Below are 71,922 nucleotides of genomic sequence, written 5' to 3' on the forward strand. Positions count from 1 at the left end.
GATTTGAAGCGTATCCACCCACCACAACACCCTCTCCTGACCCCATGGCCTTTTGACGTCTGCTAAGGACCGCTCGAGGGCTGAGCTCCCCCGGACCCCCAGAGGGATGCAGGGGTATATTGGCGGGCGGACTTCAGGTGAGCGTCATGTGAACTGCTTGTCTCTGCACTCCTCTCCTGTGGATTCGCTGCCAGGAGGGAGCTTGAAGCAGGGCTACGTCTCACAAAGAGGTCAGCTCTGCTTTTGATTCCGCTGTTGAAAGGTTACCGGCGGCTCACACACACTTGGGGCTCGGTGCTGAGCTGTTCCCATGGAAACTGTGTCCTGGTTAGGGTGGGGTGGCACTTTATACTTTTCTGGTGGTGGTGGTTGTTGTCGTGGTTGGTTGATTGGTGATTCTTGTTTTAATATTTTCTTTCTTGCAGAAAGAGTTGGCGAATCAAGATTTCACACGTACTTCTAAAGTTTAAGTTTGTGTGAACGTTCTCGAGCCAAGAAGATATAAGATATATACAACAACAGCCTCACTCAATAATAACTACATTTTAAATTATAATTTACGTAATAAGTGATTGTTTTCTTGTTAACTATATAAAACCACCTTTATATTGCCCCTATAATAACTAGATGACAGCAGTCTATCTTTCTTAATTCAATAAAAATAAATAAATAATAATAATGCTGCTATCCTGTTAATATTGAGTGCCTAATTTGGAAAATCCCATTATCATTGATCAGAGAAAAAAATCCTACCACACCACTCCCTGATACTATCAATCTATGGCAATTACCGGGTGAAAATAATTTAGACTCAGACATGTTTTATTAATGTGATCGATCAGCTGCACTGAGCCTCTTTGCAGTCTAATTTAGCTGATAGATTTGAGCAGCGAGTAAAACTAACAAGATTTGTTTCCCCAGGACTCCTTCAGCCACCTAACTGACATGTACATTATGTTTACAATACCAATGAGTTGAAGTGATGGAATGATGACAATAATTAAACTCATTTCAACTGGATGTCAGATGAGGTCACTGTAGATGTTGTCTCTTCGATGAGGTAGCCCTTGGGAAAGGCAATTAGAGCATGGAATTAACCACTTAAATACATATTCAGAAGGATTGATTCCCCTTTACAGGTAGACTGGAGCTTACCTTGCTGATGGCCTGGGAATATGTGTGGAGGCGGGGGTTGGCAAGGAGGGAAGAAGGACAGAAGAAAGGAATGGGACAGGAAGGAAGGGAGGGATATACGACGGAAGAATATACAAGCCTTTATCTCTCTCCACCTCCTATGGTGAAGGCATTATCAGAATGTATTTTTTTCTCATCAAGACACACTGAACCCTTTTTCTACACTTCAAAGCACAAAGCTAGCTTCATCAGGTTCCTCTGATGGATGACATCATTGGCAGAACCCAGCCCTGTTAGCTCTTACACTACCGACCCATCGCCATTCATCTCCTCCTCCACCCCTTCCTCCGCCCCCTCTGCCACCTCCTTCACCACCCCCTTGCACCTGCATGTTCTCCACCCCCTTCCTCCATCTTTTCCCATTCCCTCCCACTGTATGCAGATCAAAGATATCCAATGATAATTGATATGGATATGCGTCTCAGTGTATTGTGTTCATTCATAATAAAAACACATTAATTGCATTAATATAGCCCTTTTTTTGCAAGGTGCTCAAAGTACCTTTTCTTAGTGTGTGTGTGTGTGTGTGTGTGTGTGTGTGTGTGTGTGTGTGTGTGTGTGTGTGTGTGTGTGTGTGTGTGTGTGTGTGTGTGTGTGTGTGTGTGTGTGTGTGTGTGTGTGTGTGTGTGTGTGTGTGTGTGAGAGGGAAATGCTGTTCATCACCAAGGGTGATGTATGTCAGCCACTCACCAGTCACCACACACTGCTATCACAGTGTGATCACACCAATGATTCCAACACTTTAGAGCGCGGGGGGACGTGTCAATGCAAAAGTTAGGTTGGGATCTTCAGTGACCACATGGAGTCAGGACCTTGGTCTAACGTCTCATCTGAAAGAGGGTGCACCTCGACAGCACAGAGTCCCCCCCCACCCACCTGTCCTCGGGCATTGAGGATATACATAGGCCTGAAGTTTGTGCACCCCCCATTGGCCCCTTCAACACCTCTAGCACAAACTGGCCTCCCATCATAGGATGTACCAAACCAGACATATACTCAGCTTCCAAAGCAGCCAGCAGTGCTTGGCAGAGCGTCACGGCGCACGGCGGTGGGTGTGAGAGGCCAGGGCGGCGGGGTTGGATCTTGATGGGTTTCTCCTCAGTACATTTCTCCATGAGGATCCAGGGAAACCTTCCCTCCCTCTGCGGCCCCCCCCCCAGCAGTCGGAGAGGAGCCTTTCCTGGCTGTGGCCAGTCCATCACTGTCTGTACGCCATACGGCCCTCCCTCACACCGCTGCCTTCAGGAGGAGATTAATCCCATTCTCTCTGGTTGTTGTTGTGCTGCAAGAGCAGCCGGTCTACTGTCCCCCCCCCCCCCCCCCCCCACAACACCCCCCCTGGATCCGCTTTTGGGGGCATGTGTTTTATTTATGGAGGCTGGGCTGAAGGCAGTTAGGGGCCTCTGGTGTCACATTCGGTCTGTCCATGGGTCCTGAGAAGATGGATAGCGGACCATCTGCTGCCTGTGCTCAGGAAATTATGCCTTCCAAGGATCCTTTGCTTCCTACTCGGTTCCTCTGTCTCTGTATGAGAGATTCTTTCCAAAAGCAAGCGTGATTACGTTTGCATAATATATTCATGTTTCATTTGTATATTTAATGTTTTACACAAATAAGACAAAATGTTTTTTTTTATGCTGAATTAAGCAGGCAGGGCAGCTGTCTTTGTGCAGAATATATTAACTATAGCGATGCTTTAACTTTATTAACTTCCTATGAAAGCTGAATTAATTTCTAACAGTCTGTCACAGCCAATCACGTGTAAGACATTCATTTTGGTGATGACCTCATACAGATAGGCCCCTAAATGACTACTAAGTTTAACTGGGTTACTGGGATACTGGAATTATGTGCTAGTAGGTGACTCGGTACGTGATCAGCTTGTTAAATCAAGTGCACACACACACACACACACACACACACACGCACGCACGCACGCACGCACGCACGCACGCACGCACGCACGCACGCACGCACGCACGCACGCACGCACGCACGCACGCACGCACGCACGCACGCACGCACGCACGCACGCACGCACGCACGCACGCACGCACGCACGCACGCACGCACGCACGCACGCACGCACGCACCCACACGCACACACACACACACAAAAAAACCCAGAAAAAAGGACTCAATTTAAATTACAAAATACGAAAGGCCTAAATGTTGTCAGATGTGACTGTCTGATCAAGCATAAACAAGTTACTAACATACACACACATACACACCAACAACCACTCCCACACACAAACACACAAACACACACACACACACACACACACACACACACACACACACACACACACACACACACACACACACACACACACACACACACACACACGCACACACACACCATCTAGATCTGTCCACACACAAGTGTGCATGTAAAAGGCCCTGAGAGACTTCCTTCTCACTCTCTTTATAAAAAGGAACTCAAAGGTCGTAGGTCTCCGCAGGTCTCTGATGGCAAACACCAGCAAACCTTCAGATTCATGCAACCGCAGCCCTGGGCAGCAATACCAACAGGAATCACAACATGCTGTTCACCCACGCCGGTCCTGAACACAAAACAACAGGTATGTTCTTTATTGGTCTAATCGTTCGCCGACCGTCAAGGCCAACGAGAGGCATAAAGCATGGCGCGCCGACCAATTTACTGCAGATTACAGGAGCGGTCCTGCAACGCCACAGAGAAACTCATTACATCTGAGTAATGAGCCCGGCGTTATTACAGAGGAAAGGCAGAGGAAGATAAAGTACATAAAGAAGAGACTCACACTCTCTATCACTGAACCCTAGTGTTGTCGTTTGGAGTTTTTCAATTTAATGAAGCAGTCACTAATCTGGTGGTGATGCTCATCCCAGGCTTTACTACTTGTAATGACATCACCACCACATCAGCCCCCAACATAAAGGCTAGCCTGGATGTGGGGGATGTGTAAGAACCTTGCTAATTAGCATGAAGGAGCAGTTATTTCTGAGAAACTGCTGCACATATGATAACCAAGGGACGATTCGCCTCTGCTTATCTCTCAATCGATCCTTTTCCTCTGTGATGACTGCGTTTTCTATCCATCTTGAATGAAGACGATTTGCTGTGGGTGTTGGCTTTATTACAGATCACATTTGATAATGTATACCCCAGACGTTTAGTAGACTGCAATGCTTCTTTGTATAATTAGAATGCTACAACAAACAGGTTAGGTCAGGTGCCATCCTTCAGACCTTAACTACGATTCCAGTTTAAAAGTACTTTGTGGTCCTATATTGGGTGGCAACCAAACAACTTACCTTTAAGTCCTCAAATGTCCCATGTTGGGACCTCACTCAGTGTCCTCTGATATGCATAGCCTATGGGTTTGCAGGAGATTGCGCTTACATAAGGTATAGATATTTGATCCTCCATTGACCCTTTTTTTTTATGATTGAATAAACGTCCTGTTTATATAAACTAACTGCCTAATGATTTAAATCTACAAGCAAACTAGTGTTTATGAGATCGATGTGATTTTGTTAATTGGGACAGTGATACTACCAGAATATGTTGATTGGGTAAACACAGTGTGTGGAAGCAGATGCACTAAAGTAAAGGTTGGGGTCGCAAACATTTTAATTGCTAGGAGGTCATAGGCCAAAAAGGTTTTGAACCACTAGGCCAGAATGCAGGGCCGGCCCTGTACACCTGGGGGCCCTAAGCAGGATCATTTTGGGGCCCTGCTTTGCGGTTGACAGAGTAGTTTTGCCACAGAGAACATGCAACTGTATGCCTTCATAACCCTTACTGTTTTTATCCGTACCTCTTTGAACATGATTTGCCGCAATTATTTTGCTACTTATTAAGTATACTCACTGATACAGTCAAAGTAAAGCTGACACACTTACCAAATTTCTAATTTTACTTTACTGTCTGAATGTTGTAAATGTAGAAAATGTTCTGAAGCTTTTCTGTTGTTTGTTGTCCATGCATCACACATTGTTTAATTGCAATGTAGCTAGTAGAGCTATAAGTGGGTGAAAAAACTGGTAAAGGTAAATCAGTTAATATGTGTCTTCAGTGATGTTTAGTATACTAATGTCAATTAACAGGACAACGCTCCGCTCGCTATGGGATCGAGGGGCGCAAAACTCAATCTCACCTAGGGCTACCAAAGGGCTAGAACCGGCCCTGGGGGAGAGAGCGGGAGAGAGGCGATGTCGGACAAAGGTAGCGAGCTTCGTTTAGCTTCATCATGGACCGTATCGTCATCATTGTGGTTGCCAGTTTGGGGTAAGTCAAACCAGCGCCTGCGCTGAATCAAACATCATGCTCCTTGCTTGTTGCCCTCTCAGCAACACCGAGCATTTCATTCACAACATGTGTAGGGTTGCCAGGTCAGTCAGAATCGCTTCATTTTAGGTTATCATGATCAGACCTCTATACAGTCAATGGGACAGACAGACACAGTAGAAATTCTTAACTCCACCATTGTTACCTAAACTAATATGAGCTGTATGTTTATAATGTTTCCTTTCTTGTTAAAGGAGAAATCCGGTGTAAGATGGAGCGGGATATGTTTAGTATGATAACAAATTGGAATGTTCGTTTGGGAGCAAAAAAGCGCATATAGACGCATTCTTAAGTTGGCTGTTTTTAGCCGATTCTATCAAAACGCTATAAACTCGGAACGATAGGGGAGTGTCTCATGGTAAAAACTAAATCGCTATTTTAAATCACTTACAAGGCTAGAAGTAGCCCGAAACTTCTTTGCTAGTATAATAAGGGCCTTAACATATAAAATGAGGCATTGATAACTTTGTAAGTGTACAGATTGTTTATTAAAAAGGACATTTTATGCACACAATACCATCAGTAGTCCACACGTCTACGCCATCTTGTCTTTAAGACTCGATAAGTAGATTGACGAACACAGAGCTTGCGTGTTGTTGACGGATGAACGGGTGAACTACTGATGGTATTGTGTGTATAAAATGTCCTTTTTAATAAACAATCTGTACACACAAGTTATCAATGCCTTGTTCATATTTTAAGTTTCGGGCTACTTCTAGCCTTGTAAGTGATTTAAAATAGCGATTTAGTTTTTACCATGAAACATGCCCCTATCGTTCACAGTTGATAGCGTTTTGATAAAATCGGCTAAAAACAGCCAACTTAAAGGCACCCAGTGCAACTTTATGTAAACATTCAATGAAAAATAAACATTCAATTTCTAGTCTTTTTTACACGTAGTAAGTTTCAATAACTCCATACTATTACATATCGACATTCAAGGAGCAAAGATGAGACGTCGTTGCGTGGTGAGAACTGATAGAAAATCGTAAACAACAACAATCGCCGGTGGGAAGAAGCCATTTTTCCATTGACTGGAAGCCTGCTTTATTTATTGTAGGTTACAAAAAATAAAGAAAATGGCGGCATTGTTGTTGTTATCGATTTTGTATCAATTCTCACCACACAACGACGTCTCATCTTTGCTGCTTAAATGTCGGTATGTAATGGTATGGAGTTATTGAAACTTACTACGTGTAAAAAAGACTAGAAATTGAATGTTTATTTTTAAGCCTCGAAAGTTGCACTGGGTGCCTTTAAGAATGCGTCTATATGTCCCTTTTTACTCCCAAACGAACATTCCAACTAGTTTATCATACCAAACATATCCCATATCCATTGCAGAGGATTTCTCCTTTAAGTAAATTGCTTTGTGTATAACCCCCCCCCCCAAAAAAACGGCGTTCTTTGGGGGGGGGGGGGGGGGGGGGGGGGGCCTTGCGGCCGGGGGCCCTAAGCGGCCGCTTATTTCAAGTATAGGGAAGACCGCGGCTCTGCCAGAATGCTTCAAACATCTTGAGCTGGACCGGTAGAACTATTTAAACTGGTGACCAGTGGGTAAACTGGTGGCCAGTAGGATGCAGGAAACCGGATTACTTATTGTGTTATTAATAGTGTAAAGCACAACAAGCTCAACAATACATCAGCAGTAGTACAAAGTGTCTTTCACTCTTACAGTGTTTGTTACTTTTACTCAAATTGACACTTTTCATCTTATATCTACAGGCATTAGTATTACTTATACAGTTGGTTTATTTCAACGAATACAAAACGTTTAATTAATTATTTATAGATGCGAAAATCTATAAAGTAAGATGCTTATTCATAATCAAATGAATGTTTCTTCACTGCAGTATACAATATAGTAGTTGGTTCCGCCTCTTTTTGATGACAATAAAGTTAGTCTAGCGAGCATCGAGCAGGAAACAATTATGGAGCAGATTGTGAGATTTCCTGAATCGATTTCGGAAGGTAGGCTACTGTCTTGTTATGTGTTATTTTTTCAAGCAAGTCTAACACTGAGACCATTTAACAGGGAGATGTGTCATTATCTAAGGTCCACAAAGTCATAACGCATAAATATTATTTATATTTCGACACAATGAAGTGAATGCTAACACATCATCCACATCCGAAAAATCCATCATGCCAAATATTTATAGTTGTAAAAAAAATACCGCGCGTGTCTGCTTTGTTTTGATTGCGTCAGTGAAGTTGCCAGCAAAACATTGTCATGCGCATGCGCATTACTGCAGCCTGTCAATTCGAACCTAAACGAGGGAAACGAGGGTCTCTTCTGTTGAACTACATGAAGTTCCTTGCGGTGTGAATAATATATTATTCGACTTTAATTTCTGCATTGACGAAACGGAAACGTGCTTACAGCTAGATGTGACATGCGGTTATCGTAGCAAGGACCTTGGTGAGTGGATTAGTTGACTAACATACTGGGGCTAACGTTAGTTTGCTAATAATCCCGATTCTCTATCATTTATTCCACGGTGGTATCTATCTAGTCTATAAGAAATAGTCTATAAATCTATAACATAGTCTATGTTATCAAACACGTTAATAGTCCGTAAAATCCACTGGGAGCTCGACCATCTTGTAATTGTAGTTGTGAATTCTGATACGTCTCCACATAAGTTTGCTAGCTTACGACAGCACCTTGTTACAATTGGCTAGCTTATTGTTCTTGCAGTTATTCAATAAAGCGACATATTAGCTGTGATTTATATGACCCAGTAGGTGTAAGTGTGATGTGCAACAGTGTAGTTTATGTATCAACGTTCACAGACCAAAGCTGAATGAAAACCACCACCTGATAGAGCTGATTATTCTAACTGGTGTGGAATTACGCAGGTGTCTGTTTTGGGTAGTATATCAAAAGTTTGCTGCACAATAACTACATCTAAATTACCTTATGATTCATTAAGTTACGTCCAACAAGTCACGTTTTCTACCTGAAAACTGGGGACATAAGCTACTTTTAACATAAGCTACTGTTTTTCACCCTGTTCCCCCTGCATATATTTTGATTACAAAAATGATTTCCACCTGAAAACAAGAGAGAAAGGTACGAATTGCCTTATTGGGTACATTTCATCCTTTCAAACGGCTAATTTGCAGATTAAAGCTCATGTTTACTTGAATCCATCAGTTCCTAAGAACAATCGCTGCGGTGGAAGCGGTCATTGCCACCATAAACAAGACAGAGGTCCTGTCCGGCAAAGCGCGGCAATGCGCATAGCGTCGCTCTGACAGTAATAGAAGAGCCCTGGGCAGCGTTATGATAGAATAAATTAACTTCATGTGATCACTCACAGTGGGAGGCTTATGGAATTAATAAGCCACTTATCATCTCCCTTCTCTCTTTATGCACATGATTCCCTGCTTGTCTAATCTCCACGCATTGCAGGGCTGTCTCTCTGAAGGCTGTTCTTGTCTCCTCGCTCTGATGTGCTCCAGACTTTTATCTCCCACCAAGATAGTGGAAGATACTTATGTCAAAATGCTTATGTAGGTATACAGTGAGAAACTGTCACTTTCATAGTCAAAAGCGGCCGTCATCTTGGTTACATGCACCTATCCAAAACGGTAACCACCACACTTCAGGCTGATGGACTGCTTTGTCTTTTCTTCTAGGTTTTCTGGTCCATTCTTGATCTTCGTTGAGGTTTTGACAACTTTTGCTGGACTATGCTCAGAATAACTGATGCCGACCCATAAATGTAACCAATAAATGGTATGAAGGGTAGAGAGCCATGATGTAGGCTAGCTACAGTGCTTTTTCGACGCTGTAGTACTGTATAATTTGGTCTTTAGCTGCTGGAGCAGAGGATACTACTACTTATTTTCCTGCCTGTGAAAATTGACAGGTCATGGTCCTGTTTGAAGCCCCAGCCCTGGTTTAGCCCCCAGTGATTTATGTAAGCTTAGCATTAGGGTTGGCCCGAATACATCATTTCAAGCTTGAAATATTCGTTAGGTTTCGAGCCGAATATCTGAATATTCAATGGCGAGAAGATGCAAGAAAAAAATATCAACTGCCTGTAACGTAGCAGGAGGAGACCAATGCTGCAGAATTTAATCACAGATCGTTTTTTCCTTTTAATTTCTAAAGTGGATGAATTGGTAAAACAAATGTGTTATTTTATTAACGCTAAATAGGATAACAACTATCAGGTGATCTTTTTAAGCTGGGCTGTCGGATCCCGGATCCCTCATCTGTCAGAGTTCTGCTGGGTTATGGCAGAGCTTCAATGCAGCCTAAAAGTTTCAGAATGCACCCGATTTCCAAAGTATGAGAGTAGGCCTATCTTTTTGGTGTCTTTTGGACTCGTTGAACGTTGAAATAGCTGCTAATTACATTCATCATTAAAATCCTTCTATAACCGGGGGGTTATTAGCTTGCGTATCCTCAAACTGGACGGCAGCTGTCTAAGTGCTACCGGAATATTCAAATAATGTTCAACTACAAAACTAAGGAATGATAATTCGATCATCCAACTATTTTCTAATGGCTTGATCTTAACTACCCTTTAATTTGTTTTTGTTTTGTTTTCTGCTCCAATTACTGAATGTAGTGTCCACCCATTCTATAAAATACTTATTTTACCCATGACTATGCATGGAAGGAGGCAATGCTCCTTCAGCAGACTGCTTAACTTGAATGATTTTAGGAGTATTCCTTACCCTTGAGAGGGTATAGGATTAGAGGGGGTGTCGTACAATGTGGGACTATGTGTACGAAATGTACGAGAACCGGCTTGGTTCAGGCTCTGGTCCTGTGATACGTGTGGCACCAGAACAGTACATGTCGTTGTGCAGTTGCCCCCCCCCCACCGTGTCTGCCAGGCATCCGTGACTTTTCACCAAAAGGCTCTGAAGGCCTCGGTTATGTCATCTTGGCCGTGGCCTGCTGTTTGACTGAAGATGTCAGCTCGCTTTTCCAGTGCTTGCCACTGATCCGACAGCCCCCTGCTGCCACTGCGCATTCTCATGGGCTGCTGTGACATGGCTGCCTTGCATGGTTGCTGACATCAGGCAGATGTGACAGGAGCATGAATGATGAGACCATCAGCAGATACAGTCAACTCAGTGGAACAATGGAAGAGCCATCAGCATGTGCAGTCAGTCAGTCAGTCAGTCAGTCAGTGCAGTGGCACAATGGAACATCATCCGCTCCTCTACGGAGGAGAGGAGCGGATGATTCCAGATCCTCTTCTGAGGGTTACTTAGTTCCTTTAGTGTATGTGAGAAGCAGTTATTCCCATTTATATAATTGTACTTCTGAAACCTCTCACAACAGTTTCAATGATTATTAAAACACCCGCCTCGGGTAATCGCACAAACCAACGCTTAAATAATTGTCTTTGGCATTTTGCACATTTTCTTAATTGTCATTCATATTGACGTATTTCAAAAATGCTAACTAAATTCAAATGCTCTCTCTCTCTCTCTCTCTCTCTCTCTCTCTCTCTCTCTCTCTCTCTCTCTCTCTCTCTCTCTCTCTCTCTCTAGCATATTTTCAGGCTTGTTGCTCTCTTTGCCAGTGGATGTGAGGCGGTGGTACCACAGTTCACCTATATATGTCAGCAGATCCCCAAGTTCCTCTTCAGGTCAGACCCTAGTGTCTGACGCTCTTCAGGTCAGACTATAGCACACACACCCTGGTTAAAAAGTGATCTGGTAGATAGATAGTCATGCGTTAATGTCGTTATTGTAATTTGTAAAACATGTCGAAACTATTTCAGAACAATATGTTTGTAATTTTTAAGGATTGATGAGGGCTTGTTTATTGGAGTCCACGTTTGTACTCCTTGCCCCCGTTAGTACCCCTTATACATAGACACAGCAGTGCACAAGATGTAGTCATGCAACACTGTCACAAGACACTTGCATACAGACCTGTTTAAAAAGGGTTGGCAGAAGGATGACGATTTGGCTAAAACTGTCCCTTTTTTAGCTGAGGTTTCTGAGTCTGCTCCCTGAGGGGAGGAGGGTTAGGTGTTGGTGGATTGGCTGCTGTGGGTCATGATATTATGTTTGCCTTAGGGGTCAGTACGGAGGTGCTGTGATCTGATGGTTGGAGGTGGGCAGTCCAATTATTTTACCAGCTCAGTGAGTGATTTTAAAAAGCATATTTCTACTCACTGCGGCGACCATGTGGTAAAAAGGGATGACTCCATAAAGGAGACCTGCCTCAACTATGCTGTGATGGATAAGATGTGGTTGGACAGTTGTTTCTTTGTCAGAATGACGGTGAGTCTCATACAGCTGATAGTTAGGGGTAACGAAAACAGATGTTTAAAATATGTGTGGTCCTCAGAAAGGGTGAAATTCACACAGGAAGACAGTGTTGTAGCTTTTGAAGCTCAGAGATAAACGCCTACAACAGCATCAAAATCAATGGTTGTGTTGAAGTTCAAAGCGCAACCTGGTAATCTAGGTATCTAGAGATATCTGCAGAGCATATTAAACATGAGCTTGCGAGATTCATCTGGTCAGGTTAGGACCCATCAGTCCTGTGGGGGGATGGCCCAAAGCCTGGGCTGATTACCAACAACTCCAATGTTTCCTGTTTTGTTATAGAGATATTCTATCTATTTTCATCAACAATTGATTCCACTTTGAAGATGGTCGCAAACAAACCAACGGTATACTTTCACTAAAAGAAGAATCGATTGTCCTTCAAAGCTTTTGTTGCAAAGAAAGAAGTATTTTTTGTTGTAAGTGCTGCGTCGCCCGTTTCATTGCTATGATGTTTTTAGGCCTGTCCAATTGTGTCCAGAGGCATTTTGGTCTGCTCCCGTTGGTGATGCCCCTTGGTAATCAAAAATAAACGGAGGGCTTCCAGACTAATTACAGTTTACAATTTCGTCTGGGGATGCCAGGCTAGCTGGGTCTCTGATTAAAGGAGAACCAAACCCCAACACCAGTGGATTGGTTTCATGATTCCACCTCTAGGTTTGACACATCCTTGTCTTCTTTCTTCTTTCAGAATATGGTTAGACACTATTTGTTCGGTACAAAGCGAAAAAGACCCGATAGCATTTGTTGGGGTCAACCTTTCATGAATGGCAAAGCACCACACTCATTGGCATAACGTACATTAGTTATGCCAATATCTAAAAATAGTTGACTCGCTCAGTTTAAAAATGGTTTAGTTTCTCAAAGTCATCTGTGCCTATGTATTACCCTTGCACGAAGTTTACCGACCTGATGAAAAATAGGTTTGCGAGTTGTTTGGCAGAATAATTCCTTTTGCTGCCGCTATGAATACTGAAATAATAAAAAAAAAAATAGGTCATATGTATACCGCTTTTGTATTTTTGAGGAGCCTGAAACTGAACCATAGACTATGAACTGTAGCCCAATAACTATGGCTCTTGACTCTGGAATTATGATAATATATACTACTCTGCATTATGTGGGCAGTTTTGAGAAACCAGTCAGTAAGCTCCATTTTTAAGTATCCAATCAAAACATTCCAATCTACCATTCAGACCTCCCTTAAAGCCTCTTCCCCAAAACACGTTACTAGGTTGTTAGCTTTAGCAATAGCTCTACCTAGCCTTGTGGAAGACTCCAGTCATGTGCAATGCAGTGCACGTGCAGAATGTGCGCGGGTAGATGGGTTGACAGACGGGTAAGCCATCCAATCATTTCATTCTGGCGAATGAAATGATTGGCTGGGTAACCTGTCTGTCTTGGATGGGCTTATTGAATGCCTTTATGACAGATACCAATTTTGCTTATTTTATTTGTCAATTTGATTTATTGATTGCTTTCAGGATGTAAAGAGAATTTCACTTCTAAAATAAATTGCCTACCGTAGTTTTATGTAGACTTATGTTTCTGGAAAAGGAATAGTTTAAGCTGAAAATCTGTTTCAAGTTGTTTGAAATGTGGTCAAAACAAAGCACCTGAATTTCTCAAGTCTCCTCGAGGCCTGAGGGTCCTCTTCACCTGTCGTCGACGGGATAAAAGTACCCACAAATGTGGTGCGTAGTACGCTGTTTGCCTTTCCCCTGTCCCACTTTCTCTCTCTTGCTATTTCTCTCTCGTCCTCTCGCTCTTTCTCTGCTGAAGTACTCAGACATTCTCTCTCTCTCTCTCTCTCTCTCTCTCTCTCTCTCTCTCTCTCTCTCTCTCTCTCTCTCTCTCTCTCTCTCTCTCTCTCTCTCTCTCTCTCTCTCTCTCTCTCTCTCTCAAGCTAATGTCTGCCCCCAGGAGAACGCCTTCCCTCCGCTCCTTTATGTATTTGTTTTTTAATAATTCAGCCATTTCACTTAAAAAAACCCTGCATTTTACAGCCCCTGTAGAGGATTTTGATGTAAATAGATTAGCTTTTAGGCCGGTCATATAGGATCCAAACTAGGCCCTCGGGACCCTCTATGTTCTCAGAAAACACACATAAATATTAAAATATAATCTATAAATAAAGATCCTGCTCACGAGATCTAGATGACATCTAACTGCTGAGTGGGCAACTTAAAGGTGCGCTTGGCATGCTTTTTATATGGTGCTTTATGTTTACTCGTTTTTGGTAAGTTGTTTTTTCAGGGCTATATCCATAGATGTTGGCATATCACTGGCAAAAATTGCTAGCAAAAATGACTGCAGATGTGCGCACAACTAATACATCGGTGCACTCAAATTATTATTGCGAGCACTTTTACTTAATTTACTTCAGAAGCATTCATGTCATATTTCTGACATCCCGACAACAGAACACTTTGCGAGGAAGAGACAGCAATTGTGCGCACGGGGGCACCAGTTGCCTGCTAGTGCCCGCTCAATTTATGATTTGAGAGTGAATTTGTGTCACATGCCGCCTTTTCTATGCATTGTTTTCTTTGCTCCTAAAGATCCATAGATGAAAACACATCAGCCACATTTATGGAGGCTAACCTTATTTACACAATGTAGTTTTCCTTTAGTTCTCGACCACACACTGCCCTACAGCCCTGGTCCCTCCCTCTGGTCCCCGGTGCACGGCTCCTGCCCCTGCTCTGCTTTCTGGCTGGCTGAGCAGCTGAAGCTACGATTGGCTGACTAACTTCCCCTCCCAGGCTGTCCCTGCCTTGTCAGCCCTGGCCACGCTAGGTAGCGCTAAGTGACTTTACCAAGGCCAACTGCCCTGGAATCACACTAACACGCTGTGACAAGAAGCTCCACACCACCTGCTGGAAACATGGCCGCCAGGGCTCCTCGCATCCTCCCTGTTCTCCGTGATCCGCCGGAGAGGACGACGCTGGCCCTCCTTCTGATGGAATTTCTCCTCCGCAAGCGCTACAACCTGCACTTCACCCTAATCAATCAATAGGGATTAATCTGCGTAGCTCCTTGCATAGTATCTTGTTCGCTTCTTTTCGTGTCCCCCTCAAGTAGCGTTTCCTATTGTCCTGCTCCTCGTAGGACTGGCCTTACGAGATGGACGATAAGTCATTTATGCAGGGTAGGGTTGCAAAGGGGTGGAAAATGTACGGTAAATTTCCGGAAACTTTCCGGTAAATTACCATGAGAAGTTAAGCTTGGGAATTTTGGAAATATTACAAATCTGAAATTTATGGGAATTAACAAGGAATTTAAGGTAATTTTATCGAACTGTATCATATCCAAACATAAATATATATATTTTTTGTTATGTAGACATCCATGCAGAATAACACTATAAAATAACGATTAAAAGACTACAAGAACTTAAAAAACATAATTTTAGCAGATTTCTTTTTAAGTCTAACTTTAACAAGTTCTAATTATTTTATTCTTTCATTAGAGAACAAAATCATGAATTTTGAGTTAAACATGCTCAGTGCACATGTGATGGAGGAATGCACAGTGCATGTAGGGGGCGTGGTCTCTATAGCCCTTCAGTAAGCAGTGTGCTAGCGTGATTGAGAAATAGCATAGATAATCAAGTTTACTTGCATGAAATATGGTTGTGTTAATCAAGATTATGCTAAAATATATTTTCCCCAACTATATTTAAGTCCCCTGTTAAGAGCCAACCTTTAATTTTGTAAATTCCCGGTTTATTCCCATAAATTTCCCGTTTATTCCCATGGAGAGTTTCCAACTTTGAAAATTCCCGGATTTTGCAACCCTAATGCAGGGCAGCCTGTTATAGCGGAGGACGTGAATTGACAACCCGATAGTTGGATTGCTTGCCGTTCCAAATCTAGGCGTCCATCTTGGCCTGTGTTATTCAAGCTCAAATAGTGCGATGTGTACTTGTCAGGTTTTGCAGTCAAAAGATGGCTTGTGTGGTTTATGTTTTCCCAGAACTTTGTACTACCATGCCAGGCCGCGTGGTGGTGGACCAGGCCAATCCCGGGGCCCACCTAACCAGGATCCCGATCCCTGGGATCAGCACGGCCACAGACAGCTCCCAGGCCTCTGTCAAGGTGCGTACATAATGGACATGGCCACAGGATACCTGCTGCTCAACACGGGCTTGTTGATACAAAGTCATTGTGATTCAACCTGCATATTCTTTCCTTTTGTCTTTGTTCAATTTGAAACAAGATGAAATACTTTTCTCTGCCACATTTTGAATTGATAGTATAGTATAGTATGGTATCATACATGTCCACGATAACACCATGTCAAAAATAACGTCACTTGTAGGATAACATATGCTGGTCGTTAATGCCTTTGTTGTTGTCCTTTCAGGGGAAGGTGATTAAGAAAGGCCCACTGGTCTCCCTTGGAGATGAGGACTTTGTCCTGAAGGCCGTTGTTGAAGGTACTGCATTGATGCTAACAATGGCTGTCCGTTCACTCTGTACAGCTACACTCTTAAGATAAAGGGATTGCACAAACACATACGTACAAACACACACAAATGCAATTCAGGATCGCCTGCTAACAATTAGGTCTTACCTTTTATTGTTTTTGTCATCAAAGTTGTTTTTGAGTACGTCTGGGCACCTAAACATGGTGTTTACAATCAATGCATAGTAGCTAAGAGAGGGTTTTAGAGGAAATAGGTAAATTGCCTTAAATCAGAACACAGGTTCTTCGTCTCCATCTGGTAGCCGTATGGGTCAATAACGATTGTTTGACATGGTGTCAAACAATCGCCCTGACCTTTCAATAGAGTGATCAGGTTAAAAAAATGATACATGGTTCTCAAGATATCTACCTGTTTGTGGCTCATCATGGTTCCATAGGAAATTTTGCATTGGTTTGCAAAATTTGAAAAAAAGATCTTCAATTTATGTTGGGTTATAGCTTTATTTACTCTAATCCACTAGTATCCACAAAAATTATTTCACTTGCACGACAATCTCACAGGTGTTATCATTATTTTGGTACCAAGATCACCTCCAAGTGTTGGGATATATTTTAAAATTGCAAAAAAAAAAAAAGTAAACAGGAGTTCTCATTCAGCAGCTCATCATCTTTTATACTTCAGAGTAAAAGCCTCTTGATAACTTTGTCTCTCAGATGATGAGTCGGTTCGAAGCTCGTCATCAAGAAACGGGTCCATCAACGTGATCTTGTTTGGAGGGCTGGCCAAGGACTTCTCTGAAGCTGTCAGTCTTGGGGTAGGATATCCACTCTCTGCTTTCCTAAATGTTTATGAAAGACTTCTTCTCCAGTTCAGATCAGGAAATGATGCATCTAACTACATAGTTTATTTGGAGTGGTGTACACACAGGTTATTTAATCTATTTGGAATGGCTGTTAATTCGGTGCTCTGTCAATTAATCTAAATGAATTTAAAGAAAATACATTGTCTATTCATAAGTGCATTATGTGTCAGCCAGTTTGCTGAACAGAACTTGAGATGAAGGAAAATACTAAAGGCTGAATATATTATTAAACGTCATGTGTTTTCATTTTGTTTTAGTATGGAAGGACGACCAACTGCATTCATGTAAAAATATTATTTTGTCCCACTATATCAACATCATATTGTCTTCTTCAAAAATGGCCTTATTACTGATATCTATTTACCGTGACCATCTCTGTACTCTCAAAGAAAGCCGTCAGTAGACTCATGGTGCTGCCAGCTAATCGCCAAGTAGCCATCTTAACGGCACAAACTGGAGTCGCCCACACCACAAACAAAGTGGTGCTCGATGTATGAGAGCTACTGCTGTAGCCACATCATTCCCACCCACGCCTCCTAATTCTGGAAGTCAACAGTCCTGGCTGCATTCCCTTTGACACAAATTACATTCTCCTCCGAAAGGATCACACAGATAGCACATTATACAATAACAATCTCCTTCACTCCTTCATTAATCTATAAAACAGCAGGTTGTGTAGATTAATCCCTGATACTGTTGGGTGAGTCTGCAACTCCAGGCATGTCTAGAGAATCAGGCCCATTAGGTTAATAATTTACCAGAGTTGTCCTTTCACACATGTAGCACACAACAGGAGATTGTCCGTGCCAGACGTGTTCTCACATACTGGTAATACTCTTTTTGTTTTTGGCATTGTTTTGTTAACGGCACATCCAAGATGGGGGATGTTACTACAGATTAATCCGTAATCCTTGTTTTTGCATTTATCAATGCAACATGTATTTGGCTGCTTCTGTAATACATGTTTTAAGCCAGTGTTCTGAAAGGGACCTTATCAACGGACGCTGTGATTTCTTATTTTTTGTTGTATTGACCGCCACCACCCACCATACCGGAGAACGTACAACAAGATAAATTCGTTGTGCGGTCTCCGAGCTAAGTCCGGCTCTATTCAGACATTGTCTCAATATCATATTGCAAAGACTTTCTGCTAGGGAGCCGGCAGGGATATGTCGATGTCTGGGCCAACTGAATCGGCCATTTGCGTTCTCATTTACAGCTTCTCCGGGTCTGGTCTTCATAAGTTCAGGGTTGCAGTGCATGTGTGAAGGGCGTTGGAGACGTAAGGATAGCACGCGTCCCATTTCATCAGGAAATAAGCATGCTGATCTTCTTCTATGAATCAAATCTGTTGACAATAGAGGAAACAATTTTGAGTGTCTGATGGGCTAGTATATATTTCATTGTACTGCATTCTGCAGGAAGTATGGTTGGTTTTACCGTTTGACTTAAAATAAAGAGCAATCATCTTCAAAATAAAAAGAATCCTCACTCCGGCAAAGCATCCAAGACGTGTTCTGCAGACAGCGCTGAATTGAGCGGTATGTACAGAGCAAACTGTACTGGTCAGCAGCATCCCTGACATATCTAAGGAGACATTTTCCTTGTTGACCACAGTGTCCGGCCTAATACGGCCAAGGAGAAGATATGCAATCACAATGTAAAGCTTATGCGGAAACTGGATTTATAATTCATTAGTCTACTCTAGACTATATTGGTTGTATTACTATAGTTTTGGTATTAATGTGTGATGATGGTGTGGCAAAGGGGATCATTTGGTCTGGTAATGGCAAGTCTGGTAATGGCTCTAGGGTTGGAACACACAGCTGATCCCTCTATTTCTGGTTCTTCTCTGCAACTACTCTGCAAAACGGCAGATCTTGTAAAGCTCTCCTCGTGGAGGTCCAATTCTGTTCTAAATAGAAGAACTGGAGCAGGGATTTGCTATCACACAGAGCTCTAGATAATTCTGTGTCTCTGTATAATGTGATTACTTTGACTATCTGCCCTCCTTCTGAGGCAGTGTGCGCTGGCACTGGCAGGCTGCTGTGTATCGGGCTGATTCAGGGCCAGGCTCATGACACACTCCCCACAAAAGAAGCGCACAGTTGATTCCGCTGTCTTTATCAGGGCTGGTTTATTACAGTGTCTTGGTTAACAACTCCTAGGCTGCAACATCTGCTACCTCAATCTGTCATCTCTCCGGGATAGCCTGTCTTTATCTCCCTGCAACCCTCCTTGATCTCTCTATTGTATAATTACACCGCTTGCTGCTCAGCTGACCGACAGACTGGATGGCTGGTTAGTTGGCTAAATGGCCTGTTGACTTGGAGGTTACCTTGCTAGCCGGCTGGTTGATTGGCAGGCTTGTTTCCTGTGCTGTTCCAGGAGGTGGTGGTGATGACTGGCTTCACCGTCGGCAAGTCTCCCACGGCTCACAAGGACCAGCTCCACCCCTGCAACCTCCTGCTCTCTGGGGACGACGCCTGCCTCTACGTAAGTGATGGCCCTCCCACTGGAGCACTCAACATGGGCAGAGTGTAGCGACGAGGCATCGGCGGTCGCCATAGGGCACTACATGTTCAGCATCAAATCGAACGTGCCGTACGGTTAACCCCTGGCAGTGCAGGTTGAAGAACACAAGTGTTATTTAAATTGCTTGGCGTTGCTATGTCCATCATTACCAATAGTAACAAAGATGTGTTATCCCAGTATGTGTTTCTATTTAATGCAATTGTGTTCCCATTAAAGGTGACGTATTAAACCACCAGGTGTGAGTGTGATTAGCCGTTCACACTCACACCTGGTGACATATTATACCACCAGGTGTGAGTGTGATTAGCCTGACAAGCCGTTTCGAAAATCTGCTCCATATGACATCACTAGTGGGTGTGTCCACCTAGATCTGTGCTGGATAGATCAGTCTACCAGTCTACCCAGTGGACTGAAGTCTACATTGCTCATCTATCCGGCACAGATCTAGGTGGACACGCCCACTAGTGATGTCATATGGAGCAGATTTTCGAAACGGCTTGTCAGGCTAATCACACTCACACCTGGTGGTATAATATGTCCCCTTTAAAGCATAGTACACTTTAACCTTAACCCTGTTCAACACGGGACTAATTGTACGGAGGACTAATTGTACTCCGTCTCCCGCTTCTCCAGGTGCTGCGCTCCCTATCTCCCAGTGTCAGCCCATCTCCCACAGCGCCCAAGAGGAGCTCCGCCTCTGAGGTCAGTCTGTCCCCGTGATTGGCTAGAGATCTCCCCCGACACACACACACACACACACACACACACACACACACACACACACACACACACACACACACACACACACACACACACACACGGGAGGTGTGTGTGTGGGGTTGGGTCTATGCATGAGTTTTGTCCCATGTTTGGCATCCTTTATTTGTTTGTGCTTTAAGCAATGGCAACTCGTCATCCTCTTATTTGAATGGAACAGTTAGCAGCTAACGGGAACAGACACACTCTTTGTAGCATCTGCTAAAGGAGGCCAGGTATATGCTGAGTATGCGCGTTCCCCTTTAGTTTAATCCTGCTGTGCACATATATACAAACACATGCACACAGGCGATGTGCGATGCTATTAGTCTGCTGTAGATGACAGGCCAGATGGGAAAGTTGGAACAGAATATCCATGAAACACTGTTTCATAGTACATCAAATTTGTGTTAAACTTAACTATTTTTGCCTAGTGCTGTAATAAAGGAACTGGGATCATCCCCCTACAACCTCAATCTTCTGACTGCTAACCAGTCTAACCATAGTTTTCTACTGGTGGGCACTGGGAGCTACCCAGTAGAACTATTATTTTACTGATCTGTGAGCTGCCCAGTACAACTCGTCTTTTCCTGATAGAAACTGGAAGCTACACAGTGCAGTCTTTGACTGATGGAATCAAACGGGAGGGTATTTTCCCTTTCCGAGCAAGGCACCAGTTTATCTCAAAGATTTCCTTGATCTTTGAGAGCTTAGGGTTAGGGAGTGCTGTAATGTCAGATTGTCATTGTGAAACAGATAAGGTATCTAACATGTTTTCCGCAGCATACAGACGCGTTTCACTACAGTGGATCAGTCAGAAGCAGGGCTTTATCCATTGTATCCATGATTTAGGTCTCCAAGCCTGCCAAGGTTTCCAAGTACACGTATGTTCCACTGGACGATTTGAAACCAGGAGCCGTGGTCAACGTGTATGGGGTGGTGGTGTTCTTCAAGCAGCCCTACAAGACCAGAGGAACAGGTGAGTCAGCCCGGGAACAGAGGCTTTCTCAGGAACAGCGTACCTGGAACAGCCTGCAGGTGGAACATAACATCATAATATATTCATCAAATCTTAAAGGATACCCTTTTTATTTTTTCTAATCGATTTGACGTTTGTTTTAGTCTACCTCTCTAAATGTATCTCTTGTTATTCAGCTGTTAGTAACTGTAATTTTAAGCAACTTTCTCATTCTTGTTTTTTTCTATGGTACTTCACTGCAGAGTCACTTTATGAATATTGTTTGAGTGACGGGTGTGACTAGTGACTAGGTGCGGGTATTCCCAGTCGTCTACCTGTACCATGTCTTACCTGTGTGTCCCACCTGTGTCATCATCGACCTCCGGTGTAACGATCCACTCCCCCATGTCCCAGACTACTGCTCCTCCCTGAAGATCACAGACCAGTCAAACCAGAAGGTTGTGTGCACGATCTTCTGCGAGAAGCTAGAGGACCATCCGAAGATCTTCCAACTTGGTGACATCATCCGCATGCATCGGGTGAAGGTACTGCTTAATCATTTATAATTCTTCTTAGGTTCCTAAGTGACTTGCATTGCATTTATTTTGGATGCATTTAATGAATGACCAGGTACGGGTTAGGCCCCTTGCGCAAGGATGCCTACAAGCTGAATACATTGGGGGTTTAACTCGGTACCATTCTAGCTGAGAGTGGTACATGCTAAGCTATCCTCCTCCTGTTACTCCTTGTTCCTCCAATTAGTCCTCTTCCTCCTTGTTTCTCCTCTTAGAACTCCTTGTTCCTCCTCTTGCTCCTTGTTCCTTCTCTTGTTCCTCCTTGTTCTCCAATTCATCCTCTTCCTCATCGTTCCTTCTCTTGTTCCTCCTTCTTCTCCAATTCATCCTCTTCCTCATTGTCCCTTCTCTTGTTTCTCCTTGTGCCCCAATTCATCCATGGTGTTGCCAGACTCAGGCGTTTGGCGGCTCCATCAATCTGCTGAACACCTTTGGCTTCTCGGTGGTGACCTTCGACGGGCGTCCGGAGAGCATCGTGGTTCCCCGGACCTCCAGCAAGTCGTTCCACTTTGAGCCAGAGGACGAGCGCACCGTGAATGCGCTCCGTACCTGGGCCGCCAAGCAGGACCTTCTCCCCACGACCCCCAGGGTCCACCTGTCCAGCGTCCAGCCCCAGTCCTACTTTGACCTCGACTGCCAGCTGCTGTGGAAAGCCCAAGTAGATGGCGCCTGCATCCTGCTGAAGGTAGGCCCCCTGGATCCACAACCTCGAGCACACCTGAACCTAGTCCTGGACTGATTCTGGGTTCTGGATAATGGCAAAGATTAACATTGAATATCAAAAGCCATGCTAAATTAACTGAAAAACTTTATTTCAATTAACTGATTTGTCTGCATTGATGTACTTTATGCATTATTGCATGTCTTTAACGTAGTTCAATCTTTATGTGTCAGTGATTATATTTAACCAAAGGCCTCGTCTGCTGCCCATATGGGCTATCTGATAATCACATTTACTGCCAACCACAATATTCTTATATTGTCTTCAACTTATCCAGGTTGTTTTTACCTTTTGAGGGGGATTTAAATAAAAGACAATGGTTGTTGTTTTTTAAAGTGTTATTTATTTAACATTTGAATGTCAATAACAATAAGCATAATCATTGAGACAGGAATAGTGTTTCTTTCTAAGTCATTCGCTTTCCCCCTCATTAGTATGGTTTTGCCCTATTTGAATCTCCTCATTCTCCCTCCTCTCTGTCTGTGGCTCTATTGGCCGCGGATAGTTTTGAATTTCAACATCACACTTAGTGGTTGAATAAGGGGCCTTTTAACCACCAAGGATTAAACACTTAAATGTGACATATTATACCAGCAGGTCTAAGTGTGATTAGCCGTTGCAAGCCGTTTTGAAAATCCACCTCTTCTGACCTGTGTCCGCCAAGATGTGTGACGGATCGATGAGCAACGTTTACACTACAGTCTACTGGGTAGGCTGGTAGAATGATCTATCCAGTATACATCTAGGTGGACACGCCCACTTGTGATTTTGAAGAAAACCAAACGGCTTGTAACGGCTAATCGCACTCACACCTGGTGGTATAACATGTCATCTTTAACTTCCACCACAGCCTGGTACAAACGGGTGCACTGTGTCTGCAGGTGTGGGACGGCACACGGTGCACTCATCCTCTGCAAGACTTCACTGTGGAGGCGTCGGCCATCCAAGGGCCGTCCTCGCTGTCCCGAGAGCGCTCAGACCTGGCCGTGAACATCCTGGTGTTTGATAACCACGCCGAGATTGCTAAGCAACTCAAGGTGAGAGGTCCCACAGCATATGTGACTCCTACTGTGTATTTAACCCATGAAGGGTTCTTTTCTAACCCTACGGTAAGATAAAGTTGCTTTCTCTGCAGTGGGGGCCGAGTCAAACTCAGTGGTCTGCTTGAAGGCCATGGGAATGTGCATCGTCTTTTCTGCGAGTGTAGATCTAATAAGATGGGAGATATGGCCTTTTCAAAAGGCCATATAGCCACTGGTGGCTCTAGAGACCTGCTCCCTTTTTTAGAGATTAGGACATTCGGAACCAATCTGCATGATTGCGGACATGGTGGTAAAAAGTTATCCATGAGGACATGCAGAAAAGGTTGTGGAATAATAACAATACAAAAATCAGCAATAACGAGGTCTCCAGCACCTCTGGTGCTTCACAGCTAATAAGACAGACAATAACAATAGGTTATTAAACCTCAACCTAATGATCCTGGTGTTTCCTTAACTTAATTATGTATGTATGTATGTATGTATGTATGTATGTGGCCCTTTTCACCATAACTACATGACCTGGATTACCCCGTAATGTCTTGTTTTTTTCACTTGGCCTTCTCTTTCCTTTCACAACTTTATCATATTCCCAATGTTTTGCTGTTCAGCCCCAGGCTCCAGGTGTTTCCTAGCTCTCTGTCTGACAGTTGTCTGTTTGTTCGACCAAACACAGACTCCTCTAAGAGCACCTCAGTGCCTCCTACTAGCAACCGCTGACGGCACTCAGCACCTGGTCTCTTACTGGACAGTACATATTCAGTTGGTATCCAGTTAGTATCCAGTTTCTTCACAGTTGGCATTTGTAAGTTAGTATGCAGTAAATCTACCATTTGTTTACAGTCCAAATACAAGTAGCATGCAGTTCAAGTAGCATGCAGTTAAAGGAGCGGTACACAAGAGTTGGAGGAAATTCCATTAACCTTGAAGAATTTGGAAAGACGGAAGGCTCAAGAACATCCCTTTGGCCCTTGCCCCTCCCACCAAACAATGTCCAATGGTGTACACACAGCGTAGTTCTAAGTTATAATTTTCCTGATTGGTAGCTGCCAAACTTTCCCTGATTGGTGTTTTTTTGGCAGCCTCAGATACGGTAGTTTGATTATTTTGATTGAATTATTTTACAGAAATATTGGTTAGTGATCCTTTAATATACACTTATATGGTAGGCATTAAATATATATAGAACTTACAGAAATCATGATTTTCCAGTAAGAAATGCCAATTTCAAGGCACAAGAGAAGTGAGAAGCTCATTACCTAAACCATCCTAACAATCTGTTGAGTAGTCATGCTACTTTCAACAGAGAGCTAAACGCACTGAGCAGGTACTTTTATAATCATCATTAAAATGCAAGGCATTGATACCACAGATGCTCTTCTGTCAAACCAATAGGATTAATTAGTATTAATGAAATTCAAAAGAGCTCCAAGGGTTGCTTCTGAAATGCAGAGCCACACTTTAGCCTGTTGATGTAAAGGTCAACGGGCAGGACAACAGACTGGCTCTTCTCTCTGCCCCCACGGATTCTTCCTGTTGCTAGCCGCTGGTGCTGGGCTAGGCTCACCAGACTTAGCATCATGGCCCGCCGGAACCAGAAGGGGCATCACGGCCCACCAGAAGGGGACATCATGGCCTATTTAAAGCCTGAAAGCACTGCAGTCTAGTCTCTGGCCAAGTTGTCCAATCTCGTGGTCATTTTTTTCTGCTCTCCATTAAAAAAGGTGCAAAGGATGCAAGCAGTGGTCTTGATATTCCTATAAAGATATACAATTTATATTCTTTTGTATTTTTCCCAGCATCACTCTGATGTTGATGAATGACACTAATAACTGCAAATGTTCATTCTGTGGTTTCGAAACATAAATCTGGGATGGAAAAATTTGAGGAAATTATATATTGTCGTTGACTGATGTATTGTTAAAACTTGATGATATTATAAAAACGTGATGACGTTGTAAAGCAGTCCCCTGTAGTGTGGCATACAATATACAGCCCCCCCCCCCCTTCCATTCCACTGTCATTTGACAGGATGATTTAGAGCAGACCGTAATACTGAGCCCCGTCTTGGCTGAGTCCGGTAAAATGCTCTTCATCTATCTTCATCCCATCTTTGTGCTCCTGCAGAATCTGCACACACTCCAGAGGGCCCGGGTCCTTCTGGCTCCAGCTCTGTCATGCCCGGCTCCACCTTTTGAGATGAAACAAGCCTCTGGCACACTGTGAACCCAATATGCGTTGATATGCAATCTGCACTGGGTCATCTGGTTCAGGAAGCCCTTGTACTAAAACCGCTTTATTGTAGTTAGTTTGAGATTGTCTTTGGCTACTGCGACAGTGATTTGGCAGAAAGGTTTGGCCTCCTTTTGTTACAAAAACGTAATGTTGGCAATCTTGATTACCTTAATTTTAATTATTCATGGTCTGTGGAGGGCAGTAGATGGTGTACTCCATTGAAGAAACAACTATTGTTGCACCCAGAGCTTTGTATTCGTGTATCCTCTCTGTGCCCTCACTTCTGTAGCAGTCAGCGATGAGTTCAGAGCAGCTGGACTCAGAGTCCTATGAAGGGAGGAGCAAGGAAAACACTGGGCAGCCAGCGCCTTATGACGTTCACATTCAGCAGTATAGAGATGGGTTGGTCCTAATACTGCTTTGTCGCCTGCGCTTTCTTTATTTTGCTCTCTCTTCCTCCTTTCTCTCTATTTCCCTTGCACTCTTTCTTCCTCCCTTGACTTTTTCTCAGCTATATCTCTGGCCGTCGCACTGGATCATACTCTTTGCTTGTGCTTTCTCACTGGCTCTCTGCTATTTTCCTTCTTTCTTTCTAAACTTTCTTTTACTCAGTATTTCTTGCTGTTTCATGCTCTCCATTTTTCTTTTTTCTTGCTCTTTCTATTCCGTACCTGCTTCTGTGACATGAAAACTGAGCCAGAATAACGGGCCCAAACAAGTAGAAATTAACCACAAGGGCCACACTGTTCATTCTACTGCGACTAGAAGCGACTAGTAAGCAACAGATACTAGTGGGAATTACTTGTTTTTTTCTTCGATTTGTTTGTCCTTTCTCTGGTCCCACATTTATGAAGCATCACACTCTGTTTAATCCCATCCTGATATCCTGCTGTAGATCTGTTCTTAATATGATCTGAGGTGTGCTTCAGGAATGAGACCGGCACAGAGTTCAAACAAGTGTAGCAATTGAGCTGTTTGAACTGGTATCAGAACAGCACTATCTTATCGGGACTGCTACGGTTGGTCATCCATGCCTCTCGTCTTTATTTCATGAAGAAAAGACAAGAGATAAAGGATCACAACAGAGTGGGAGAATGAAACGGACATGTTCTCTATCTGAACATTGGGGCTAAGCCTGAGGTAACCTGTGTGTGTGTGTGTGTGTGTGTGTGTGTGTGTGTGTGTGTGTGTGTGTGTGTGTGTGTGTGTGTGTGTGTGTGTGTGTGTGTGTGTGTGTGTGTGTGTGTGTGTGTGTGTGTGTGTGTGTTGTATCAATCCTCCCTGTCACTTACCCTGGGCAAATCCCAGATGACGTGTGGCCCCGGAGCCAATATCTTCCGCAGTACAACACATGTTAAGCGCGGCGTGTGGGTGAGAGTCTTGCTGTAATTCTGTAAACGGTTCGTTTGGGCAGGATGGATGGCTTCTTTAAGCTTCATATTGGTTCTGTTCACCCTGTTCCTCAGCAATGGGGTTTCTGCAGGACAAAGCCCCCCACTGTGTGACTAATGCCCCAGCTAACGCTCTCTCTCTTTCTCTCTCTCCTACGGCCAGCTGTTTTGTGTGTGTGTGTGGGGGTGGTGGTGGCCGGGGATGGGGGTGTACCCAGCATAATTGAGCGGTAGGAGAAGCAATGAGGCCTGGCACGGTCTGGAGAATTTGAGACAGCATTTAGACAGGAGGTATCAAGGTGCATCCAAGGCTAGGGTCGGGTACCAAACTCAGTTTCTTTTAATGGTACAGACCGAGTTAAATCGATTACGACCGAGTACCTATTCAAGTGAAATCAACCAGTGGCAAACTTCAGTACCTGAAAGGCTGAGAGTGCATCTAATGGGTGAGACCGCAGGCGCAGACTAGTCAAGGTATATAGTGAAAGATAGAGGGTTGTGTTAAATGTGTGCGTTCCAACACAGTCAGGGCAATGGAGAGCCAAAAGCAATCGCAAGTGTGGTTGTTCACTCTCCTCAAACCTGGACGTAGACTACTGCCTCAGTGCAAAATGCATGCTGACCATGAAAACACATATAACCTGAGTGGACACCTGGTCAAACAATAAAGATATCTCAAAGTTGAGGAGTTGACCATGTCTGAGATAGCCCCACAGCTATTGTAAGCACGCCTGCAGCAGGTGCCAGTTAAAACCTCCATGGATGACGAAACTGAGGCATAGACAACTTCATGGACGTCTTCAGGTTATTAATGTTCTAGTTGGATAAGTTGCTATGAGGTGACTGGGCATTTTAACTGTCTTGGTTGACGTTGGCTTAGAATTTCTTCGTATGTCCTAAACCTTAGTATTACATTTGTAAATAGTATGCGAGTTAAATATTCAATGCATTAAATTGCATCTGGTTTCCCTCAGCTCGGTGTAATATATATATCTATATATATATTTTTTTATATTATTTAATGCATTTTATGGTTGTAACTATTATCATTAGTTATCAGCTTGTGAGTCATGTTATTCACATTCTTGCTTTTCTCCAGGTCAAAATCTAGAGAAAGATATCACATGGGCTTCCTCTCGAGAGCAATAACAGCGTTCTCACACTATTGGGGCAGGCTTGTAGGGATGTGTTTTGGAGGGGAGGTGGGGGAAGGTAGGGTTTTTATTTTGTGTGGTATGTGTGTAAAAATGTAAAAATAAATAACCACCTTGAGATTGAGAAGTTCCGGTCCTAAATTCTATCTAACAGGAATCGGTTCTAAATGTAAACGGCACCAAAACCCACCCACGTTTACCTACTGTTCACTATTTATATACCACCACCAGCCCCATTACCTTCACCATCACCCCATCTCCCTAATTGGGGGTGCTCTAAAATGTTCCCAGAGTTAACCAGGAGCTGCCTCTAAATGGGGAAGACGGAGCCAAACATCTTTCCTGTGGTCTTACTCCCCACACACAGCATTTACTCCTGCACAACAGTGTTCCCTGCACACTGCAGCGCTCAGTACTTCCTACAGTTTTCCCTACACACTGCAGCGCACACCACTCTCTACAGTGTTCCCTACACACCTCAATCCTCTCTTCTTCCTACAGTGTTCCCAACAAACTACAGCGCTCACTATTTACTACAGTGTTCCCTGCAAACTACAGCGCTCACTATTTACTACAGTGTTCCCTACAAACTACAGCGCTCACTACTTACTACAGTGTTCCCTACAAACTACAGCGCTCACTAATTACTACAGTGTTCCCTACAAACTACAGCGCTCACTACTTACTACAGTGTTCCCTACAAACTACAGTGCTCACTATTTACTACAGTGTTCCCTAGACACTACAATGCTCCCTAATTCCTTGACACTGCAGTGCTCACTGCTTCCTACAGTGTGTCATATAGGGCCCGACCGATATAGATTTTTGAGTGCCGATGCCGATTATTTTCAGAGAAAAATTACGATTACGATTTAATCGGCCGATTTAAAAAAAAAAAAAAAAAAAAAAAAAAAAAAAAAAAAAAAGGCTATAAAACGTAGTTTTTGATACCTTAAATATACTTTAAACACTTTTGACGAATATGTGAATTGAATGCAGAACCTTTGAGTGTTTTAGAATACATTTACAGTCAAAAATTAGTGTAATGTAAAATGTAAAATAAATAACTAACTCCCAATGTGCTGCGCTCGTGAGCAGTGACTAACACGTGCGTGCTGAGCAGTATGGTCTCACCGTTAGAGTCTACAGTATAACAAATTAACATGGCCTGGGACCTAAAGAAAAACAGGCACAACATGCTCAAACAACGCGTCTTGTGTACATTGGTGAGGTGAGCGCGCAGCTGCCTGAGCGAGCATGCTTTCATGTTGTACGGTAAAATTCAATCTCCTCTTTTTTACTCCAGCTAAAGTTGTTAGTAAGCAAGGCGAGTAGGAGCGCAATCTGCAGGATACTAAGCGCAATAACATTTCTAAAAAAAAAAAACGGTTGTAATCGGCGTCTTTTTGGCAGATGTCGATTATTTTCAAAAAGGCTATAATCGGCCGATTAAATCGGCAGGCCGATGAATCGGTCGGGCCCTACACACTACAGTGCTGTCCACCTCTTAGACACTTCAGTGCTCACCACTTACAGTGCTCCCTACTCCTTAATTAGTGGACTATCCATTTCCCCCGCTATCCCTACTCCAAATACACTATTTGCTCCCTGCTCCCAGTGTACACAGTGCAGGGTCTATCAGTGAAAATACTGCCACACATACAGTAAGTCACACTGATGTGTTGCTGTACACATTCTGCATCAGCTGATAATAAAAACTAGAGTAACATGGGCAAGTTCTCCAGTCAGCTTCTGTCAAGCGGCGTGGTTTCCTACGTCTACTTGACGCTTAACGTGTTTCGCACCCTGTGGTTTGGAATCACAGTTTGAGGTCACATGTTGGAATTCCCTGGTAAATCTACTTTGCACGGAACTACCGTGACTTAAACACACGTCATGTCTCTGGATAGGGCCCCTCTGCTCTGCCATGATAAGCTCCTCCGTAGGCCCCCAAGGGCCCTGCCAGAAGGAGCAGTAGTCTACATTCTTTCTAGACTTGACCCATGATTGGTCTCTGGCCTGGAGCTATGTTCTGGGCTCAGGCCTGGGAACATGTTCTGTTCTCTGTCTGGACTCTGGACCCATGTTCTGGTCTTAGGCCTTGACCCATGTTCTTGCCTCTTGCCTGGACGTATTTTCTGGTCTCTGGCCTGGAGCCATGTTCTGGTCTCCTCCCTGGAGCCATGTTCTGGTCTCCTCCCTGGAGCCATGTTCTGGTCTCCTCCCTGGAGCTATGTTCTGGTCTCCTCCCTGGAGCTATGTTCTGGTCTCCTCCCTGGAGCTATGTTCTGGTCTCCTCTCTGGAGCTATGTTCTGGTGTCTGGCCTGATGCCAAGTGTTTACAAATTGGCTGAAGTCACACTATTGTAGACTCGTAATTCTGTTATGCAAAAAGCCTAGCGATGATCTTGTATTCACTAGCTTATACAAAGGCGACCAATAGTAGCTATATGTGGTAAATCTCATATTGTGCAACAACCCACCTCCCCCTCACACCTTACACATTCACCACATGCACAGACACACATTCTAGCTATCTACTGCAGTCTATTCTCCCTCTATTCATCCCTCCCTGAACATGAGTTCTCTTTTTCTAGTGTCTGCTGTCTCCAATTATGTTTCTCACTATTGCTCTCTCTCTTTCCCTTTTCTCTCTCTCTCACACACCCCCTCTCTCACTCAAACCAGTTTAGGATTTTTGTCCGATTTGGGGAAGTCGTGACCCACTCAAATGCATCATCCAGTTTAGAGGATCCCCAGCGCAGCAGCTGGTGGTAACACAGCACCACCTGCTGGTTCAATGTTCTGCTGTCGCAAATCAGTCAATCTAAATCCATATAATAATAAAAAGGATTTAGACAAAATATAAAAATACACAAAATATAACTGTGTGTGTGTGTGTGTGTGTGTGTGTGTGTGTGTGTGTGTGTGTGTGTGTGTGTGTGTGTGTGTGTGTGTGTGTGTGTGTAGCCAGGGGACTACCTGCGGATCTATAACCTGCATGCGACCACAGGAGCCAGCAGTGTTCCGTGCAGCAGTGGGGGGTCGGGGCTGAACCAGCTGGCCTTCCACCTGCACGGGGGCACCTCCTACGGCCGGGGGGTCAGAGTTCTGCCCGATGACTGCCCCGCCATCCAGGAGCTCAGAAGGTACAGGCTGAATAGTTTAAACTTAGATGTGCGCACTGTACGCACTGTGCTTGCCTCATGAGACCTTCCTACCACCTCTCAGTCTTGTTCAAACTTCTTTTGGGGGTAACAACAGGCGCCGCCGTTGTTTTTTCAGTGGGCAGACGGAGATGCTCCTTGTTCATCATGAACTGAAACTTCTTCTCACGAGTGCTGGTGCCATTGGCCACTTTTTAAAACGTTTTCAATATGATCAAGGCTGACGTTCTCCCCAAAAAAACAGGATGTGAACATGCGAGATTGGGATGGTCTCCCGAGGCCAGCATCTTTCTACTATACTTGCGATGTACGCCTCCCCACTGTCCAGAAAAGCTTTGTATCTAGATGTGCTTTGGGATGTTTATTGTATGTGTCTTGGGCACTCTGGGTTAGAAGAAACAAAACTCATGGCCATTCTTGATTAAACATCTACTCAACGCTCACCAGGATGTCAGCCTGAACCTTTTCAACAGCTGTTATTCATTAAATAAACATATCATTTAATTTGATGATCCTCAGGCGTATCATTCACCTGAGACTCCTGAATGAATTGTGAGTGCTTCATCTTCCCTGTTCCCTCCGTAACTGCAGAGTGGTGGAGTGCTTCCCAGAGGACGATATCTTCAACGAGTCAGCCATCATGGAGATCTGGGGAACACCTCCAGAAACCCTGGGTAACACACCTTTAAACACTGCATACATGTTACATACAAGATACCGGTAACTTGACCCATACCTGTGACATACCACATATCTGTCTCATACCACATACCTGTTACATAACCGATACCTGGGACACACCACATACAAGTAGATACTGGGGACATCCTCTAGAGACCCTTCGGGGCAAACATACATGACCTAATGTTGCATACCTGTTCCATCAGCAACATGTCACATACATAACCTCATCCTCATGTAACAAACATGACCGGAGCCTCATGATGCATGCATGGATCAAAGCCAAGTAGGTGCTTAATGTTAAAGTGCTAAGCTAGTTCGAATTAATGTTTTTTTGGGTTAAAACTTCTGAACTGTTCCCTAATTTGATATTTTTCCTTTTCTCCACAAACCAAACTGAATTCACGATGAGTACATTCCTGGGTTTATGGAGCTATGGTTGGAGGGCTCTAAGCCAACTATTTAAAATAAAAAAGTGATGAGCACTCAAAATGTAAAGGGGGTTGATGCAAGATAAAACCAAATGGTTGTGTAATGTAGGTCTTTAATGTTGCGAGGGGATGGCCACATCATTTACACGCCCCACTGATCTTTATGTCTTTTGCTCTAACCATTCTGTCTGTTTTCTTCCTAGATGATGCCAGAGGATGTTGTGCAACAGGTAAATAATAATAAAGTCTTGAATAAATCACCACGAATGCACTCGTTGGTCCTCGTCACCAGAGTGTCTTTCCCCGAGTTTCAAGTTGCAGTGTCGATGCTGATGAGGTCGTATCGATGAATCATTCAGGAATGTGAGCATTAAAAGAAATAGGATCGAAACGGATAGTTTATATGACTCACATCCTCACCTTTAAAGTGAGAAGGTGTAGTGCCTAGGGTGTTCGAACCCCAGCCTAAAGGTACTCTGTTCAACACCAATGTCTTCCTCCAAGATGCTTAACGCCTACCTGCTACTTAATGCTTAAAGCGTCTTAAAGATATAAGTGTGTGTGTGTGTGTGTTTTCTCCTCCAGAGAGGAGGTGTGACCATGCCCTGCAGCAGGTGACCCTGGCGGAGGTCAAACAGTCCGTCCCAGGCCAACTGTTCCACGTTAGCGCCCAGCTGAAGTCCTACCAGCCACGGCCCCTCTACCAGGCCCTCAAACTCCACTGCCCCAAGTGCAGAGCCATGTAGGCCATTTCTACCACTGTACCAGCTTAACTTCCGCTCAATTTTAATTTCCCCTCAGTACTACGTCTGGGTCTGCGGTATGTCAGTGGGTTTTCTCCGTCCACAATTTGTGCGCCCAATCAACAAACAGAGGGAGTAGCTGAGAACAATGACGTTAAAGTCAGCTCTCGTTGACGGACATCTTCACGCACGGTGTTTGGTTTGTGGACAGCCTGCGCGCAACGTGATTCCCGGCCAAACATTAGCGATTGGTTATGGCAGATCCAGAGTGGCACTGGGCAGATCCAATAGTTTTAAACTGACACCCGCCTTCAAGTGAGTTAACGTTAGGCAATTGAGTGGGTCCAGACTCTCTGTGCAAATGAAATTAAGTACGGGAGTCTGGTAGGACCAGGCTAAGCTTAGCCAGCCCACTCCACCCATTATGTCTTGCCCTGCCTCTAATCCTTCCTCTTACTCCGCCATTTACCCTAGCCCTGCCTCTAGTTACTGTACCTCTCAAACTCTGCATCTAACCTTAGCTCTGCCTCTAACTTAATATCTAACAAACCCTAGCCTGGTCTCGGATCCTACCTCTAACCCTAGCCCTGCCTCTAACCAACCCAAGCCCTGCCTCTCACTCCTCTTCTAACCCTAGCCCTGCCTCTAACTAACCCTAGCCCTGCCTCTCACTCCTCTCCTAACCCTAGCCCTGCCTCTCACTCCTCTCCTAACCCTAGCCCTGCCTCTCACTCCTCTTCTAACCCTAGCCCTGCCTCTCACTCCTCTCCTAACCCTAGCCCTGCCTCTCACTCCTCTCCTAACCCAAGCCCTGCCTCTCACTCCTCTTCTAACCCTAGCCCTGCCTCTCACTCCTCTCCTAACCCTAGCCCTGCCTCTCACTCCTCTCCTAACCCAAGCCCTGCCTCTCACTCCTCTTCTAACCCTAGCCCTGCCTCTCACTCCTCTCCTAACCCTAGCCCTGCCTCTCACTCCTCTTCTAACCCTAGCCCTGCCTCTCACTCCTCTCCTAACCCTAGCCCTGCCTCTCACTCCTCTTCTAACCCTAGCCCTGCCTCTCACTCCTCTCCTAACCCTAGCCCTGCCTCTCACTCCTCTTCTAACCCTAGCCCTGCCTCTCACTCCTCTCCTAACCCTAGCCCTGCCTCTCACTCCTCTTCTAACCCTAGCCCTGCCTCTCACTCCTCTCCTAACCCTAGCCCTGCCTCTCACTCCTCTTCTAACCCTAGCCCTGCCTCTCACTCCTCTCCTAACCCTAGCCCTGCCTCTCACTCATCTCCTAACCCTAGCCCTGCCTCTCACTCCTCTCCTAACCCTAGCCCTGCCTCTCACTCCTCTTCTAACCCTAGCCCTGCCTCTCACTCCTCTCCTAACCCTAGCCCTGCCTCTCACTCCTCTTCTAACCCTAGCCCTGCCTCTCACTCCTCTCCTAACCCTAGCCCTGCCTCTCACTCCTCTCCTAACCCTAGCCCTGCCTCTCACTCCTCTTCTAACCCTAGCCCTGCCTCTCACTCCTCTCCTAACCCTAGCCCTGCCTCTCACTCCTCTTCTAACCCTAGCCCTGCCTCTCACTCCTCTCCTAACCCTAGCCCTGCCTCTCACTCCTCTTCTAACCCTAGCCCTGCCTCTCACTCCTCTCCTAACCCTAGCCCTGCCTCTCACTCCTCTCCTAACCCTAGCCCTGCCTCTCACTCCTCTTCTAACCCTAGCCCTGCCTCTCACTCCTCTCCTAACCCTAGCCCTGCCTCTCACTCCTCTTCTAACCCTAGCCCTGCCTCTCACTCCTCTCCTAACCCTAGCCCTGCCTCTCACTCCTCTTCTAACCCTAGCCCTGCCTCTCACTCCTCCCCTAACCCTAGCCCTGCCTCTCACTCCTCTCCTAACCCTAGCCCTGCCTCTCACTCCTCTCCTAACCCTAGCCCTGCCTCTCACTCCTCTCCTAACCCTAGCCCTGCCTCTCACTCCTCTTCTAACCCTAGCCCTGCCTCTCACTCCTCCCCTAACCTCTCATTTTACCCCTACTTTCGTCTCTAAACCTAGTGAAGAAGTTGATTCCTTGTTGTAGACCTCTTGTTTAGTACTGGCTGGCTCACCAAGTGAAGGAGTAAGTAGTTCGAACAAGGCTGGAGTTACTAAATCCTTTGTCCCAAGTGAATCATAGAGTCCCAATATTCAATTCTCTATTTGCTGTCAGTTACCTCCCAGTTATTATCTATTCTTCAAGTAAAACATAGAAAAAGGTGCAACCCACTATTTGCTATTGGGTCACTATTATACCAAAGAGGCCAATCATATATCTTCTACACCCTGTCTAGGTTCAACAATTGGCAGGGTGTTATACCTGGGTGAGATTGGCCTCCAGACCAGTTGGTCTGTGGGGGGGTCGGTTGTTTTACTGATAAATAAAAGAAGGTAATTTAATGCTTAGTACGACCTCCGAAATGCTTCCTTGTCAACTCCTCAATCACAGTGAGAGACAGAGGTCTGACGAGGAGGGGGATGGGAACAGGACGAAGGTGAAAACGTCTTAACTGTTTGATCCACTGTTCAAGAACAGTGGAAGATTGGGCACAAATGTTTGGCTGGAATGGGGATAAAAGCAGGATTTAGTTGACACATATTTGATGTAAACTAACAGTGGGGGTCAATGACAGGCTCTGGCAGCGAGGGGGATGAATACAGAATGAGGTGAAACCATATTAACTGCAAAGGAATTAATAATTCACATACTACTTAATAACTTGCCTCTAATCCTACCTCTAACGCTACCTCCAGCACAGCCTCTTAAGCCATACCTTCTAGCCCTTTCATGCTCTAATGTAATCTCTTCCGTCTCAGACAGGAGATCCCTGATGATGACTTCCTGTCAGAAACCTTCCTGGAGGCCTCGAAGGCCCCAGGCCGCATCACCGAGCCATGGCTCCTCTCAGAGTCCCTCCTCCTACCTGGAGATGGGCCTAAAGCCCCTGAACGAACCCTCTATATCCACCTGTCCAAGGAGCTGTTCGGCGAGAGAAAGAGCAAGGACCTCATCTACGTGACCGGTACAACTCTGTCTCTCCTGTTGGGTTATTTCTGTCTGACTTTGACTTGGAGGGTAGGGTTGTGTCAATAAGGCCAGTGATACACCCCAGAGGAGAAGATTGTGTCTAGACTACAGTGATACACCAGAGGAGAGAGTTGTGTCTAGACTACAGTGATACACACCAGAGGATAGGGATGTGTCTAGACTACAGTGATGCACCAGAGGAGAGAGTTGTGTCTAGACTACAGTGATACACACCAGAGGATAGGGATGTGTCTAGACTACAGTGATGCACCAGAGGAGAGGGTTGTGTCTAGACTACAGTGATGCACCAGAGGAGAGGGTTGTGTCTAGACTACAGTGATGCACCAGAGGAGAGGGTTGTGTCTAGACTACAGTGATGCACCAGAGGAGAGGGTTGTGTCTGTAAGGCCAGTGATGCACCAGAGGAGAGGGTTGTGTCTGTAAGGCCAGTGATGCACACCAATGAGAGGGTTGTGTCTGTAAGGCCAGTGATACACACCAGAGGAGAGGGTTGTAATAATAGCTATGCAAGTAATAGTTGTGATGATCATGATGTTCTCATTGTATTATACACTGCTGCGCTGTAGGAGCCACTCTGGAGGACGTGTGTCAGCTGGCCGCCGCCTACCAGTACATACTTCCGGTGATGCCGTCAGGAGGAAGTGCGTCTTTAATGGACCTCTCCGCCCCCTTCCTGTTCCGAGGAAACAAGCGATATTACGGGTCAGTGCCATGACAACTTTGAGCTGGATATATATAGGTATATTTCAGATGTATAATGAACATTGTTTGCTTTCATAGCATTGGTTTCGATATCTCACCACTGGATGCCCCTTTAGCTTATTCCTCAGAGGCATTTATTTCACTATGGCAGCGGGGACTGGGTGGTGGTCTTTGACACCAGTCCGGTACCACCCACCAATAAGTACCCTGGAAAGCGTCAGCGTAATAATTCAATCCCCTCTTCATGCTTCTGACCTGCGCATTCCCTCGACTGGCCAGTTAAGTCTGCTTAATGTTCACAGCTTGGAGCCCAAGACTCCTTCACTGTATGCACCTGCCCCCTTATAGACTCCAAAGAGTGCACATCAAGAGAGATATCTGCTAGTCTGTTATTTTAGCTGGTTATATTACTTGACCTCCATGCCTCCTCAGAATTAATGCTTTAAACAGCCCCCACGCTAATTGTTAGCCAGGAGTAGTTAGCCTGTCTCCTACTAAACCTGGCCCACCATACGAGTGTACAGAAGTGGGAGGTATCTGACATTGGCATCACTGGCAAGTCGCCATCACTTGCCATCACTGGCAAGTTCACAAGACATGGCTGGCATAGCGAAATAAATTCTTCTGGGGAATACTAAGAGTGCATCCAAAAGTGAGCCCTCTCATTCATGCTAATGAGAGAACCTAGTAACAACAGTAGGGTAACTCGAGGTTTGTGTGTATTCTAGATGTAAGCAGTGTTCCCAGGTTTCTGTGAAGGAGCTGAAGGTTGATGGATCAGAGGAGATCAATGAGGAAATGATAGCAGAAGGTAAGTCTGAAGCCCGAGACAGTGTCCCAACGGTGTTCCTAGAGAGAACGGGTTTGGTTTTTATTAGCAACACAGAACAAACAGAACATTTCTTTATGCTCTGTTCATTGGTTTGTATTAAATTGCCGACATTGTTTTAAAGTAAAGCACTTATCTTCATTGAAAGGTTTAATATTATAAAGTCACAGAGAGTTGGCATGCAAAATTGTACAATCAAATACACTGGAAAACTGAATAAATGCTGGCTTTTCCTTTGTTTGCTCCTGTGTAGTTACAACTACATCCAGAGACTTTTCTAGTGCATATATATCATACGTCTCAATCCCTTTTCTGTACCGTCTCTCTGTCGCTCTCTCTGTATTGCCTCTGTCTCTCTCCCCCAGCTGTAGGCGTTAAGCTGCTTCAGTATTGCCTGGTATTGAAACTGGAGCTCCAGCAAGGACGAGACACTCTAGAAGTACTCCTCTGGAGAGACGCAGTATGTTATAACTACCATAGCTTCTACAACCAGACGCTCTGGGGACACACTGCATGTTATAACTACTAGACACAACCAGACACCCTGGGGACAAACTACATGTTATAACTACTAGACACAACCAGACACTGCATATGAACAAAAGCAATAACATGCCGTTAAACCCTAAAATTGTGGCGTTTTAATAGGAGCCCTATATTGTAGTATCAGATATAGATAAGACTTTTCCTCGGAGTACTGACTAATATTATATAGGACAGCAATGGTGAGGTGATCCCAGTAACGTGTCTTTTTTATATGTCAGGAAACCTTCTTTCAAGTGTCATTGGAGGAGGTGGCAGCCAATCAGGAGGCCCAGAACAAGATCAGTAAAACAATGGACTTCCTGTGCCCACCAGGACGCAGCATAGGTGAGTCTGAGTTTGATCATCTTGATTGGTTGAGTGATTGGTTGCCGTCAATTGAAGTAAGGCAGGATGGCCTTGTGGTTCAGGTGTTTGATGCCCGGTCCTAAGGTTCTGGGTTCGAGCCTGAGTTCACCCTCTCTACTAGCCTAGATATGTAGACGCCCCTAGGCTTGCCAGGCTACCTCTCTACCTGTTTTAGACAGGATGCCAACAGCATCCTTGAGCAACAGTCCTAAACCCCTACCTGGAATTGAATGAGCTCACGGCTCAAGAGTGGCAAAAATGCGGATGCAAGGTCTTTTATTTCCTGGCATCTTGGTCACATTGGCCGCAGGAAAAAAATCTTTTAAATTACGATATTATTAATTTGGATATGGTGCGCCTTATAGTGCGGAAAATACGGTACACAGATGGATGGTACATGAGAAAGGACATAACAATAAGAAGTTAATGCTACCTGTAGAAAATGTTCATCTTGAGCCCTGAATATGTATCAAACAATATGTATATAATTCATCCATCTTTAATGATTTACTACAACACCTGTTATCGTCCCTTCACAGCTAAGCAGCCCTGGCTGGACCTCTGTCTCTCCACATACACAGTGAAGACAGACGGCGGACCTAACCGTGTGTGCTACCAGGTCTGTCAGACCAGGACCACCGCGACCCCACCCTGAGAAGGCCCTTAACACTGGGCCGTTGGGTTTGATGGGTGTGAACCGTCAGCAGGTGATCAAAATTGAATTGGATGTTTTATAAAAAATAAATGATTGATCGAATAATAGATCATATCATGTAAACGTGCTGAAAATAAATTGGATGCGAAAGTTGTGTTATCAGTACATCAATGTTTTTGTTCATACATTTGTAAATAAAATGTGTATTTATTTAAAAAGCATGGTTTTCTGTATATTTTAAGGGTTGCTTCCTCATCAGACCACTACTTTTATTCTTTGGTTTAATAGTCTGTTAACCATGCTCCCCAAGGATTTATCTGCTTTCTCCTGCACCGTGATTGTGATAAGAAAAGTCCCTTTTTCGTTCAACCACAAAGATCAACAGACATTACCAATAGGCCCAGACCTATTGTTAGTGGCAGTAGCCACTAACAGGGAGATTTGTGAGTTGCTTGATCACAATTCAAATATCTCTGTGTCCTGTAGCATTTATACTGCAATCCCTCCCTCTCCCCGTCAACCTGTCACCACAGGGACATTTCCCTGATGTTCTCTCCCCTGAACTGTCAGGCTGATCCACTGATGCTGAGAAACACACCAACAACTTTTCTTTATTTTAATTTATTCCTTAATACCATCAAATGTGTTCAAATGGGGGTTTAAGGCAACACAAATATATAACAAAACTAAAACAATTCGCTTTCGGCCAGCCTTGTTCCCAGACATTCTCATCTCACTTGTGGGCCCCCAATGGTTGTATGTGCCAGAATGATTGGTTTAAAATATAATAGACATGCTTATTCATAACATACAGACATATCAAATATAGTCTTAGTGTCTGTTTATTATTTTGTTGCAAGAAAGATGTGAAGATGAAGGCAAGGCAAGGCAACTTTATTTATATAGCACTTTTCATACACAAGGCAGACTCAAAGTGCTTCACATATAAACATTGTCATACAATAAAATAAAATAATAAGTAAAAGAAAACATGCAAAGAAATGGGTAAAATAAAAAGTTAAGAATGCATTTTAGTATTAAAATAGAAAATAAAGGCAAAGTTAAAAAAGCTTTTTAGAAAGTGCAATGTATTTAAGATTTAGCAGAAAGCTAAAGCAAACATAAAGATGTAACTTAATTCTTATTTTCTTTGGTATCGTTGTTTCGGGCAAGTGGTAGGCCTATATGTTCCTCGCGTGATCTATTCAGAGACACAAGGTAAATAGAAATGCAAATATTCTGTCTCTTTTTAGAGGGCAGAATGGTAAATAAGCCACGCCTACAGTTTCTCCCCAGGTAAATCTCCAGTCGGTATTGGCCGGCGCAGAATGACTAAGAGGCCAGGTATGTGGTGTCTGACTTATCGCAAACAAATGAAACTTTATTGTGTTGTGTTGACTACTCTGTGTAGAAGAAACTATTCCGGACTGGTTATAGCCCTACAAATATGTGGTCCAGTGAGTCACTGATCATGTGGTCGATATAAAGCAGAAGGAATAAATTTACATCACGAAATCGAAACAAACTAATCTGGAATGCAAAACAAAAGCAAAGCATATTAAGTTTCCATTTCGATTAAACACACACGCACACGCACACAGGCAAAGCATGTTAAGTTTCCATTTCGATAAAAAATCGAACCGGTCAAGACGTTCGGGGAAGGAGCTGCGAACGGTACTGACGGCTATAGGACAGAATGGCAGGTGCCGTTTCTAAAATAATTTATGAAAACCTGTGCGAAAATGAAGGATGTTTGGAGTTCGGGAAATTTATAGAAGTTCTTCGAAATCGTCGTATCACAGTTGACCACTCGGTCCTTCTCAAAACTGTATCTGACAATGGGAAATTTGCGGTTTCATTGGCCAAGGATATAAATTCAGGCACTCTGGTAGTGGCAAAAACACAGCTGAGGGTCTGCCAGAAGGTGCAGGGAGAGTGTCTGCAGTGCAACCACCTGCACTTGTGCAGGTATTTTATATGCGGCAACTGTAAATATGGGTAAGTAAATTTCCTTAACATTGAGCATGATTTAAGATGTTGTACAAACTAAAAATATAGGTTTATAGTCTATACGTTCTGTCATATGTTGGATGCTGTTACAAATGTAGGTAACCAGAGGACTGTATGACTTCATGACAACAGATTTAAAGTGCATCTCCCTTACAGAAATATAAAACTCTTGAACTTGAATTTTGCATTCTGTAGATACACATTCTTCACGGTTATAACCAAACGTGCATTTGTTTTTCAATGTTTCGTCTATTATTGATTTTCTCCAGAAATAAATGCAAGTATTCCCACGACCTGGCTTCTACACACAATCTAGCCATTTTGATTGAAGCCGGCCTAAACAATCTAACTGGAAAAGAGCTCTTCCCATTATTACTGCAAAACGATGCCTACTTGCTTCCTGAGGTCAGAACATAAAATGATCATGATAGTTAAAACACATTCCTAACAATGACAGTTGAGACACATCAGACAAGTCTGATGTGTATCTGTCTGTGTGTCTGTATGACCTTTACTCTATGACCCCGCTTACAGATATGTTCACATTACAACCGGGGCCATGGTCAGCATGGTATCTGCAAGTTCCCAAACTCTTGCATCCACCTCCATGTCTGTCAGCACTTTCTCCAAGGTGACTGCAAGTTTGGAGAAAAGTGTAGAAGGGAGCATTCCTTCAACAATCAGGTGCTGAAGATCCTGAAAGGCAGAGGTCTCAGCGATGACAAAGAAATCCTGGGCAAACTCTACCGCGGCAAATCCATCATCAAGCAGCCACCGCCTAATCTTGGTAAATGATCAGGAATTCAAACTGCATATATATTTGATACTTAGAAATTGATTGGCTGTAATACGTAATTTGTGTGTGTGTGTGTGTGTGTATGTTAGAAAATCTTTTAGCACACCCAGAGGTGACGGACAATCTGTCAATCAGAAGCCTCCAGAAAAGGTCCACCACCAGTGATACTTCTGCTGCCCCCCCAACCAGTGAGGCAGACCGTAATGAAATCTGTCTATACTTTCTACGCCGACAATGCCGCTTTAAAGGTGAGATTGCAAATTATATATTTAGTAGTGCCTTGTGGATTTTTAATGGACATATACTTAATCAATTAACATTATTAAAATAAATGGCTGTTGCATCTTTAACAACGCCGCCCAAAACAACACCCAAATAAGATGATGTTGGGTTCTTATGTCTTTACAGACAAGTGTGTCCAGGTGCACTACCAGCTACCTTACAGGTGGCAGGTGGTCCAGGATAGCGTTAGCTGGATCGATATGCCTAACATGGAGGACACCGAGCGGGCCTACTGTGACCCTAACAATGCATTCAAACATCTTGGGGGAACCGTCCGACGTTTATCCACGGTGTCCTCTGTCTCCAAGCCCCACGACTTCACCCTCACCACTGATTGGCTGTGGTTCTGGGAAGATGATGACGGGAGCTGGGTGGAGTACGGGAAGGACAAGGTATCATTCCATAACCTATAACCTCTAAGCCTAGTCATGCTTAAATCCTGTGTGACTGGTTTGACTACAATTGCCACTTGCTTAAGCAATATCACACGAGAGGGAGTGCTGTTGTACTGAATATCAGTACAGATTTGTTCGTAGGTACGAGGCCGCAGGCCGAGTGCCGAAGATAATCACAGTGCGAATATTCAATACAACAGCACGACCTTGAGTGTGATATTGCTTAAGCAAGTGGTAATGTTATTTTTATATTATATTGCTTAAGCATGTTACTTGGTCAGAACTAACTGTTGCATAATTAAGCATAACATCTTAACTCAAACCCTTAGAATAAAGATAGATATAATTAAATGTGCATTCTTGCTGTGTTTTGTCTTTAGGTTGGTGAGGCTGGTGGAATTACTGCTTCTGTCAATTCTGGAACTTTGGAGCGTGTCTACCTATCAGAAAAAGAAATGGATTGTTTCAGTGCAGGTGGATGTAATTACATCATCGACTTCAAAGGTGCCATGACATGTTTTTCATTGTCTTAAAGGAGTTATACTGCCTAAAACACTATAAAACCTCTATTGGTGATGTACTGAACGTAATTCTATCTCTTTGTGAAGAGTATTTCACTTTGCCGTGGCTGAAATTGATCACACTGAGACACGGAGACATTGCTGCAAGTTACAATGGGGTTTAATAGGAGAGTATGTCTACAAATCACTGTAGCTGTAAATCACCATTAGTATTAGATACTTGTATCAGATATAAGCGTCATTCCTTAATGACTACTCAGGGGGTCTGTCTCTGAATCACTGCATTCCAAGTTTCTGCAAAGTTCCTTTGGTGAGAAATCAGTAATTTAGTAAGAGGACACAGTTTGGCCGGGCCAGCAGCCTTGTAAATCCAGAATGTACTTTGGCTTTGAGAACTTGGGGCTGGATCAGATCTGGCCAGACTCAGAGATGGCTTCATACCGGATTGTTGAGCAGAGTTTTGGCTCCAATACTTCAGCAGGCCATCTTTTTTGATAGTTTTTTTTTCGGATTTTAAATGAGCGTTGCCAGGTTAGCTCTCCCAGCCGAGACAACGATCCAACCCCTCGGCCGTTGTAAAAGAGGGACGATGGAAATTTGATGGCAAACGAAATAGTACAATATTACAATATAAAATGGGAACTGGGGAGCGGATTACCTCACCACCAGGGACGGCGCCAAACGGTTGCTTGCCGTTGCTATAGCAACTCCAAGCAATTACTCAGAAACCCCAGAGCAACCCCTGATTTTTTGTCAAACTCAAACAACATATTTGAAATAATGCCATTTTCCGTAAAATGGTATTAAATAAGTTCAACTAAACCTACTAGTTGGTGTTTAAATACAGGATTGATCGTCATCCAGTCTACTCCCGCGAGATCTCCTAACAGTTCTTTTTTCATTTTGTGTTGTGAATCACACGATGTGTCTTGATATATTAATTTGTTGTAATACGGTACCTCCTTTTAGTTAAAATAATATAATTAGCATAGGCTTATATATTTATACATGACACATTTTGGATGTGGGCAATGTCTGAAGAAACGGAAGAAAATATTGTAGCCTACACAGTTCTGAATTAGCAATACAATGTTAGCACATGCTTGCTAGCAATGTTGGTGTGTTAAACCGTATGGATTAAAGTGGAATATTGCAAGACGTCCTGTGATCAAGACATCGATTTAAGGTAGGCCGTTTGGTTATTAAGTTTGCCCGTCGCAGCATATTGACTTGGGGCCCATGTGATTTTGTTTTGAAGTAGAACTAGATTCTAGGTTTGGCTCATGCCAAAGGATGGGTTTATCGTAGCCTGGTATGATCCGCCCTTAATAGAAGTACTGTATTATGAAGTATAATAGTATCAACAATAATAGGAACTATTGTATTAATGTTCCACATAGGCCTACATTTGAGACGTATCGCGCAACTAATGTGAATGCTTTGGAATGTACCGTGGCGACGGTGGGTCTGAGATGTGCAATTCACCACTATTGACAGGACAGCTAACCTTGTAGTTGGGGGACTGCTGACGGGCTGTTGATTGAGAGAACTATGTTGTTTGTTATATGTCGTGTGGCCGCAGTGCCACCTGGACTAGCAGTGAATGTGTACATGCCGCTGGGCTATTTTCATGTTGGCCTTCTTAAAGATCTTCCTCTATATTGTTCTATGTCTTTACGTCTTTATGTCTGTGCGTGTGTGAGGGAGAGGGAGAAAGATAGCGTACGTTGAACTGTCAAATGATACGATCACACTCAATCACAGTGGTGCGATTAGTCTGTGTTGTTACTGTACTGTAAACTTGCCTCGTACGGGACCGCAACCACCCCAACCCGTTCCGAAAATGTCTTCCCGGCCGTGCCTCTGCCAAATTCAGGTGTTTTGATCAAGGTTTTTTTTTTTGACCAGCAACCTCTTGAATTCATACAGCAACTGTTAAGCAACTGCAACAAATTATTTCTGGCGCCGCCACTGCTCACCACTAGATGTTTAATAGCAATGTCAAAGTGTTTTACGCTGTATACCTACTTAAAGTCTGTAACTAAGATATAAAATAAAAATATTGTCCTATGATGTATACATAAAGCCTATTTCCACATTTTCAGAGATGCGCCAGCAGAAGGTGAAGTCCGGAGCCCAGAGAGAGGTCCGCAGACGGCCTCGCTTTGTGTCCACACAGGAGGTGCAGGATAAATTGCGAGGGTAATCTCCATTTATTCTGCATTGAGAGAAAAAAAACATTGTATCAAAGACAAAATATCAGTAAATGCCATTATACTTTACAAAATGTCTTATTAAAATTGCAAAGTGCGATATATATTTCTACTATTGTTGACATTTGCGGCAGGCACGTTCATGTGGCATAAAAAAGTGCTTTTTTACATATAATAATCTAACTGATGTTTAAGGGAAGCCAGGAGAGACCTCAACGGTAGTTTGATCCCCCAAACCGGCATTGGCCTTTAAGAATGTAATGTGTTTCAGTAGTTGTATACCGAATGAGAACACTGCGTGATGTGTTGTATCTATGAAACAGCATCAACTAAGACAAATGGGAACGCGATTGATTGTCTCTCTCTCCCATTGTTGATTTTATACATATGAGTTCAATTATAACATTTAATATAAACATGCTAAGTACTAACGATTAATTTATCTTTTCCTGGAATTGTATCTCAATACTGTCACATGATGGGATTAGAGTGTAATTGCATTTTTTTTTTCTTATATTTGCTATATGTACCGTATATATATATATATATGCCGTATATATATATATATATAATTTTCTTATGTTTGTTTCACCACATTTGTTTGGGTCTGCTGAGATCATTTGGGAACAGTTTTTTCATAACAAGACTCTTGTTTAATGTCATGCAAACATAAGTGAGAAGTGACATAGCAACAATATCATTGTATTATTATGCATCAGGGTCCGCTTCGGCTTAGCAGGTCATTTAACATGACGACACTGAGAACACTGTGCAACTCGACCTATCACCTCAGGCATAAAAGAACACACAAAAAAAGACTACTGTCATAAAGTACTGTAAAACAATCTGTTTCTATTTTTTTTAACAATCCATTGTGCAAATAATACAAATATTAATGTTCATGAAACTTGGCAAAGCAAACACTGGCAACATACTCTTCAAACTAATTCAATCACATCAACTGTAATCCAATGTGATCCCCAGAGGCTGCAGTTGCAGCCTCTGCAGTGGCGGCTTGCGATCAAACATGTTGGTGGGGCACAGTAATAGACAGGGGGTCTGAGGTTCCCCACCCCCCCCCATAATTTTTTTTAATTTAATAGATTTGATTTCCTGTATTCTGGTGCATTTTGGGGATGGCCACTACCTATTAGCCTGCTTTTCTTTCAGATTCATAGCCTACATCCTGACTTGCAGGGCCTGGGCAAGCTTACACTGCATATACAGACCTACTTAATGGCCATTCCACCAGCCATTGCTATTTGAACCATTGTTGTTATTCTGATATTGAGACAAATCATGATCACTGTCCTATAGCGTCCATTTTTTGTGAGTCTCAATGTCTACTTCAAATGCAGCTAAAAATATGGGACAGTTGCTTCATTTTGTTTACATACTACAGGCCGAAAGATTAAATTAATATGTTACTTACTTGCTCCTTTTAAGTATAACATTGCTTGGGGAGTCCAATTCCTCCACTGAAAAGGTTGGAAAGTGCTTACAACTCTCTGCTAGTTAGTGAACTATGTTGTTTTTTATTGGTCATCATGAAAAAAAACATAAGGGGTAACACTGTCGATATTTATCAAATAAAACATACGGGGTAACACTGTTTTTCTTTGGTCGTCATGAAAAAAACATAAGGGGTAACACTGTTGTTTTTTATTGGTCGTCATTAAAAAAACATAAGGGGTAACACTGTTTTTTATTGGTCGTCATGAAAAAAAACATAAGGGGTAACACTTGTTTTTTATTGGTCGTCATGAAAAAAAACACAAGGGGTAACACTGTTGTTTTTTATTGGTCGTCATGAATAAAAACACAAGGGGTAACACTGTTGTTTTTTATTGGTCGTCATGAAAAAAACATAAGGGGTGACACTGTTGTTTTTTATTGGTCGTCATGAAAAAAACATAAGGGGTAACACTGTTGTTTTTTATTGGTCGTCATGAAAAAAAACATAAGGGGTAACACTGTTGTTTTTTATTGGTCGTCATGAAAAACATAAGGGGTAACACTGTTGTTTTTTATTGGTCGTCATGAAAAAAAACATAAGGGGTAACACTGTTGTCTTAGTCAAATAAAATATAAGGGGTAACACTGTTGTTTTTTATTGGTCGTCATGAAAAAAAACATAAGGGGTAACACTGTTGTTTTTTATTGCTCGTGATGAAAAAAAACACAAGGTGTAACACTGTTGTTTGTTATTGGTCGTCATGAAAAAAAACATAAGGGGTAACACTGTTGTTTTTTTATTGGTCGTGATGAAAAAAAACATAAGGGGTAACACTGTTTTTTTTATTGGTCTTCATGAAAAAAACATAAGGGGGAACATTGTTGTTTTTTATTGGTCGTCATGAAAAAAAACACACTGTTGTTTTTTATTGGTCGTCATGAAAAAAAACATAAGGGGTAACACTGTTGTTTTTTATTGGTCGTCATGAAAAAAAACATAAGGGGTAACACTGTTGTTTTTTATTGGTCGTCATGAAAAAAAAAATAAGGGGTAACACTGTCGATATTTATCAAATAAAACATACGGGGTAACACTGTTTTTCTTTGGTCGTCATGAAAAAAACATAAGGGGTAACACTGTTGTTTTTTATTGGTCGTCATGAAAAAAACATAAGGGGTAACACTGTTGTTTTTTATTGGTCGTCATGAAAAAAAACATAAGGGGTAACACTTGTTTTTTATTGGTCGTCATGAAAAAAAACACAAGGGGTAACACTGTTGTTTTTTATTGGTCGTCATGAAAAAAAACACAAGGGGTAACACTGTTGTTTTTTATTGGTCGTCATGAATAAAAACACAAGGGGTAACACTGTTGTTTTTTATTGGTCGTCATGAAAAAAACACAAGGGGTAACACTGTTGTTTTTTATTGGTCGTCATGAAAAAAACATAAGGGGTAACACTGTCGTTTATTATTGGTCGTCATGAAAAAAACATAAGGGGTAACACTGTTGTTTTTTATAGGTCATGAAAAACATAAGGGGTAACACTTGTTTTTTATTGGTCGTCATGAAAAAAAACATAAGGGGTAACACTGTTGTCTTAGTCAAATAAAATATAAGGGGTAACACTGTCGTTTTTTATTGGTCGTCATGAAAAAAAACATAAGGGGTAACTGTTCTGAAGGTTTGCATATTTTCATATTGTTGTCCCTTTAATTGCATATACTTGCAGGGATTAAACGTTCATTTCATTTGTTGTGTAAAATATACTGTACTAATTGATTTTATGTTAATGGGGTATTGTATTACTAATTTCTTTGTTTGCCCTTTTATTATGTCAGTTTGCTGTGTATTAGTTTGTAATGAGACCTATCTGCGCGGAGTGATTTGGTCCACTGGGGGATACGGTCACTCGCGCAGTCAATTAATCAGTCTCGCGTAGTCGGCCACTAGCGAAGGGTCTTTGTATTACAACCGGCCGTTGGAAACCGCACGGTGCGGACGTAAGTCGAGAAATATAACGAATTAGGATATTCGTGAGTTTCGTGCTGTCGGCAGCACGGTGTATCGGCAGACGAGGTGCGTTTGGCGTCCGTTCGCGCGCTAGCGTTTCTCGTGGAGAAGGGCGCTACCCAGGAGCACGTGCTCGCGGCCTAGTCGCCCGATGGGATCCAGGAAGAGGCTGGTCTCCCTCGATCCAGACGAGGTTCGTGAGGCGGGTTCAAGCCCCCTACCAGGCAGCACCGCCGATCTTCACCCCAACTACAAGGGAGGTGTCCCCCCTCTCCAACGCCCCCCTTTGTATCCGGCAGTTTCGACTCACCCCCTTCCCCCTCCCCACTCCAAGTGCACCAACGACCCAGCGGCGCCGCGCTACGAGCACGAGGACATTCGTTAGGCCCACCGAGGGGCCTCAGGTCGGACTGTCTACGTGTGTGCGGGCTGTGTGTGCGGGTTAAAGGGAGGGTACAGCATTGGGGAGGTATAGTGTGAGTGTGTATTGAAGTGTTTATATGGCAATGTGTTTAATGTGTATCTCTAGGTCAGTTTATTGTCTGTATTAAATTGTTAAACGTAGCTTTAGTCTCCCCTCACTCTTAACTAAATACGTACAGGTTTATTATATTATTTTGGTTATAGATTCCTTGAGTCAGATTACATCCCTTGGGTAATTATACAGTCCTTTATAGGCTCCGGTACTTTCTTCAGTACAGTAACACTGTTGTTTTTTTATTGGTCGTCATGAAAAAAAACATAAGGGGTAACACTGTTGTCTTTGTCAAATAAAATATAAGGGGTAACAATGTCGTATTTTATTGGTCGTCATGAAAAAAAACATAAGGGGTAACACTGTTTTTTATTGGTCGTCATGAAAAAAAACATAAGGGGTAACACTGTTGTTTTTTATTGGTCGTCATGAAAAAAAACATAAGGGGTAACACTGTCGTTTTTTATTGGTCGTCATGAAAAAATATATAAGGGGTAACACTGTTGTTTTTTTATTGGTCGTCATGAAAAAAAACATAAGGGGTAACAATGTGTTCTCTGTCAAATAAAATATAAGGGGTAACACTGTCGTATTTTATTGGTCGTCATGAAAAAAAACATAAGGGGTAACACTGTCGTTTTTTATTGGTCGTCATGAAAAAAAACATAAGGGGTAACACTGTTGTTTTTTTATTGGTCGTCGTGAAAAAAAACATAAGGGGTAACACTGTTGTTTTTTTATTGGTCGTCATGAAAAAAAACATAAGGGGTAACACTGTTGTTTTTTTATTGGTCGTCGTGAAAAAAAACATAAGGGGTAACACTGTTGTTTTTTTATTGGTCGTCATGAAAAAAAACATAAGGGGTAACACTGTTGTTTTTTTATTGGTCGTCATGAAAAAAAACATAAGGGGTAACACTGTTGTTCTTTATTGGTCGTCATGAAAAAAACATAAGGGGTAACACTGTTGTTTTTTATTGCTCGTGATGAAAAAAAACACAAGGGGTAACACTGTTGTTTTTTTATTGGTCGTCGTGAAAAAAAACATAAGGGGTAACACTGTTTTTTTATTGGTCGTCATGAAAAAAAACATAAGGGGTAACACTCGTTTTTTATCAAATAAAACATAAGGGGTAACACTGTAGTTTTTTAATCGGCCGTCATCAAAAAAAACATAAGGGGTAACACTGTCGTTTTTTATCAAATAAAACACATTGTCGTTTTTTATCGGCCGTCATCAATACAAACATAAATCGTACCACTGTCGTGGTTTATCATAAATGGGGCGGCTTAGCTCAGGAGGTAAGGTAGTTGTCTCGTAACTGAAAGGTTGGTTGTTCGATCCCCAGCTCCTCCTAACTGCGCAATTATAGTACAAAATAAACCATAATGGGTACCACTGTTATTCTTTATCAAAAAAAACATAACACTGTCGTTTTTCATCAAATAAAACATAAGGGGTAACACTGTAGTTTTTTATCGGCCGTCATCAAAAAAAACATAAGGGGTAACACTGTCGTTTTTTATCAAATAAAACATAAGGGTGTAACACTGTCGTTTTTTATCGGCCGTCATCAAAAAAAACATAAGGGGTAACACTGTCTTTTTTTATCAAATAAAACATAAGGGGTAACACTGTCGTTTTTTATCAAATAAAACATAAGGGGTAACACTGTCATTTTTTATCGGCCGTCATCAAAAAAAACATAAGGGGTAACACTGTCGTTTTTTATCAAATAAAACATAGGGGGTAACACTGTCGTTTTCTATCGGCCGTCATCAAATAAAACATAAGGGGCAACACTGTCGTTTTTTATCGGCCGTTATCAAAAAAAACATAAGGGGTAACACTGTTGTTTTTTATTGCTCGCGATGAAAAAAAACACAAGGGTTGTTTTTTTATTGGTCGTCGTGAAAAAAAACATAAGGGGTAACACTGTTTTTTTATTGGTCGTCATGAAAAAAAACATAAGGGGTAACACTGTTGTTTTTTATTGGTCGTCATGAAAAAAAACATAAGGGGTAACACTGTTGTTTTTTATCGGTCGTCATGAAAAAAAACATAAGGGGTAACACTGTCGTTTTTTATTGGTCGTCATGAAAAAAAACATGAGGGGTAACACTGTTGTTTTTTTATTGGTCGTCATGAAAAAAAACCTAAGGGGTAACACTGTTGTCTTTGTCAAATAAAATATAAGGGGTAACACTGTCTTTTTATTGTCCGTCATGAAAAAAAACATAAGGGGTAACACTGTTGTTTTTTATCAAATAAAACATAAGGAGTAACACTGTCGTTTTTTATCGGCCGTAATAAAAAAAAACATAAGGGGTAACACTGTCGTTTTTTATCAAATAAAACATAAGGGGTAACACTAGTTTTTTATCGGCCGCCATAAAAAAAAACATAAGGGGTAACAATGTGTTCTCTGTCAAATAAAATATAAGGGGTAACACTGTCGTATTTTATTGGTCGTCATGAAAAAAAACATAAGGGGTAAAACTGTCGTTTTTTATTGGTCGTCATGAAAAAAAACATAAGGGGTAACACTGTTGTTTTTTTATTGGTCGTCGTGAAAAAAAACATAAGGGGTAACACTGTTGTTTTTTCATTGGTCGTCGTGAAAAAAAACATAAGGGGTAACACTGTTGTTTTTTTATTGGTCGTCATGAAAAAAAACATAAGGGGTAACACTGTTGTTTTTTTATTGGTCGTCGTGAAAAAAAACATAAGGGGTAACACTGTTTTTTTTATTGGTCGTCATGAAAAAAAACATAAGGGGTAACACTGTCGTTTTTTATCAAATAAAACATAAGGGGTAACACTGTAGTTTTTTATCGGCCGTCATCAAAAAAAACATAAGGGGTAACACTGTCGTTTTTTATCAAATAAAACACATTGTCGTTTTTTATCGGCCGTCATCAATACAAACATAAATCGTACCACTGTCGTGGTTTATCATAAATGGGGCGGCTTAGCTCAGGAGGTAAGGTAGTTGTCTCGTAACTGAAAGGTTGGTTGTTCGATCCCCAGCTCTTCCTAACTGCGCAATTATAGTACAAAAAAAAACATAATGGGTAACACTGTTATTTTTTATCAAAAAAAACATAACACTGTCGTTTTTCTTCAAATAAAACATAAGGGGTAACACTGTAGTTTTTTATCGGCCGTCATCAAAAAAAACATAAGGGGTAACACTGTTGTTTTTTATTGCTCGTGATGAAAAAAAACACAAGGGGTAACACTGTTGTTTTTTTATTGGTCGTCGTGAAAAAAAACATAAGGGGTAACACTGTTTTTTTATTGGTCGTCATGAAAAAAAACATAAGGGGTAACACTGTTGTTTTTTATTGGTCGTCATGAAAAAAAACATAAGGGGTAACACTGTTGTTTTTTATCGGTCGTCATGAAAAAAAACATAAGGGGTAACACTGTCGTTTTTTATTGGTCGTCATGAAAAAAAACATGAGGGGTAACACTGTTGTTTTTTTATTGGTCGTCATGAAAAAAAACCTAAGGGGTAACACTGTTGTCTTTGTCAAATAAAATATAAGGGGTAACACTGTCTTTTTATTGTCCGTCATGAAAAAAAACATAAGGGGTAACACTGTTGTTTTTTATCAAATAAAACATAAGGAGTAACACTGTCGTTTTTTATCGGCCGTAATAAAAAAAAACATAAGGGGTAACACTGTCGTTTTTTATCAAATAAAACATAAGGGGTAACACTAGTTTTTTATCGGCCGCCATCAAAAAAAACATAAGGGGTAACAATGTGTTCTCTGTCAAATAAAATATAAGGGGTAACACTGTCGTATTTTATTGGTCGTCATGAAAAAAAACATAAGGGGTAACACTGTCGTTTTTTATTGGTCGTCATGAAAAAAAACATAAGGGGTAACACTTGTTTTTTTATTGGTCGTCGTGAAAAAAAACATAAGGGGTAACACTGTTGTTTTTTCATTGGTCGTCGTGAAAAAAAACATAAGGGTAACACTGTTGTTTTTTTATTGGTCGTCATGAAAAAAAACATAAGGGGTAACACTGTTGTTTTTTTATTGGTCGTCGTGAAAAAAAACATAAGGGGTAACACTGTTTTTTTATTGGTCGTCATGAAAAAAAACATAAGGGGTAACACTGTCGTTTTTTATCAAATAAAACATAAGGGGTAACACTGTAGTTTTTTATCGGCCGTCATCAAAAAAAACATAAGGGGTAACACTGTCGTTTTTTATCAAATAAAACACATTGTCGTTTTTTATCGGCCGTCATCAATACAAACATAAATCGTACCACTGTCGTGGTTTATCATAAATGGGGCGGCTTAGCTCAGGAGGTAAGGTAGTTGTCTCGTAACTGAAAGGTTGGTTGTTCGATCCCCAGCTCTTCCTAACTGCGCAATTATAGTACAAAAAAAAACATAATGGGTAACACTGTTATTTTTTATCAAAAAAAACATAACACTGTCGTTTTTCTTCAAATAAAACATAAGGGGTAACACTGTAGTTTTTTATCGGCCGTCATCAAAAAAAACATAAGGGGTAACACTGTTGTTTTTTATTGCTCGTGATGAAAAAAAACACAAGGGGTAACACTGTTGTTTTTTTATTGGTCGTCGTGAAAAAAAACATAAGGGGTAACACTGTTTTTTTATTGGTCGTCATGAAAAAAAACATAAGGGGTAACACTGTTGTTTTTTATTGGTCGTCATGAAAAAAAACATAAGGGGTAACACTGTTGTTTTTTATCGGTCGTCATGAAAAAAAACATAAGGGGTAACACTGTCGTTTTTTATTGGTCGTCATGAAAAAAAACATGAGGGGTAACACTGTTGTTTTTTTATTGGTCGTCATGAAAAAAAACCTAAGGGGTAACACTGTTGTCTTTGTCAAATAAAATATAAGGGGTAACACTGTCTTTTTATTGTCCGTCATGAAAAAAAACATAAGGGGTAACACTGTTGTTTTTTATCAAATAAAACATAAGGAGTAACACTGTCGTTTTTTATCGGCCGTAATAAAAAAAAACATAAGGGGTAACACTGTCGTTTTTTATCAAATAAAACATAAGGGGTAACACTGTAGTTTTTTATCGGCCGTCATCAAAAAAAACATAAGGGGTAACAATGTGTTCTCTGTCAAATAAAATATAAGGGGTAACACTGTCGTATTTTATTGGTCGTCATGAAAAAAAACATAAGGGGTAACACTGTCGTTTTTTATTGGTCGTCATGAAAAAAAACATAAGGGGTAACACTGTTGTTTTTTTATTGGTCGTCGTGAAAAAAAACATAAGGGGTAACACTGTTGTTTTTTTATTGGTCGTCATGAAAAAAAACATAAGGGGTAACACTGTTGTTTTTTTATTGGTCGTCGTGAAAAAAAACATAAGGGGTAACACTGTTGTTTTTTTATTGGTCGTCATGAAAAAAAACATAAGGGGTAACACTGTTGTTTTTTTATTGGTCGTCGTGAAAAAAAACATAAGGGGTAACACTGTTGTTTTTTTATTGGTCGTCATGAAAAAAAACATAAGGGGTAACACTGTCGTTTTTTATCAAATAAAACATAAGGGGTAACACTGTAGTTTTTTATCGGCCGTCATCAAAAAAAACATAAGGGGTAACACTCGTTTTTTATCAAATAAAACACATTGTCGTTTTTTATCGGCCGTCATCAATACAAACATAAATCGTACCACTGTCGTGGTTTATCATAAATGGGGCGGCTTAGCTCAGGAGGTAAGGTAGTTGTCTCGTAACTGAAAGGTTGGTTGTTCGATCCCCAGCTCCTCCTAACTGCGCAAATATAGTACAAAAAAAAACATAATGGGTAACACTGTTATTTTTTATCAAAAAAAACATAACACTGTCGTTTTTCATCAAATAAAACATAAGGGGTAACACTGTAGTTTTTTATCGGCCGTCATCAAAAAAAACATAAGGGGTAACACTGTTGTTTTTTATTGCTCGTGATGAAAAAAAACACAAGGGGTAACACTGTTGTTTTTTTATTGGTCGTCGTGAAAAAAAACATAAGGGGTAACACTGTTTTTTTATTGGTCGTCATGAAAAAAAACATAAGGGGTAACAATGTCGTTTTTTATCAAATAAAACATAGGGGGTAACACTGTCGTTTTCTATCGGCCGTCATCAAATAAAACATAAGGGGCAACACTGTCGTTTTTTATCGGCCGTCATCAAAAAAAACATAAGGGGTAACACTGTCTTTTTTTATCAAATAAAACATAAGGGGTAACACTGTCGTTTTTTATCAAATAAAACATAAGGGTGTAACACTGTCGTTTTTTATCGGCCGTCATCAAAAAAAACATAAGGGGTAACACTGTCTTTTTTTATCAAATAAAACATAAGGGGTAACACTGTCGTTTTTTATCAAATAAAACATAAGGGGTAACACTGTCGTTTTTTATCGGCCGTCATCAAAAAAAACATAAGGGGTAACACTGTCGTTTTTTATCAAATAAAACATAAGGGGTAACACTGTCGTTTTTTATCAAATAAAACATAAGGGTGTAACACTGTCGTTTTTTATCGGCCGTCATCAAAAAAAACATAAGGGGTAACACTGTCTTTTTTTATCAAATAAAACATAAGGGGTAACACTGTCGTTTTTTATCAAATAAAACATAAGGGGTAACACTGTCATTTTTTATCGGCCGTCATCAAAAAAAACATAAGGGGTAACACTGTCGTTTTTTATCAAATAAAACATAGGGGGTAACACTGTCGTTTTCTATCGGCCGTCATCAAATAAAACATAAGGGGTAACACTGTCGTTTTATATCAAATAAAACATAAGGGGTAACACTGTCGTTTTTTATCGGCAGTCATCAAAAAAAACATAAGGGGCAACACTGTCGTTTTTTATCAAATAAAACACATTGTCGTTTTTTATCGGCCGTCATCAAATAAAACATAAGGGGTAACACTCGTTTTTTATCGTCCGTCATCAAAAAAAACATAAGGGGTAACACCGTTGTTTTTTATCAAATAAAACATAAGGGGTAACACTGTTTTTTTATTGGTCGTCATGAAAAAAAACATAAGGGGTAACAATGTCGTTTTTTATCAAATAAAACATAGGGGGTAACACTGTCGTTTTCTATCGGCCGTCATCAAATAAAACATAAGGGGCAACACTGTCGTTTTTTATCGTCCGTCATCAAAAAAAACATAAGGGGTAACACTGTCTTTTTTTATCAAATAAAACATAAGGGGTAACACTGTCGTTTTTTATCAAATAAAACATAAGGGTGTAACACTGTCGTTTTTTATCGGCCGTCATCAAAAAAAACATAAGGGGTAACACTGTCTTTTTTTATCAAATAAAACATAAGGGGTAACACTGTCGTTTTTTATCAAATAAAACATAAGGGGTAACACTGTCGTTTTTTATCGGCCGTCATCAAAAAAAACATAAGGGGTAACACTGTCGTTTTTTATCAAATAAAACATAAGGGGTAACACTGTCGTTTTTTATCAAATAAAACATAAGGGTGTAACACTGTCGTTTTTTATCGGCCGTCATCAAAAAAAACATAAGGGGTAACACTGTCTTTTTTTATCAAATAAAACATAAGGGGTAACACTGTCGTTTTTTATCAAATAAAACATAAGGGGTAACACTGTCATTTTTTATCGGCCGTCATCAAAAAAAACATAAGGGGTAACACTGTCGTTTTTTATCAAATAAAACATAGGGGGTAACACTGTCGTTTTCTATCGGCCGTCATCAAATAAAACATAAGGGGTAACACTGTCGTTTTATATCAAATAAAACATAAGGGGTAACACTGTCGTTTTTTATCGGCAGTCATCAAAAAAAACATAAGGGGCAACACTGTCGTTTTTTATCAAATAAAACACATTGTCGTTTTTTATCGGCCGTCATCAAATAAAACATAAGGGGTAACACTCGTTTTTTATCGTCCGTCATCAAAAAAAACATAAGGGGTAACACCGTTGTTTTTTATCAAATAAAACATAAGGGGTAACACTGTCGTTTTTTATCAAATAAAATATAAGGGGTAACACTGTCGTTTTTTATCCGCCGTCATCAAAAAAAACATAAGGGGTAACACTGTCGTTTTTTATCAAATAAAACACATTGTCGTTTTTTATCGGCCGTCATCAATACAAACATAAATCGTACCACTGTCGTGGTTTATCACAAATGGGGCGGCTTAGCTCAGGAGGTAGGGTAGTTGTCTCGTAACTGAAAGGTTGGTTGTTCGATCCCCAGCTCCTCCTAACTGTGCAATTATAGTACAAAAAAAAACATAAGGGGTAACACTGTGATATTTTATCAAAAAAAACATAAGGGGTAACACTGTCGTTTTTTATCAAATAAAACATAAGGGGTAACACTGTAGTTTTTTATCGGCCGTCATCAAAAAAAACATAAGGGGTAACACTGTCGTTTTTTATCAAATAAAACATAAGGGTGTAACACTGTCGTTTTTTATCGGCCGTCATCAAAAAAAACATAAGGGGTAACACTGTCTTTTTTTATCAAATAAAACATAAGGGGTAACACTGTCGTTTTTTATCAAATAAAACATAAGGGGTAACACTGTCATTTTTTATCGGCCGTCATCAAAAAAAACATAAGGGGTAACACTGTCGTTTTTTATCAAATAAAACATAGGGGGTAACACTGTCGTTTTCTATCGGCCGTCATCAAATAAAACATAAGGGGCAACACTGTCGTTTTTTATCGGCCGTCATCAAAAAAAACATAAGGGGTAACACTGTCGTTTTTTATCAAATAAAAATAAGGGGTAACACTGTCGTTTTTTATCGGCCATCATCAAAAAAAACATAAGGGGTAACACTGTTGTTTTTTATCAAATAAAACATAAGGGGTAACACTGTCGTTTTTTATCGGCCGTCATCAAAAAAAACATAAGGGGTAACACTGTCGTTTTATATCAAATAAAACATAAGGGGTAACACTGTCGTTATTTATCGGCAGTCATCAAAAAAAACATAAGGGGTAACACTGTCGTTTTTTATCGGCCGTCTTCAAATAAAACATAAGGGGTAACACTGTCGTTTTTTATCGTCCGTCATCAAAAAAAACATAAGGGGTAACACTGTCGTTTTTTATCAAATAAAACATAAGGGGTAACACTGTAGTTTTTTATCGGCCGTCATCAAAAAAAACATAAGGGGTAACACTCGTTTTTTATCAAATAAAACATAAGGGTGTAACACTGTCGTTTTTTATCGGCCGTCATCAAAAAAAACATAAGGGGTAACACTGTCTTTTTTTATCAAATAAAACATAAGGGGTAACACTGTCGTTTTTTATCAAATAAAACATAAGGGGTAACACTGTCATTTTTTATCGGCCGTCATCAAAAAAAACATAAGGGGTAACACTGTCGTTTTTTATCAAATAAAACATAGGGGGTAACACTGTCGTTTTCTATCGGCCGTCATCAAATAAAACATAAGGGGCAACACTGTCGTTTTTTATCGGCCGTCATCAAAAAAAACATAAGGGGTAACACTGTCGTTTTTTATCAAATAAAATATAAGGGGTAACACTGTCGTTTTTTATCGGCCGTCATCAAAAAAAACATAAGGGGTAACACTGTCGTTTTTTATCGGCCGTCTTCAAATAAAACATAAGGGGTAACACTCGTTTTTTATCGTCCGTCATCAAAAAAAACATAAGGGGTAACACCGTTGTTTTTTATCAAATAAAACATAAGGGGTAACACTGTCGTTTTTTATCAAATAAAATATAAGGGGTAACACTGTCGTTTTTTATCCGCCGTCATCAAAAAAAACATAAGGGGTAACACTGTCGTTTTTTATCAAATAAAACACATTGTCGTTTTTTATCGGCCGTCATCAATACAAACATAAATCGTACCACTGTCGTGGTTTATCAAAAATGGGGTGGCTTAGCTCAGGAGGTAGGGTAGTTGTCTCGTAACTGAAAGGTTGGTTGTTTGATCCCCAGCTCCTCCTAACTGCGCATTTATAGTACAAAAATTATGTTTTTTTTTGTACTATAATTGTATAACCCTTCAGTTACGAGACAACTACCCTACCTCCTGAGCTAAGCCGCCCCATTTATGATAAACCACGACAGTGGTACGATTTATGTTTGTATTGAAAACTGTCGTTTTTTATCAAATAAAACATAAGGGGTAACACTGTAGTTTTTTATCGGCCGTCATCAAAAAAAACATAAGGGGTAACACTGTCGTTTTTTATCAAATAAAACATAAGGGTGTAACACTCGTTTTTTATCGGCCGTCATCAAAAAAAACATAAGGGGTAACACTGTCTTTTTTTATCAAATAAAACATAAGGGGTAACACTGTCGTTTTTTATCAAATAAAACATAAGGGGTAACACTGTAGTTTTTTATCGGCCGTCATCAAAAAAAACATAAGGGGTAACACTGTCGTTTTTTATCAAATAAAACATAAGGGTGTAACACTGTCGTTTTTTATCGGCCGTGATCAAAAAAAACATAAGGGGTAACACTGTCTTTTTTTATCAAATAAAACATAAGGGGTAACACTGTCGTTTTTTATCAAATAAAACATAAGGGGTAACACTGTCATTTTTTATCGGCCGTCATCAAAAAAAACATAAGGGGTAACACTGTCGTTTTTTATCAAATAAAACATAGGGGGTAACACTGTCGTTTTCTATCGGCCGTCATCAAATAAAACATAAGGGGTAACACTGTCGTTTTTTATCGGCCGTCATCAAAAAAAACATAAGGGGTAACACTGTTGTTTTTTATCAAATAAAACATAAGGGGTAACACTGTCGTTTTTTATCGGCCGTCATCAAAAAAAACATAAGGGGTAACACTGTCGTTTTATATCAAATAAAACATAAGGGGTAACACTGTCGTTTTTTATCGGCAGTCATCAAAAAAAACATAAGGTGTAACACTGTCGTTTTTTATCGGCCGTCTTCAAATAAAACATAAGGGGTAACACTGTCGTTTTTTATCGTCCGTCATCAAAAAAAACATAAGGGGTAACACTGTTGTTTTTAATCAAATAAAACATAAGGGGTAACACTGTCGTTTTTTATCAAATAAAACATCAGGGGTAACACTGTCGTTTTTTATCAAATAAAACATAAGGGGTAACACTGTCGTTTTTTATCGGCCGTCATCAAAAAAAACATAAGGGGTAACACTGTCGTTTTTTATCAAATAAAACATAAGGGATAACATTGTCGTTTTTATCGGCCCTCATCAATACAAAAATAAGTGGTACCACTGTTGTGGTTTATCAATCATGGGGCGGCTCAGCTCAGGAGGTAGGGCAGTTGTCTCCCTCAGTCTGTCTCTCTCTCCCTCTCCGTCCGTCCCTCTCTCTCTCTCTCCCTCTCCGTCCGTCCCTCTCTCTCTCTCTCTCCGTCCGTCCCTCTCCGTCCCTCTCTCTCTCTCTCTCTCCGTCCGTCTCTCCCTCTCTCTCTCCGTCCGTCTCTCTCTCTCTCCGTCTCTCTCTCTCCGTCCGTCTCTCTCTCTCCGTCCCTCTCTCTCTCTCTCTCTCTCTCTCTCCGTCCCTCTCTCTCTCCGTCCGTCTCTCTCTCCCTCTCCGTCCGTCCTTCTCTCTCTCTCCCTCTCCGTCCTTCCCTCTCCCCCTCCCCGTCCGTCCCTCTCTCTCTCTCCCTCTCCGTCCGTCCCTCTCTCTCTCCCTCTCCGTCCGTCCCTCTCTCTCTCTCTCTCTCTCCCTCTCCGTCCGTCCCTCTCTCCCTCTCCGTCCGTCCCTCTCTCCCTCTCCGTCCGTCCCTCTCTCTCCCTCTCTCTCTCTCTCTCTCTCTCTCTCTCTCCCTCTCCGTCCATCCGTCCCTCTCTCTCTCTCTCTCCGTCCGTCCCTCTCTCTCTCGCTCTCCGTCCCTCTCTCTCTCTCCCTCTCCGTCCGTCCCTCTCTCTCTCCCTCTCCGTCCATCCCCCTCTCTCTCTCCCTCTCCGTCCGTCCCTCTCTCTCCCTCTCTGTCCATCCCTCTCTCCCTCTCCGTCCGTCCCTCTCTCTCTCTCTCTCTCCGTCTCTCTCTCCGTCCGTCCCTCTCTCCGTCCGTCCTCTCTCCGTCCGTCCTCTCTCCGTCCGTCCCTCTCTCTCTCCCTCTCCGTCCGTCCCTCTCCGTCCCTCTCTCTCTCTCCATCTGTCCCTCTCTCTCTCCCTCTCCGTCCCTCTCCATCCGTCCCTCTCTCTCTCTCCGTCCGTCCCTCTCTCTCCCTCTCCGTCCGTCCCTCTCTCTCTCTCTCCGTCCGTCCCTCTCTCTCTCCTCTCCGTCTGTCCCTCTCCGTCCCTCTCTCTCTCTCCCTCTCCGTCCGTCCCTCTCTCTCTCTCTCTCTCTCCCTCTCCGTCCGTCCCTCTCTCTCTCTCCCTCCCCGTCCGTCCCTCTCTCTCTCTCTCCCTCTCCGTCCGTCCCTCTCTCTCTCTCCCTCCCCGTCCGTCCCTCTCTCTCTCTCAGTCCGTCTCTCTCTCTCTCTCTGTCCGTCTCTCTCTCTCCGTCTCTCTCTCTCTCTCCGTCCGTCTCTCTCTGTCCGTCCGACTCTCTGTCTCTCTCTCTCTCCGTTCGTCTCTCTCTCTCTCCGTCCGTCCGTCTCTCTCTCTCTCTCCGTCCGTCTCTCTCTCTCTCTCCGTCTCTCTCTCTCTCTCCGTCTCTCTCTGTCTCTCTCTCTCTCCGTCCGTCTCTCTCTCTCTCCGTCCGTCTCTCTCTCTCTCTCTCTCTCCGTCTCTCTCTCTCTCTCCGTCTCTCTCTCTCTCTCTCTCTCTCTCTCCGTCTCTCTCTCTCTCCGTCTCTCTCCGTTCGTCTCTCTCCGTCCGTCTCTCTGTCTCTCTCTCTGTCTCTCTCTCTCTCCGTCCGTCTCTCTCTCTCCGTCCGTCTCTCTCTCTCCGTCCGTCTCTCTCTCTCCGTCCATCTCTCTCTCTCCGTCCGTCTCTCTCTCTCTCTCTGTCCGTCTCTCTCTCTCTCTCCGTCCGTCTCTCTCTCTCCGTCCATCTCTCTCTGTCTCTCTCTCTCCGTCCGTCTCTCTCTCTCTCTCCGTCCGTCTGTCTCTCTCCGTCCGTCTCTCTCTCTCTCTCTGTCCGTCTCTCTCTCTCTGTCCGTCTCTCTCCCTCCGTCCGTCTCTCTCTCCGTCCCTCTCTCTCTCTCTCTCCGTCCGTCTCTCTCTCTCTGTCCGTCCGTCTCTCTCTCCGTCTCTCTCTCTCTCCGTCTCTCTCCGTTCGTCTCTCTCCGTCCGTCCCTCTCTCTCTCTCTCTCTCCGTCTCTCTCTCCGTCCGTCCCTCTCTCCGTCCGTCCTCTCTCCGTCCGTCCCTCTCTCTCTCTCCGTCCTCTCTCCGTCCGTCCCTCTCTCTCTCTCCCTCTCCGTCCGTCCCTCTCCGTCCCTCTCTCTCTCTCCATCTGTCCCTCTCTCTCTCCCTCTCCGTCCCTCTCCATCCGTCCCTCTCTCTCTCTCCGTCCGTCCCTCTCTCTCCCTCTCCGTCCGTCCCTCTCTCTCTCTCTCCGTCCGTCCCTCTCTCTCTCCTCTCCGTCTGTCCCTCTCCGTCCCTCTCTCTCTCTCCCTCTCCGTCCGTCCCTCTCTCTCTCTCTCCGTCCGTCCCTCTCTCTCTCCTCTCCGTCTGTCCCTCTCCGTCCCTCTCTCTCTCTCCCTCTCCGTCCGTCCCTCTCTCTCTCTCTCTCTCTCCCTCTCCGTCCGTCCCTCTCTCTCTCTCCCTCCCCGTCCGTCCCTCTCTCTCTCTCTCCCTCTCCGTCCGTCCCTCTCTCTCTCTCCCTCCCCGTCCGTCCCTCTCTCTCTCTCAGTCCGTCTCTCTCTCTCTCTCTGTCCGTCTCTCTCTCTCCGTCTCTCTCTCTCTCTCCGTCCGTCTCTCTCTGTCCGTCCGACTCTCTGTCTCTCTCTCTCTCCGTTCGTCTCTCTCCGTCCGTCCGTCTCTCTCTCCGTCCGTCTCTCTCTCTCTCTCCGTCTCTCTCTCTCTCTCCGTCTCTCTCTGTCTCTCTCTCTCTCCGTCCGTCTCTCTCTCTCTCCGTCCGTCTCTCTCTCTCTCTCTCTCTCCGTCTCTCTCTCTCTCTCCGTCTCTCTCTCTCTCTCTCTCTCTCTCTCCGTCTCTCTCCGTTCGTCTCTCTGTCTCTCTCTCTGTCTCTCTCTCTCTCCGTCCGTCTCTCTCTCTCCGTCCGTCTCTCTCTCTCCGTCCGTCTCTCTCTCTCCGTCCATCTCTCTCTCTCCGTCCGTCTCTCTCTCTCTCTCTGTCCGTCTCTCTCTCTCTCTCCGTCCGTCTCTCTCTCTCCGTCCATCTCTCTCTGTCTCTCTCTCTCCGTCCGTCTCTCTCTCTCTCTCCGTCCGTCTGTCTCTCTCCGTCCGTCTCTCTCTCTCTCTCTGTCCGTCTCTCTCTCTCTGTCCGTCTCTCTCCCTCCGTCCGTCTCTCTCTCCGTCCCTCTCTCTCTCTCTCTCCGTCCGTCTCTCTCTCTCTGTCCGTCCGTCTCTCTCTCCGTCTCTCTCTCTCTCCGTCTCTCTCCGTTCGTCTCTCTCCGTCCGTCTCTCTGTCTCTCTCCGTCCGTCTCTCTCTCTCTCCGTCCGTCTCTCTCTCTCCGTCCGTCTCTCTCTCTCCGTCCGTCTCTCTCTCTCCGTCCGTCTCTCTCTCTCCGTCCGTCTCTCTCTCTCCGTCCGTCTCTCTCTCTCTCTCTGTCCGTCTCTCTCTCTCTCTCCGTCCGTCTCTCTCTCTCCGTCCATCTCTCTCTGTCTCTCTCTCTCCGTCCGTCTCTCTCTCTCTCTCCGTCCGTCTGTCTCTCTCCGTCCGTCTCTCTCTCTCTCTCTGTCCGTCTCTCTCTCTCTGTCCGTCTCTCTCCCTCCGTCCGTCTCTCTCTCCGTCCCTCTCTCTCTCTCTCTCCGTCCGTCTCTCTCTCTCTGTCCGTCCGTCTCTCTCTCCGTCCGTCTCTCTCTCCGTCCGTCCGTCTCTCTCTCTCCGTCCGTCTCTCTCTCCGTCCGTCCGTCTCTCTCTCCGTCCGTCCGTCTCTCTCTCCGTCCGTCCGTCTCTCTCTCTCCGTCCGTCCGTCTCTCTCTCCATCCGTCCGTCTCTCTCTCTCCGTCCGTCCGTCTCTCTCTCTCCATCCGTCCGTCCGTCTCTCTCTCTCCGTCCGTCTCTCTCTCTCCGTCCGTCTCTCTCTCTTTCTCTCTCCGTCCGTCTCTCTCTCTCTCCGTCTCTCTCTCTCTCTCCGTCTCTCTCTCTCTCTCCGTCTCTCTCTCTCCGTCTCTCTCTCTCTCTCTCTCTCTCTCTCTCCGTCTCTCTCTCTCTCTCCGTCTCTCCGTCTCTCTCTCCGTCCCTCTCTCTCCGTCCGTCCGTCTCTCTCTCTCCGTCCGTCCGTCCGTCTCTCTCTCTCCGTCCGTCCATCTCTCTCTCTCCGTCCGTCCGTCTCTCCCTCTCCGTCCGTCCGTCTCTCCCTCTCCCTCTCTCTCTCTCTCTCTCTCTCTCAGAACTTCTAGCAGGTCAGGAAAACCTGTTTGACAGGAGATGATGGCAGAGAATATAAGAGACATTTATGAATTACCAATTGTCATTTTATCACACATATAGTATGTTTCTTCACATAAACCTTTAAAAATACACATCTTGCATTCCTCTCACCACATGCAATAGTCATCACCTCAATAAACAAATGAATTGAAAGATTACAATAAATTCAATGGCAATTGTTGCAAATTAAACAAATTATTTCCTATAGGTTTACTTGTATTTTGTGCTAAAATTGAAAGTATCTGATCTGTATTTACAATACAGCTTGATTCTGCATCTCTATTTACAGCTCCATTAGTCCATGTCAATGTTTACTGTTGCTATGGCAACAAGAGACTGCTGACGTTAGCAGATGCGAGCTAGCTTAGCTAAATCATCTGAACAATAATAAACCATAATATCACAATTCGGCATATTTAAAGAAAATCAACCACAACTACCAACAGTCACAGCCCTTCAACTCTGGGCTAATATGTTTTCACAAGTATGCAGTTAATTAGGTCACATCACATTCAATGTAAAAACGTTTTCTACTTTGTTTTGGACATGTCTCAAAATGTAGCCTAGCTAGCCCCAGGCTAACGTTACTTAGCATATATGCCTCCACTCGCTCGTCTCCCGGCACATCAGCACCTGCTAGGGTGTTGAGCCCGGCACCAACATTTTGAACATTTAGCAGCTTCCACCTCCAGAGACTTCAGCTTTTTAAGTCGCAGTTTTTCAGCGCCACCCGGGCGTTTCTTACGCTTATCCATTTTCAGCTCCGTCCCGACTCCGGCCCACACCATGAGGTCCCGCCCACCCTGGTTTGTGTTGTGATTGACAGCACTGTCAGGGCTCTCTGAGCCTGTCAGCCCATGATTGATTGACAATGACAAACATAGACCAATAATATGTGTAGATGCTGGCAACACACTGCTAGCCCTCTGTAGCCCATTGGACGGCCCAATTGGAGGGAATTTAGAGAGAGAGAAAAAAACAAAACATAGCGGACCGGACCGGCCAATTGGGTCAACGGCCCACCGGGACGATGCCCGGTATGCCAGATGGCCAGTCCACCCCTGTCTACAACAACTGGATTATTTTCCGTGCACAGTGGGAAAATTACGAGATTGCGATAGGACTGGACGAGAAAGATGAGAAAATAAGAGTAGCAACTCCATTGACGATCATGGGTAAGGAATGTCACCAGCTTCAAAGGCACCTACACATGCAAGATGCAGACAGGGAGGATTCAACGAAAAATAATAGATGTGCTACAAAAATGTTTTGAGCCAAACAGAAATATGATACATGAAAGATTTGTGTTTAATGACTGAAAAAAAAGCCATTGTGAAACAACAGAGCAGTATGTAGCCAAAGTGAGATAGCTAGGAGACACATGTGAGTTTGGCGCACTTAAAGGTTGGGTATGGAATTCTCTTTTTTGGCCATTTTTGCAAAATTACTCGAAATCCTTATCATAACCCACTTACAGCCACTGAGTTAGAAGTACTGACATGAAAATTCAATCATCTGTGGAACGGGCAGGGCTGGAAAAACTCCAGCCAATGATTTCCAGACCCACCGAGTGGCATTGGACTGTAATGGCGCGTTTCCACTGCAGGGTGCGGAACGGATCGGATCGCAAAGGTGCGGATCGGGTCGCGTTTCCACCACCAAAAGTGGGCGTGACCCGGACTTAGCCGTACCCGTTTTGGCCAGTTTTGGCCTCGTTTTCAGGACTCCTCCGTTGGGGTACTGAAAACGAGACGAGACGCCTGAAAGGGTCCCGGGAAATTCTAGCTACACGCCCCCTCCGTTGATTGGTCAACAGAATCATCACTTCTGGGTGACGCGGGGATAAAAACAAACAAACAGTAGCCTCGAGGTATTATTCTTTACAATTAACATGTCGCGTAAAACGCTTGCTTGGGCGAACAAGGAGGTGGAGACGTTCGTCTGCATTCTTGGGGAGGAAGACGTTGTTTACAATGTTTACGTAACTGCCGCGGCGATCGACATCCGGCCTACCACAAAGGGTACTGTCGGCAGTGGAAACGCGACCTCGGAACTGAGCTGGGCTATACCGCCCCCTCCCTACCGCACCTTTGCGATCCGATCCGTTCCGCACCCTGCAGTGGAAACGCGGCATTAGTACGTCAATCAAACGGTCACACTGCACTCCCGCTCCCCACGCGACCCCTTCGTGCATGTACTCAAAGCTTGTGACCCAGAGCAAGCTTCTGTTTGTTGTTATCCTGCGGTAGCTACTGGAGCTAGCTAACTAACTAATGGCTCGCTCTCCCGCATCTGTGTTCGCTCGTGCATGATTGCGCGTCCATGTACTTGGAATAGGTGGAGTCAGCGTTGAAGGAGAGGGGGTAGGACCATTTGAGTTGTGTATTTTCAAAATCTGCTGGCGTTTCGCAAATCCCATACCCAACCTTTAAGGAAGATCTCATTAGGGATAGGCTTGTCATGGGCACGAAGGATTCAAGCGCACAGGCGCGCATGCTTAGAGAACCCAATCTCACCCTGACGAAAGCTATTGACATGTGTCGCTCCAGTGAATAAAAACACAAATCCAGATTAAGAAAATAGGAGGGGAACAAGAGTCGGTACATTACATGTCCCGTGCGCAGACTTCAGAGTCAAGCCACAGATGTGCCTCCCGGGAACGTCGGTCAGAACCACGTGCCCAAAAGGGGCCCAAACAGCACAATGTAGCCAGTAACAATAAGCAGAGGCAAGATAAAGAATCAGTCTGTCAGTACTGTGGATCGAAGCACGTAAGAGTCAAATACCCTGCATACGGAGTCCCATACGGAGTCCCAAGAAATGTGGGAAAATAAATAATTTCTCCTTACCATACATGTGGAGCTAGTGCCTCCCACCAAGGCCAAGCGGGCAATCTATTAAGATGAGAGGAAAAATGGATTTAAATACAATGCCAGTTTGCCTGTTGATGTGACTCAATTGGAACACCGGTGTTAAAGGTCCGACCATGCGGAACATGGATAAAAAATGTTAACAGTGAAAATGTTGGGTTGCACTACATGTTTCATTGGAATACATGGAAATGCATTGGAAATGCATTACAGGAACATGACTCCATGAGCTAGGGGCAGGTGTGACATCTGTCTTTGCATGTTTTATTACTTCTAGAGGACACAAGCTTTCAGAAAATGTATTGTTTGAGTGGTATATTGGCTTTCCCTAAATAGTAGAGACCAAAATGTAAAGTCTTTCTACTTGATTCACAAGGCAAATCCCCATAATGACTGGCGGACTTTACATTATCCCTTACTTACCATTCTGATCAATGTTCAGCATGGTCAGACCTTTCAAAAAAATATGTTTTTGTTGGATTAAGGGGGGGGAGGTGGGGTGCGCGGTAAGGCCCAGTAAAGCCCGGTAAGGCCCCGCCTAATATGCAGATTGTCTCATTATGCAGCTCAGTTTATCAAACAAATTACCATCTTTTGTCGGACTGGCTCAGTTCCCAACAACGTTTCGGCCTCATTGAAGTCTTCTTCGTTGGTGATCGGCAGCTGGATGGGGAACATCTCTTGGCTTGTGGCTGGCCCTGGTCCACAAGATGGGGTCATTCTAGCCTCTGCCAATTCACCCTTGATGAACTGCACATCCCTTGACAGTTCATTGACAACCACCAGCACTTCGGCAAGCATTTTTGTCATCTTTTGGATGGCAAGGTCTTAAACAAGGATAAAAACAAATTGTCAAACAAATTGTCATGAGATAAAAATGTGCAAAATACTTCTGTGGTTACATAGCACAACATTTTCTAATAGACTTGCCTTTCAAAAGCTGCCCGTTGTCACCTTGCATGGTCACTAGGGCTGGGTATCACTAGGTACCCCACGATACGATACTATCACGATATTTTACCCACGATAACGATAATATCACGATACAGCGATTCTGCGATTATCGATATATTGCAAGAAATTTCACCCACGATACATCACGATATCTGTGTCACTGAAGAAATTCTTGTTGTTGTTAAATGTTAAAAATTATTGTGTTCTATATTATATCTATGGTTCTGCTCGCCTTTGAAAAAACTGAGGCTCAAGTGCGCTGATTTGGAATGTCTGTATTCTTGACGTCATCAGGAATCTCAGCTCCTCCCCTTACTCTGCCTGGCCCGCCCAGAGACGTTGGCCCGCCAATGAGACTCGACCGTGCGAGCGCCACATGTGTGTGTGTTTGTGTGAATACACACACTGTAACGCAAGTGTTTCTTGTCGGTTCTTTGACGTGTCTTGTATTTCCACAACAAGACTGTTGTGGGGGTTATCTGAGCCATGGTTGGGAAGGAATTGGGGGAAAGGAACTTTGGCTTTGACTGGCTGAAGTACATGAACTGCGACATGCCGCCGGTTGCCGCGAGGCACCATCGCCCGGCAGCGGGCAGCCGGCAGCAGGCAGCTCCCGGTTCAGTCGACTTCAGGTTGATGTGAAAGTGGAAAAACCAGAGACGTCGCAGAACCCGACAGAGTCGTTTGTGATTCATTATATCGTCTGGAGGCGCACACCGCTTTTGGCCGTGATAATATGTATTAAATTATATAGATTTCTATGTATTATATGATATTATTTAGATATAGAGCTCCAGGACTGTATCGCAAGTGTTGTACACTTCCTTGTTATTTGGATAACCGTTCTGTCGGACTCTCGTCTCTGGTATTTCTACAACGAGACTCGTATTGGGGGTTATCTCAGCCAAGTTTGAGAATGAATTGGGGGGAAGGAACTTTGGCTTTGACTCCCTTAAGAACATGAACCACGACATGGAGGAGAAAGGGATTGTTGGCGGCGAATGTCTCCAGCTTGAGACCCGCTGAGGGACCACCGCCGGAGGCGGAGGTGCCTAAGCGCTGCCCGGCAACGATCCCTTTCTCCTCCTTGTCGTGGTTCAGTCTACTTCACATTGATGAGGACGTTGAAGAACCAGGAACGTCGGAGAACCCAACGCGGTCGTTTGAGATTCATAATATCGGCTCACACATCTTTTGGCGGTTATAATATATATTATATGATATAGATATCTATGTAGGCTATATGATAATATTTTGATATAGAGCTCCAGGACTCCCGTGTGTTCTAGAATATTTACAGAACACGGCTAAAGGCTGTGTGCGCCTCGCCATTGCGATACATCCACTGTAAACAGAGCGAATGGTACCGTGGCTGCAAACTGCTCAGGGCCACACCCCCACCCTCCTCCTTGACCCGCCTCGCTCCTCCTCATTTGCATTATAGCTACAGACACCAAAACAGCGCATTTGGGGGAAGCTCAATGTGCGACTGGCTCGGAGTGGCTGTAACTCTGCACCACGGCTGAATTTCGGGAACGTCTTTGAATACTGTGTTAGTTGCCCACTAATACCTATATTAAAGAATACATAAAATAGCATGTCATGGGATATCGATATTTGGCGTCAGCATATCGATAACGTCCCGCAAGACGAAATATCGCGATATGTCGTAGTATCGATATTTTGGCACACCCCTAATGGTCACATCTATAAATACAAGTAATTTACAGTATGTTAATTTAATGCATTTCTGTACTATAAAGACATACACAGAAATCCTTTCCGGTGGTATTACAACAAGACCAAATAACCATTACCGTTTTGTGCATATTGTGGGGAACGAAATGGGGTGTGCACGGAACCATATGGTGATATACTGGTACCTGCAAAAACAAAGATATTAATTTGTATATTTGGAAGCATCAACATAACTTTGAGAGGGGGAGGTCATAACAAAGAAAGTAATTTTATGTCATGCTAATGTGTCAGTTTCATTGTGGAGTTCGGTGTCCACGGCTGTACTAAGTGTTGCTGGAAGTATGGCATCATACCCGCTCTCTGTGGGACCTGCAGCTGGTGGTACGTCCCAGCGCCGCTGGTGGATGCTGCCATCGTTTCTGAATCACATAATAAGAAATGTAAAAGTCAGTGAATGAAATTATTTTACAAAAGACATACAGAGGCTTATGTGACTACTGACCAGTATTTGAGAGCTTACCATGGTGAAATTGCTCACGTGCTGTTTGTTTTGCTGCACTGGCACCTGCAAACATATCTGCAAAAGGGGCATACAATACATGTGACTTACCATTTCTTGCCAGTTGTGAGGACCATGCTGCTGGAACTCTCACATCAGGCGGGCGTGAAAGACGAGGTTTCTTCGGTTCACCAGATGGCTCATCAGAGTCCGAGTCCATATACAGTGGATTTTGCCTGAATAAAAATAAACAATAAAAAAAATCAGTCCATTTTATATCAAGCCAAAGTCAAGATAAAATAATGCTGCTGTGACCTCCTTATTATTAATTATAATAAATAATAATAGATAACTAGTTCAATTATGAGGGGACAGAAGTAACTTTCAGTGCACATCACTTACTTTGTTTTTCTTTTTTCACGTCCTTCTTTTTCCTCCTCAGATTCAATTTCAGTGGTTGCACACATGGTTGAGTTGTACTTATGTTCACCTCGTCTAGCTTCTTCATACGTTTCTGGAGAATGCAGAAGAAAGCAACAGCATTTTCTCA

General features: G+C 43.1%; 2 protein-coding genes across 8 annotated transcripts; both read left to right on the top strand.

Annotated features, from left to right (window-relative positions):
• Positions 1-7,763: 7,763 nt before the first annotated feature.
• pot1 (protection of telomeres 1 homolog) lies at positions 7,764-39,889 on the top strand. Of its 6 annotated transcripts, none has more exons than XM_060061769.1 (21): positions 7,764-7,952; positions 11,065-11,180; positions 15,821-15,942; positions 16,211-16,283; positions 16,988-17,088; positions 19,525-19,632; positions 20,305-20,373; positions 21,280-21,406; positions 21,800-21,930; positions 22,352-22,645; positions 23,563-23,718; positions 31,472-31,650; positions 32,260-32,342; positions 32,984-33,010; positions 33,366-33,522; positions 36,362-36,567; positions 37,160-37,295; positions 38,024-38,106; positions 38,490-38,584; positions 38,889-38,994; positions 39,555-39,889. In XM_060061769.1, the coding sequence occupies exons 3-21, from the start codon at positions 15,835-15,837 to the stop codon at positions 39,668-39,670; spliced, it is 2,355 nt and encodes a 784-aa protein (XP_059917752.1). In that variant the 5' UTR covers positions 7,764-7,952; positions 11,065-11,180; positions 15,821-15,834; the 3' UTR covers positions 39,671-39,889. The 6 variants fall into 6 exon arrangements, with proteins under 6 accessions (XP_059917752.1, XP_059917751.1, XP_059917753.1 ...); XM_060061768.1 differs by having other exon boundaries at positions 7,772-7,952; positions 11,054-11,180; XM_060061770.1 differs by having other exon boundaries at positions 7,772-7,952; positions 11,054-11,151.
• Positions 39,890-40,999: 1,110 nt separating this feature from the next.
• Positions 41,000-46,410, top strand: LOC132465081 (protein mono-ADP-ribosyltransferase PARP12-like). Of its 2 annotated transcripts, none has more exons than XM_060061798.1 (7): positions 41,000-41,668; positions 41,950-42,085; positions 42,215-42,467; positions 42,566-42,724; positions 42,885-43,150; positions 43,534-43,627; positions 45,780-46,410. In XM_060061798.1, the coding sequence occupies exons 1-7, from the start codon at positions 41,367-41,369 to the stop codon at positions 45,878-45,880; spliced, it is 1,311 nt and encodes a 436-aa protein (XP_059917781.1). In that variant the 5' UTR covers positions 41,000-41,366; the 3' UTR covers positions 45,881-46,410. The 2 variants fall into 2 exon arrangements, with proteins under 2 accessions (XP_059917781.1, XP_059917780.1); XM_060061797.1 differs by having other exon boundaries at positions 41,002-41,668; positions 43,534-43,657.
• The last annotated feature ends 25,512 nt before the right edge of the window (positions 46,411-71,922 follow it).

This window comes from Gadus macrocephalus, chromosome 9, assembly GCF_031168955.1.
Source record: "Gadus macrocephalus chromosome 9, ASM3116895v1".
In the NCBI taxonomy this organism is placed as follows: Eukaryota; Metazoa; Chordata; class Actinopteri; order Gadiformes; family Gadidae; genus Gadus; species Gadus macrocephalus.

Bases quoted from the DNA above. Each gene is read 5' to 3' on its own strand.
- pot1 (XM_060061769.1), top strand. From the start codon at position 15,835: ATGCCAGGCCGCGTGGTGGTGGACCAGGCCAATCCCGGGGCCCACCTA. The intron at 21,407-21,799 runs GTGAGTCAGCCC...CCCATGTCCCAG, and splicing joins CTACAAGACCAGAGGAACAG to ACTACTGCTCCTCCCTGAAG. The intron at 38,585-38,888 runs GTATGTTATAAC...TTTATATGTCAG, and splicing joins TACTCCTCTGGAGAGACGCA to GAAACCTTCTTTCAAGTGTC.
- LOC132465081 (XM_060061797.1), top strand. From the start codon at position 41,367: ATGGCAGGTGCCGTTTCTAAAATAATTTATGAAAACCTGTGCGAAAAT. The intron at 42,468-42,565 runs GTAAATGATCAG...TGTGTATGTTAG, and splicing joins GCAGCCACCGCCTAATCTTG to AAAATCTTTTAGCACACCCA. The intron at 43,151-43,533 runs GTATCATTCCAT...TTTTGTCTTTAG, and splicing joins TGGAGTACGGGAAGGACAAG to GTTGGTGAGGCTGGTGGAAT.